Source organism: Pinus tabuliformis, chromosome 3_1 (genome assembly GCF_031772625.1).
Source record: "Pinus tabuliformis cultivar Carrire ecotype Pingquan chromosome 3_1, CPIR1, whole genome shotgun sequence".
Lineage (NCBI taxonomy): Eukaryota > Viridiplantae > Streptophyta > Pinopsida > Pinales > Pinaceae > Pinus > Pinus tabuliformis.
In genome coordinates, this window is record NC_142301.1 from 18,676,551 (window position 1) to 18,748,639 (window position 72,089).

Below are 72,089 nucleotides of genomic sequence, written 5' to 3' on the forward strand. Positions count from 1 at the left end.
GAGGCTGGAGTGCTCCTTTATCGTGCAACCTCGCTATTAGTGTGGGACAGTCCTCCGTCTCATGATCAAATTGCGTACAATATAAGCATGATGGTCACGTTGGATTCATACAATCGCGGGCATAATGTCCTGGCCCTCCACAATTGTAACATATCAACTATCCGCGACCTCTTCCTGGTCCCATTCCACCTCAGCCTCATTTGCGCCCCTGAAATCCAGTGCATGCCATTCCTGCATTTTGATCAAGGGGCCATGTTTCGGCCTGAACTCTGTAGGTAGGAGTTCGATCCATCATAAGCTCATGCCTTCTACAGGTGTGCTCATCATGGCCTGTTGATCTATAGACATTACACAACTACTGGGAATTCTACGTATACTTCTGTAATAGATGGCCGTTATCTGTAGCATGCTTTCCTCCTACCTGACAAATCGCGCACCATAACGCAGGCACCGCGCTTGGTCATACTTGTGCCTTCGGTCTCAATGGAATTGGTCCTCCTACTGTGAGGTAATTTGCGAACACTGGGAAGTGGTCCTTGTGGTGCCTCTGGCCCTTGTACTTTATGCACCATAACTCATTACACACTTTTGGAAGAGTTGTCCTGTCTTGTTTCAAACTTTGCATCTGAAGGTTTCAACTGCATGTGAGTCTACTGGACTCCTAGGTTAGGATCTTATATCAAAGTCTTGTGCAATTTCATCATGACCTCCAAAGCCTCAGCCTGAGTGGTTAGCCTTTGTTGCGACAGTGAATTCCGTAGATGCGGTGTTAACGAGGCTACAAACCATTCACGGTGTTTCCCATCTGTTAAGGTCATGTTCGCTTCGCAAATTGTGCACTTCAATCTTTGATCCAACTCCCACAGGGTTTCGCTTGGTAGCATTGTGATTTTCTTGAATCCAATGATCAACTGTGCCTTTGATTTTGGCTTGCTAAATTCCTTGTTTAGCGCAGCTTGGATATCTGTTATCCCCACATCCGGATTGTCATTGGAATTCTTAATGTACTAGGTCAGCGCGCGATCCTGTAGAGTGCTGACCAACTTTGCCTTCTTTATATCGTTGTCCATGACACCTTGTGCTTCCCATATAGCTTTTACCATGAACCAAAATTGGTTCGGATCTTCATTCCCTACTCCCTTGAACACTGGTAGCTTTATTGCACTGGCCATACTGCTTCACAGTGGTGGTAGAGGTGGGATGGGCAAAGTCGGGGGTGAAGAGAGTGAAACTGTTGGTGGTGTGGGCGGGGGTGGTAAGCACGGAATTCTCTTTCTTATCAAATTGATCACACTTCTTGGCTAGACCTTCACGAGCTCTTCTTCGCCTCCTCACGGAGGTGAAATCAAGGGGCTAGTATCTTGTTCTGTGCTACCTTTGTTTATGTAGATTCTCCCACTTTGCGTACCCCCAAACATCAATTTTTTCGCATAAACCGCTTTTCACACAGTAGCATTTTAATCCAAGTGTTTAAAGATTTAACGTACTTACCTCGCAGTCCCTTGAGGAAGTGTCATTCTGCCTCGCTATAGCTGACTGAAGTATCTAGCACAAATTCAGTGATGAATCTTCCTATGATTCGATTAAGCCAGTGATTGACAACGCGCGCGATTTTATCTTTCGATGCTTCTAGTCTGCGCACCAATTCAGGAGTCCACTGTTATAGATCTAACCCAAAAATATATGAAAATACAAATATACCCAATAAGTAACGATATCTGAATATAGAAATGCTTCTTTATTAATCAAACCCTTAAGGTAGGGAAACACCATATATTCACTCCTTAAGGAAGGAGAAAACTCCACAAGCCATATGCATGTTCATACAATATTCCTTAACATCCCTCAATGGGGAGTCTCTAGTCTCTATATAGGCCTCATACATACAATACCATGGGTCCTTACCATGGTTCTCTTAATACCATCTATCTAATACCATGGGCTTATTACATTATTGCTAACTACTTATGGTCCCTTACATGATACGGGTTAACCACCTTATTTATTACTATGGCCCATCCCATTATTACATTATTCCCTTGGGTACCTCCCTCTGTACCCCATATTATCCCCTAGAAATAAACCCAAGAATAACAAGATCTGAATATAGAAATCCTTCTTTATTGATCAAACCCTTAAGGTACGGCAACACCATACATTCACTCCTTAAGGAAGGAAAACACTCCACAAACCATATGCCTATTCATACAATAATCCTTGACATCTCTCAATGGAGAGTCTCTAGCCTCTATATAGGCCTCATACATACAATACCATGGGTCATTACCATGGTTCCCTCAATACCATATATCTAATACCATGGGCTTATTACATTATTGCTAACTACTTGTGGCCCCTTACATGATATGGGTTAACCACCTTATTTATTACTATGGCCCATCCCATTATTAACATAGAAAATTTTAGCGGCAAATGTTCGCCCTTTGGGGAAATTAAGGGGTTTTAAATTTTTAGTGGGCGAATATTTTGTATCATAGAACATTTTTACAAATCACCTCAAATAGCCCACCTTATTTTAAGAGAGAGGGTAGAAAAGGTAAATCTAGCCCTTGAAATTAGGAGTTACAACCTTCCATTCGCCCATTTTAAAGGGTTTTATTTAAGTGAATCCATTTGCCCATTTGCAAGAATAGGTTTTATTTAAGTGAATCCTATGGGTCAAAGGCCCAAATACCATATTTATAAAAGAGGTATGGTAAATTAATAAAAATATAAATAAATGAGAGGTATGGTAAATAAATAAAACATTTTTTATATTTACTCCATAAGTCACCTTCTATACATGCAAGGGTGTAAACAAATAAAAATATAAGTAAAGTGGAGGTATGGTAAATAAATAAAACGTCTTTTTATACTTACTCAAAAGGTATGGTAAATAAATAAAAATATAAATAAACTAGACGCATGGTAAATAAATAAAACCTCTTTTTATATTTAGTCCATAACCCTCGTTCTATTTATGAAGGCTCAAGAAAGAGGTTTTATTTAAGTGAATCCTATGGGCCAAATACCATATTTGTGAAAGAGGTATGGTAAATTAATAAAAACATAAATAAACGAGGTATGGTAAACAATTTTTTTTTTTTTTTTTTTTTTTTTTTTTTTATATATTTACTCCATAAGCCACCTTATATTTACGAACACTCAAAAAATGCTTTATATTTAGGTGAAACCTGTGGGCAAAATACTATGGGACAAATACCATGGACTAGATTGTTATTAATACCATGCAAAAAACATTATTAACCCTAATATTAGTATTAATAAAAATAAAAATGGCACATGGTATTGACCCATGGTATTCACCAAAATGGCACATGGTATTGACCCATGGTATTCACCAAAATGGCACATGGTATTGACCCATGGTATTCACCTCGAATGTAGCCTATTTAAATGGGGGAATTAAACCAGCATAGATCCATCTTTACTCTGGATCTACCCCCAAGAGGTATCAAATATCGTGATATGCAAACTAGCATAGAGTGAAAAAATATTTGATCCCATCAAGAGTAAAAATGGATGTTGTAATTTAATGTATGTTAAACATTTTAGCTTGGTTAAAATAAAAAATAAAATAAAAATCAACTATTAATTTTATTAATTTTTATAAATTACTAATAGTAATTTTTAAGCTCCAGGTTTATGATAACCCATGGTATTGACCCATGATAATACCATGGTATTCATGTGAGCATAGACTAATTAAAGGGGAAATTCTATCATTTTAGATCCATCTTAATTGTAGGTCTACCAAGTGCTCAAAGGGATAAATAGATTTCATCCCCCTAAGAGTGGTAGATGTGGAGCTAAGATGGATATAGGTTGTTTTTTATGATAATGAAGATATTAAATAGACTTAGGAAATTATATTGTAAAAACATCTTAAGGTGAATGGTTAAAGCATAGACATTGGACAAGTATATTTGTATACTTCTGTTTTAAACTGAAACAAATCCAGGGCTAAACGGAATGGATTGATTGCACTAGTCATCCTTCTATAACTTTCCAACATATGCTGGAGTAAACAAATTGTAATTTGGGTAATTTTTCTAATTGCAAACAGGAACATACTTGTGTATTGGCAGGGTGGTTACGAGGTCCCTAGAAGTGATGAATTTGAATTTTTCTTGCTTTTATATATAGTATTAGGTTTTTTCTCATGCTTTCTGTGAATGGCACTGGTGAATTTTATCCTACACCCACTAGGTTATCGATATGTAATTTCGGTAATTTTGATTTCAAAAGATATTTTAAAGAAATGCAATGATTTCATTTTTGTATTTAATAAACACAAGATTTTATAATTGAGTAAAATATTGGCCATGCCTGGTGAGAGATTCGCCAAAAAATTATATAATACATATCATATTATTGATAAAATCACCTTCCATTTTTCCTATATACCATGGAGATTCACCCATTTATTATACATGTAAATTTAGGGGGGGTTCTTAAAATTTTCCCCGATTATTACATTATTCCCTTGGGTACCTCCCTCTGTACCCCATATTATCCCCCCTAGGTATACTACATCCACATAATAGGTTTTTCGATTTTACATTTTCCTTGGCTATCTGCTAGATTCTTGATCCACTCGTACAACTCAGTAGGGAAGGATGCAAAGAAAATTTCATGGATCTTCGTATACAGTTAGTAATCTAACCATTCTCCCTTTGCTAGTTGCAAATTCCTGTTTTCCTGCGCCGCAAACTTGTGAATCCTTCTGTCCAAACAATCTTCAATTCCTTCCTTTGTCAGATTCCAGTGATACGACATCAGATATCTCTATGTAGATCCCAGTCCCAGCAACAGAACCATTTATTGGCTTGTTGGGGCCTGACCTAGGTTCGGAGTTAATTAGCCAAACAAATCCCTGTGCTACTGGCCATTTCAGCAACAGTCCACGGAACACAGACTGAAATCTCACCCGAAGTAGTATGGGAGGGTGCTAGAACCAAGTTTCTACACCCTTGAGATGTCTGAGAGGTTTGACTGGTCCACTGTTTATTCCTTCATGCAGGTGGCTTTGTGCACCTTCCGTTCCTCGCAGCCTGATACCTTGCCTTCGCACAGGGGTTGTGCTGCGCTCTGCTCTATTACCCGAGATCTTATTTATCTTCCAGTATTATTTAAGCACCTTCGCCTACTTAAATGTCTTAAGTTATACTTAACAATACAAAACATTCATACACGTCCGTGCAGTAAATAAACAATATATTCACAAATTGTATCTAACTATGCATTAAATTCGGAAAAGATACACAGAATTATAGCAAAACTTCTCTTTATTGATTCTCCAATGGTTACAGACTCGACTCACCCTGTGCACTCAGCTGTAGGGGCCTGCGCACTCAGTTGCAGACTACTAGGCCTATGTGCACTCAGCTACAGATCCCTCTCCTACTCTAGGACTGACCAACACACTTTACACTTCGACTCAATCACTTAGACTCCTCATTATTCTATTCTCTTCATTATTAGTTATCTTTCACATTTACAGCCTCACTCTATTTATACAATCCCATGGTCAGCGGACCATGGGTAGGTCTATCCAGTTGACATTACATTACAAAAATAGGGCGGACAACCATGTGACTCTATCATACTTTCGCGCCCCGCGCTCGTAACTCGCAGAGATTTTATAACAAGATTTGGTCAAAATTTGGGCTTTAAGTCCCAAAGCGTGCCATGGGGGGATTCCATGCCCAACGGGGATCCTTTACCTCTTCTTTTTGTGCTTCTTGATCCAGACTATCAAAATAATAATAGATATGTTGCTAAGTTTCATAGACCTTTGAACCTTTTCTTTCAGGATTTGTCGCTAATCTTTCTAATTCTTTTAGCTCTGCAACTTTCAAATTCTCAAATGAAACAACATTGTCTACTTTTTTCATGCTTCATGTGATGCTTCTACATTTGTTTTGTCTTCTGGTGTCTTCATTCCTTACAAAATCTTCCTTTTAATGCTCTTTTACTTCAGTTCAGATATCACAATGGTTTTTTTTGTAGTTTCCCGTGGATTCTTCGTAATTGCTTTTGTCACCTTTCTTTTTGGTCCTAGCATGATCCTTTTTATTCTTCTTCCTTTCATATCTTATTTTCAACAATTATCCTTTCTAAAGTAGCATTGATTTTATGGTATCTTCTATTTCAGTAGCATCTTCGTCTTCCAATATCATCATAGACTCTAGTCTTAAAATTTCTTTTGTCTCTATGATTTCAGTGTCCTCTCTCTACTAGAGTTTCTTTGACTTCTTTATTTTCTTCTTGAGGGTAAGGGTTTGAAAAAACCCTACCTCTTCTTCCTTTTCTCTTTGGACAAATATTTTTTTCTTCTAATGCCTCAATAAAATAATTTATTACTAAACAAGGTTCCCAATTGTCACTTCTTAATTTTTTTTCCTCAACAAGAATTTTGATTAACCCAAACTAATATAAGGCTTTGTCAAGATTCCTAGAATTCTTCTAGATATTAAATGCCATTATTCTAGGGCTACTGATCAACTAGTAGGCTAAAATTATCTCCTTCCCCTTTAGAAAATGCATCAAAATCCTAATATGGTAGAAAAAAATAGTTTCATACCTACCTTCATAACTAATAAATTTGTAGAGAATGAACAATCGCTCCTTTGACATTGTTACACTATATAGAAAGTATCCTCTAATTCTATCTCAGAATTTGTGAACACCATTAAATGAATTAGAGCTTACAAAGGAGAAAACTATGCAACACAAAATCAATGAACTTTTTTACATAATGTGATTCATTGGACGATATCAGTAGCCTTAAATCTCTCAGTATGGCTCCCATTGCTTACGAATTAATCCTCTAGCTAATCATAAATTGGAATAAGCCTATATGAACTATTTGGAATATTTGATTTATTTAATTCTCTATGTAAATGGATTTACTTCGAGTTTGTGCACATTAAATAGGACTTATATCCATTATCAATTTTACAGGCATATCAGGAAGCCCATTAGAGGAGTAATGTAGTCTACCTACTCCATTAACGATGATATATGCATCAATAAAACATTGAGCCATCATCCTTAATTCCATTGCATGAGAGATATAATATTGTGACCTTATTATCACTCTGAAATCATTTCCTGACGTAAATATGGCATTCATAGGTTTTAGTTGAGGTTCCAGTTTTAGTTGGGTGACCAATTTGGTGAAATTCACTTATTATGGCTTCAATGCTAGAAACGATTACTAAGACATTCAAGCACCATTTTTAATAGTTCTGATAGTGCTTTTGTTAATTCCCAAAGGCTTGAGGACAAGGCATAAGGCCTAAATCATGAACTCAATGTTAAGCACCTGTAATACTTTATTAGGCCCAAAGGCCCCAATACTGTTAACCTTAGAAGCCTTCACAAAACCAGGCCCTTGGTGCACTTGTTGTAAATTGACAAAAAGAGTTAATCTATAGGAATGTTTGTTTCGCATGGTCCATTTATTAGCCATACCTATCATAGAACATTGCATACTTATTTATAGTTTTACATTAGGCTCAACTCAAACAAACAACCTACTTTTACCATGGGCAATTCCTAATGTTATGGGTAAAAATCCCAAAAAAACTATCCTAAAGTATTTCATGTTTAGGGGTTGCTCTTTAGTTGACATTAATGTGCCCGATATCCATTTAAGCCTGGTCCTCAAGATAGAAATTGTGAAAATCGTGGGTTCATGTCATTTCTCCAACAAAGATTGTTGGAAATATTATTTTAATTAATGTGAAAGATATGGGAAGACTATAGATGTTGAAGATAAAGATTGTAAGATGAAGATTGTTGGAAATATTGTTGTTGGACTTTTGATGCCTAGATTGGATATCTTATCTTTGAATTCATTTTTACTCTAAATACCTAGTTTAAATGGGAGCATAGGATATATGGTTCAAATGATTATTCTTGGACATTTCCAATGGTATATGTTGATATATGTTGCTCGTGCTAACTCCAACACAATGAGGACATATGAAATAAGATTATGTCAAGTTGACTAAGCCATGTAGTATGAGTTAGCTCACCCAATTTTACAAGTAGGGGTGACTTGAGTATAATTGAAAAACATCTAAGCTCAAAGAGATTCAAAGTGTGCAAAAGAACCTAGGGAATACTATTGACATTTTAAAAGTGGAGCAAAAATTTGGTTTAGGAAGTGAATGAGTCATTTTTCCATTTTGTGATGTTTTAGACAGTGAAAATTTGAGGAGATAAAAGTAAGATATTCATGTTACATGAGGTAAAACTTTTATCCATTGATTTTCTATACTTTCCAAGATATGCCCTATGGAAGCTTTCCTAACTCATTGGTCCATTATACCTTTTGATATATGCCCTATTTATGCACATGACAAGCTTTATAATATTATTAGAAAAAATTGGTACATGGTGCGAGGTAAAAAAGGGACATTATGTATGGAAAAGTGAGTGTTTACTTTGAGAATGGTCAATCTCTCTTTTATCTCTCTCATCCCAAGCCCAAAATCAATAAGTAATATCTTGTATAACATACATCTTTGCATTTGCTAAGAGATAAAGTGAACAATCTATATTCTCAATTAGGGTAGCATACTTTGTGATCTTCATGAGTAATTTATTTTAACTTTGTGGTTTTATAGATCTTGGAAAGCTCTTAATCATTGTTAGAAAATTATATATTACGGAGCAATGGAACATATAAAATATTGCAGAAATATAAACACAGAAAACAAACAAAACAAGAGAGACACAGATATACGTGGTTCACCCAGTTTTGGCTACGTCCACCCCGAACAACCAGTCCTTCGTTTCTATTATCTAGCAAAATGAAGAGACACAATCTACAGCAAATCTGCTGTAATATCCTCTGTTTTCTCTCACAGTCTCACCTCTCTGTTTCTCGCTCACAGAATACACATCTATCACACAACCTCAAATACAATACCCTCATACAAAGAGAGGGGTTGCCTTCTAGGGCAAAAAACCCTAAACTAAACATAATTTCTACCGTCAGATCATCCGCCTAATGAACGGCCCAGATTGACTAGAAATTACTATACTTTTACAAGGAAATTTTACAGCTGTTTTTAGCTTCGGGGGCACTGCCCCGAAACCCCCCGCCGGGGAGGGGCTCCCAAAGGTCGTAGTCGCCCCCCCTTGACCCCCCTTGCAACGAATATTTTACGGGCGGCGTTGCCGCCCCCATTTCGAACTGGGGTCCTATGTGGCAATACCTTTGAATATAGAAGATAATCAGGCTCCACACCCACAATCTCCCACTTGGAGACTGATTGTAGCAACTCCACCGCTGCTCCATTTGCTGGACAATGACTCCTCTTTGGACCTGGCTGTTTCTCCTCTTCATCGTCATCCTTGAAGACCAACTGAAACTGAGCATATTCTCAGTTTCTCCCTGGTTACAACTTTTGTTAGCATATCTGTAGGATTCTGGCTAGTGTGTATCTTTTCCAGCTTCAACTCTCCATGTTCCAACACTGATCGTATGAAATGGTACTTGAGCTGTATGTGTTTAGACCTGGAATGAAATGCTGAGTTCTTTGCAAGATGAATGGCACTTTGGCTATCACTGTATAATGTGCCCATATCATGCTCCTTACCCAATTCACCCATAAACCTTTGTAACCAAATCATTTCTTTACTAGCCTCTGTAGCAGCAACATACTCTGCTTCTGTTGTTGAAAGTGCAACAACACTTTGGATTTTTGAAACCCAACCGACAGTTGTTCCTCCAACAGTAAATACATATCCTGCAGTGCTCCTCCTGTTATCTCTGTCACCTGCCATATCTGCATCAACATATCCTTGTAGGGAGATGTTTGAACCACCAAAGCATAATGCTTGATTTGTGGTACCTTTCAAATATCTAAGAATCCATTTCACTGCCATCCAATGTTCCTTTCCTGGATTGTTCATGTACCTGCTTACAACTCCCACTGCATGTGCAATATCAGGCCTTGTGCAGACCATTGCATACATTAAGCTTCCAATTGCTGATGCATATGGAACTTTAGACATATAATCCATGTCTTCTTGGGTCTTGGGGCACATTTCCTTGCTAAGTTTGAAATGGCTAGCAAAAGGTGTACTAATTGGTTTTGCATTGTGCATGTTAAATATTTTCAACACCTTTTGTATGTACTCATTTTGAGACAATGTTAATTTACGATTTTCCTATCTCTAGTTATTCTCATACCAAGGATTTGTTTTGCAGCTCCCAAATCCTTCATTGCAAATGAATTTGCCAATTTTCTTTTGAGTACATTTATTTCCTACATGTTAGATCCTGCAACAAGCATGTCATCCACATATAATAACAAGATAATATAGCTACCATCATTTTGTTTTTTCAGATAAACACAATGATCAGAGTGACATCTAGTATAACCTTGTTCAGACATAAACTTGTCAAATTTTAGATACCACTGCCTTGGAGCTTGTTTTAAGCCATACAAGCTCTTCTTCAACTTGCACACTAGTTTCTCCTTCCCTTTCACCTCATATCTTTGTGGCTGCTGCATATATATCTCTTCCTCCAAATCCCCATGGAGAAAGGCTATCTTTACATCTAACTGCTCAAGATGCAAATATTCAGCTGCTACAAGACTTAAAATAGTTCTGATTGAAGTCATTTTAACAACAGGAGAAAATATTTCATCCAAATCAATAACTTTCTTCTGTGCAAACCCCTTCACCACAAGTCTAGCTTTGTACCTCTGTTTTCCTCCATCTTTTTCCTTCAGCCCGTAAACCCATTTATTCTTCAATGTAGTTTTTCCTGCAGGCAACCTGACTAAATCCCAAGTCTGGTTATGCATTAAGGAGTCCATCTCTTCTTCCATGGCTACCTCCCACTTCTTCCTGCTTTCAACCTGCATTGCTTCTTCATAACATTCAGGTTCACCAGAATCTGTCAACAATAAATAATATAATGAAGGAGAGTATCGTTCAGGGGGTCTACTTATCCTGGTAGATCTTCTAACACCACTTTCAGGTGTTTGGGGTGCTTGTTGTTGTTGTGGTGGTTGTTGTTGTTGATTATTATTATTTTCAGGCACCTTTACCTTTTCAGTGGTTTCATCAAGAACTGCGTATTCCTTGTTTTCTTTTTCCTGTTTTTTTTCCTGCAACTGATTCTTATACAAGACCTTTTCATTGAATATTACATCTCTGCTCCTAATGATTTTGTGATTTTCGTAATCATATAAGCAATAACCAAAATCATTAACACCATATCCAATAAAGGTACATTTCTTTGACTTTGCCTCAAGCTTTGTTCTATTTTCTTTATCAATATGGACAAAGGCCTCACAACCAAAAGGCTTTAAAATAGAGTAGTTTACGTTTTTACCTGTCCATGCTTCCTCTGGAACACCACCATCCAAGGAACTTGAAGGCCCTCTGTTTATCAGATAAACAGCAGTATCTACAACATCTGCCCAAAACTGTAAAGGCAATCCTGCATGCAATCTCATGCACCTTGCACGCTCCATGATTGTTCTGTTCATCCTTTCTGACACACCATTTTCTTGTGGTGTTCTTGGAACTGTCTTGTCTCTGTGAATTCCATGCTTTGAACAGTACCTATCAAACTCTTTGCTGCAATATTCACCTCCATTGTCTGATCTAAGACACTTCAATTTCTTTCCTGTCTCAATCTCAACCAAAGCTTTCCATTTCTTGAAATTATCAAATACATCAGATTTATTCTCAATACAATAAATCCAAGTTTTTCTAGTTGCATCATCAATAAAAGTAACATAATAACGAGAGCCACCGAGAGATGATACCTGAGCAGGTCCCCATACATCTTTATGCACAAGCTCTAATTTTTTATTCTTCTTTTCTTTCCCAACTCTGAGAAATCTGACTCTCTTCTATTTTCCATAAATGCAATTCTCACAGAAGTCCAAATCAACATTCTTCAAACCCGGCAACAAATTCCTTGAGTGAAGAATCTTCATCCCCTTTTCACTCATGTGTCCGAGCCTATGATGCCATAATGCTGCATCTGTTCCTTTGGAAGTTAAAGCATTAACAAAGTTAGAAATACCATTGCATAAATACAATGTACCAACCTTTTCGCCTTTTGCTATTACTAGGGCTCCTTTGGTGACCTTCCAAGCTTTATCTGTGAAAGTTGTCACACAACCTTCACCGCCTAACTGCCCTGTTGAAATCAGATTTTTCTTTAGATCTGGAACATGCCTTACCTCCTTTAATAGCCATTGGTTTCCATTCTGCTGTTTTACAAGAACCTTACCCATTCCAACGATTTTACAGGGTTTATCATCACCCAGACGAACTTGTCCAAAATCTCCTTGAACATAGTCATGGAAGTATTTCTTATTAGGTGTGGCATGGAATGAAGCCCCTGAATCTACCACCCAGGAATCAGTAATATTTTCGAAAGAAAGAATCAAAGAATCTTGTAACACTTCACCTGTCACATTTGCTTCATGATTGTTTTCTTGCTGTGCATCTCCTTCTTTTCCCTTCTGAGATCTACAGTCTTTCTTTAGGTGTCCTTTCTTTCCACATTTTCAGCACACTATCCCCGATCTGGACTTGGATCTGCCTTTCCTTGATTTACTGCGATATCTTGAGCTCTTTTCTCTTTCCATTTTTCTTCCTCTAGACTCTGCACTCAAAGCATTTCCCGATGTCTCACCGGAGCTTTTCCGTCGCATTTCCTCGCTAAGGATAGCACCGACAACATCATAAAACTTTAAAGTACTAGATCCAGAAACGGAGTTACTAATGGCCATTACCAAACCTTTCCAACTTTTTGGTAATGAGCACAAGAATAACAGAGCTCTAACTTCATCATCAAAGTTTACCCCTACAGAACTTAACTGACTTGTAATTGTATTAAAATCATTTAAATGGTTTGCAACAGATCCACCTTCCGACATATTCATATTAAATAACCGTTTCATAAGAAATACCTTGTTTGAGGCCGAGGGTTTTTCATATAGTTTCGACAACGTCTGCATCAAACCCTCTGTCATGGTTTCCTTCGAAATGTTGAAGGCGACTGATGCAACAAGGCACAACCGTATTGTTTCGAGTGCCTTTCTATCGAGAAGGTTCCATTCTTCATCTTTCATACCCGTCGGCATCTTTGTTTTTCCGCCCAATGGTAGGTATAGATCTTTCTGATACAGATAATCTTCCATCTGCATCTTCCACAACGAGAAGTTTTGGCCGTTAAATTTCTCGACCCTAAACTTACCATCTTCCGCCATTGCTCCCACTCGAACCAGGAACCCTTCTTTCCTGCGAGTTTATTAGCCGAAAAAAGACCTTCGGCTCTGATACCAGTTGTTAGAAAATTATATATTACGGAGCAATGGAACATATAAAATATTGCAGAAATATAAACACAGAAAACGCACAAAACAAGAGAGACACAGATATACGTGGTTCACCCAGTTTGGGCTACGTCCCCCCGAACAGCCAGTCCTTCCTATCTATTATCTAGCAAAATGAAGAGACACAATCTACAGCAAATCCGCTGTAATATCCTCTGTTTTCTGTCACAGTCTCACCTCTCTGTTTCTCGCTCACAGAATACACATCTATCACACAGCCTCAAATACAATACCCTCATACAAAGAGAGGGGTTGCCTTCTAGGGCAAAAAACCATAAACTAAACATAAGTTCTACCGTCAGATCATCCGCCTAATGAACGGCCCAGATTGACTAGAAATTACTATACTTTTACAAGGAAATTTTATAGCTGTTTTTAGCTTCGGGGGCACTGCCCCCGAAACCCCCCGCTAGGGAGGGGCTCCCAACGGTCGCAGCCGCCCCCCCTTGGACCCCCCCTGCATCAAATATTTTATGGGCGGTGTTGCCACCCCCATTTCGAATTGGGGTCCTATGTGGCGATACCTTTGAATATAGAAGATAATCAGGCTCCACACCCAACAATCATAAACTTCTTAGACTAAATAGAAAGCAATGATCCAATCATAAAATATTTGCATGTTAGTAGAGCCCTATAAGCCAAGTAGGATTTCTTAAGATACTCTATAATGTTTTGATAGAATTATCACCATTAGTGTCCATTGCAATTTCATTTTTTAAGTAAAATATTCAAGAAACATTACTTCCACTATTAAGGATAATATGATATGCTCAAGATATAAATCCAAGAGGTAGTGTTTATGCACTATATTTATCTACTAAATAAATCCCTAACATGTATATAAGCATGGTATTTATGTTTCTCATAGTGTGTTTTTAATTGGGGAGTTAGCAAAAAATATTTTCCATCATTCCCAAGGTAGCTTCATCTACAATATCATCATCATCATATTCTAGTATGAGAGAAATCACCAAAATTGCTTCTCTAGAAGGATTTGGAAAGGAAAAAGCTTGGAAAGGAAAGATAATTTCAAGAAGAGGGACTCCTTTTCGGAGGCAATGAGGCAATAGGTGTTTTACTTGAATTTTTTTTATGGTTTTAAATATTGTGATGAAGGATTTTCATTGTCCAAGTGTGCAACATTCTTATATAGTATTGACATCTGATAAATAAATGTAGTAGTTATAGGAAAAGTAATTCAAGAATAATCAATGGACATCATGGCTTGCTGAGAAGGATTATCAATTTTGGCACATAGAGAGACACAATCCTAGGTGGGAATTCAATCACAAGCATCCTAGAATTTTCCAAACGTTACATTGAAAATCTTGTATGGTGTTTCCCTAGTAACGTAGGTTGTGAAAATATATAGTTCATGGTGAATTAGGCTCTCATCTTTAGGGTTGTGAGAAATGGTTTTTAGAAGGAACAACATATTTCTTTGGAAGCCATAGGGAATGTTATTAATCCTACAACTAATTCAAAATGTAAAATGAAAGTAGAAAAACAAGCATATGTGAATATTTTACAACTTTGGGGTAGTGGATAATGCTTGATATTTGAAATGGGGCTCCAAATTTTGGCAGGTTCTATGCTTGTAAATTTTAATGGAATTCCATGAATAATAACTTTCTAGATGATATTTTCAAACCATGAACTTGAACTTCCATTGGACATAATTAGTTGGGATTAATACTCCCTTGTCATTTAGATAAATTCCCCTTATTTATTTATTTTGGTTGAAAATCAAGTCATCACTAATTACTTTTCCAACCATTGTATAAGGATTGCAAGAAACCTCATTGGGATTTATGAGTGGTACATGGAGGCCTTTCCAATGGCTTTTAAAACTACCATTCTCCTTCAACATACCATGTGTGGTTCAACAAGTGCAAGGTTATCTTTTTTTTTTTTTTGACAAGATCGGTTGCTATATATTGATTGAAAAAAGTAATAAGGCATGAAGCCATACATAGGTTGCTTCGAGAGCACTACAAATCCAAGGAGAGAGCATGAGGTTCCTATCCTTGAATTGGTTTCTGTGACTTCTGGCTAAAAAACAACTATTGCTACTATAAATCCGGACATACTGATGGCACAAAAGCTTGCATTTACAGCACATAGTTAATCAATGGAAATATGACTGAAATTTCTCGCTGTGGAGTCCTCTGGATGCTGATCTGCTTCCATTGGCTTTGCGCTTGAAGATGTTGATTTTTCTTTCTGCTTTGCTTCCATGATTTCCCTTAGAATTGCCAGCGATTCCTCAGCATGAATGCATCTATTGTTGAGTCCGTTGAACTGCTCCTGAAGTGAATGAACCCTGTGGAGAAACAGATTCATTTCTGTGCGGTATTTGGTGTGAAGATTTCTGAACTGCTCATCGAATTTTGCTTCCAGACTTCGAACCTGCTCAGCGTGCCTGGCTTCCATATTTCGCACTTGATCTTCCAGTATTCTTTGTTGAGCTCTGACCTCATCAAATTCGGCCTGGAGGTCACGGCAATGGAAGCATTGCTCAGAACGAGCCATCACTGATTGAGTTTGGATTCTATGAGGGACGATTCCACTGTGATGGTCAGCTGGCTCCTCCTTGCTGCGGGAGAAGAAAAAGAGGGGCCGGATGATGATGCACTGGGTTTCAAGAGGGCTGGAGGTTATTGAAAAGAAACAGAAGGGCTTCGTGCTCACAGATCTCGCTTCCTGGGAAGGAGAGGGGAAATAAAGGGAAGTCTGATTGATAGCGCACAGGATTGAAGGGGAAAAACTTGAAGTTAGAGAGGATGAGCCGGAGAGAGGCGTACTGAGGGGGCAAGAGGGAAGGATGGGGGGCGGCCAGCAAAGGTGCAGAGAGTAGAGCAGAGACTGATGAGAGAAGGGCGCTATAGCTCTCAGCTTCCCACTGAAGCTAATCCTGTAAAAAACCACGATATGGATTAGGGGAATGATAAACAAAGCAAGAAGAGTCGATACCAGAGATGGAGATCGTCGTCGAGTCTGGACAAGGGCGCCTTCTTCGTTCCAGCAGGGCTGCTCTTGTTCATAGCAGTGAATGACAAATATATGCCTTCCTGAGCCCGTATTTATGGATCGGGACCAACAGTAGCCTGAATGCATATCAGAGATCGGATCCTCTGAATTATTGAGATATTTTCCTATATCTCTAGGACGATTCGCTGGAGCAGTGGAATCGTTCTTCCGTCCTTCGCTGAGATGGTGATTTTCCCTCGGGATGTCAACTGTTCTGTGGATCGATACCTGAGTGAGACTGTTTGTGCACTTCAAACTCTCAGTCAAATGCCCTGAGACTGTTATAACCATGCCCGTCACACGCTTGCTGGATTTGCGCGCCTGGGCAATGTCAGGATCGACCTGCTTCATGGCAGAGGCTGGAAAAATTCTCTTTGACTGTGCCTCAATGCACCTTCCGATTGTCCGACTGCATTATTTGCATGTTTATCCGCTTCCCCATTGTATGTGCGAAGGATGTGACAGAATCGGATTTTTTCAAAGTATTCGGTGAGGAGATTGATGCGTTGGATATGTTGCTGAAGATTACTGTTTGGGGATCTCCTGTAATGGTTCATGAAGCCAATGATTATTGAGGAGTCTCCTAGGACAAGAGCTTTTCTAATTCCCCTGCTTTTTAATTGCAGCAATCCTTGATACAGAGCAAGAGCCTCTGCGTTATTGTTTGTTTTTTCCCCTAAACTCCATTCGTAGTTGCAGATTTCTTCTCCTAATTCGTCAATGATAACACCTCCTGCGCCTGCTGGTCCTGGATTGGACTTGGAGGCGCCATCAAAGAATAGGGTTGGGCAGTTGTTGCTCAGGATCCACCTTTTGAATTCCTGGGTTGGTAGTCTAATTTCCCAATCTTTGGTCTTATGTTGATACTGCATAACATTTCTCTGAATACTCTGTTGTTGACCTGAGCGACCTAGAATGTGCTTGATCATGAGCCTCTCTTCAACTGAATAGTCTATTGCTTTAATTGTTCCTGAGCATTTGACTGCCATCGTCTCCTGCGCCAAGAGGTGAGCACTGCTACACGTCTTCCAGACATTGCCTTCTTTGTTTTGGAATATTTTCTTGTTTCTTGTGAGCCAGATTTTCCAAAGGAGGTTGTGGGGAATGATGTCCCAGGTTCTTTTGACTATCTTGCTCCGTTTATCTTTCCAAGGGCAATTCCTTCTCCAATCTTGGATTGTCTCTGCAATGCTTTGCTGAGGTTGCCATGTTATATTGCCCAAGTTGGCCATGATGGTCCAGCATTTCTTCGCGAAGATGCAATCAAGAAATAGATGGTGGATGGTTTCCTCCTCGGAGCAGCAATTAGGACAGATTGAAGGTCCATGTATCCCTCTCTTTCTAAGGTTTTCCGAGGTGAGGATTCTGCCCTTTAACAGCAGCCAGATGAAGAATTTGACCTTGGGAATGGCCTCAGACTTCCATATTATTCTCCATTGGTTCCAGACCGGAGTCTGATAAGTGTTGTTGCAAATGAATTGATAGCCAGATTTAATGGTGTAACATGAGCCCGTGGGGTCCCATCTAAACCCATCTGATGCTCCTTTTTTTATAGGGGCTCTGTTTTGAAGATTTTTATGGAGGGCTTGGTAGCTAGAATCCAAGTGTGGGGGAATAACTGGAAAATCCCAGCTAATCCAAGCACCGCTCTCAGCATCCCATTTTGAAATTTGGTCCATCCTCTGAATGCCTTTGCTGTGAAGATAGAGGATGAAGGGAATGGCTTCTTCAACAGTGTTTAAGGGTTGGAAACCCATGATTTTATCAGTGGCATAATTAATACTGCTCCCTTCCCCCGGAATCTTTGAGGTATTTTGAATGAGAGTGGGGATTGCTTTCTTACAAAGATGCCAGATTTTGGTGGAATCTCTGTTGGGAATATCAGATTCAAGAAGTCTTTGTCTATTGTCCGAAAGGTATTTGCATTCAATGACCTGTTTCCACCAGGCTTTTGGTTCACTAATTAGTCTCCAAGCCATTTTAATCCCAAAGGCGAGATTTAGGATTTTAGGGGCTCTGATTCCCAATCCACCTCTGTCTGGAGATTGTATTACACTTTTCCAATTGACCAAATTGTATCTATTTTTTTCTTTTTTCCCTCCTTGCCATAAAAAATTGCGGAGAGCGACTTCCAGCTTATAGTGGAAAGAAGCAGGAGCTTGGTAAAGAGTGAATCGGTATAAAGGTAAGGAGGAAATACCTGATTTGAGCAAGATTAATCTGCCAGCTGGGTTAAGCCATTGAGTCCCCCATTGCTGAACCTTCCTTTTGACTTTGTCGATTATTTCATTCCAAGTGGTGGCTTTGAGAGAGCCCAAGGTGACCGGCATCCCAAGATAGGTAAAGTGGTCCCAGGTTGCTTTGAAGGCTACTCCAAAGATGTTAGCAATACTGTGGGCTGTTTGGTTGGAGATGTTCCATCCATAGATGCAACTTTTTTGGAAGTTGACTTCTCCTCCTGAGCACACCATAAATTGATCGAGGAGACTTTTGAAGCGCCTTGCTATTGTAATGGATGCCCCACCAATAAGCAGGGTGTCATCAGCAAATTGTGAATGATTGATGTTTTTTACTCCGTTCCCAAACTTGATACCAGAGATGAGGCCAACTCTTCTGTTGTGATCGAGGTTGCTGCTGAAGGATTCAGCCATCAAGATGAAAAGATAGGGGGAAAGAGGACATCCTTGCCTTAGTCCTCTTGAGGATTGAAAAGCTTCACAAGGGCGGCCATTTATGAGAGGCGAGATCCAGGGGCCAGAGATGCAGGCAGCAATGGTGCTAATGAAGTCATAATTAAAGCCCATTTTTCTCAAGACAGCGAACAAGAAGGAGTGTCTTACTCGATCGAAGGCGTTGGCTAAGTCAAGCTTGAGGACGAAGCCTTTCTCTTGCCTAGAGGTGCTGGAATGGATAGCTTCTTGAACCAAGGTGATGGAATCATGAATTTGCCTGTTGGACATGAAGCCCCCCTGATTTTCAGATATAAGGGAAGGGAGCAAAGGCTGGAGCCTGGCTGCTATAATTTTTGCAAATATCTTATAAGAGGTGTTACACAAAGAGATAGGTCTAAATCTGGAGAAGGAAGTGGGCCGGGTTTCCTTAGGAATGAGGGCAAGAAAAGTTGAATTTGTGAAGCCCCCCATTTTCTTTTTCCTTTGGATTCCTTTCATCATTTTTACAAGATCTTTTTTTATCAAGTGCCAATGGTCCCTGTAAAAATTTATAGAGAAACCGTCTGGACCTGGGGACTTGTCTGGCTGTAAAGTCCAGATAGCTTTTCTTATTTCTTCCTCTGTTATTTCACTGTTTAACCTCTCATTCTCCTCAGCAGAGATTTTTTCCGGAAGGTACTTAAGGAAAGCCGAGTAGTCCGTGGCTCCTTGATTTTCGGTGAGGAGGCTATTGTAATGATGGAAGGCTGCTCTTTTAATAGATTCATGGTCATTATGCTGACTGCCTTGACTATCTGTAATAGTGGTAACAATGTTTCTCGTTTTTTTTGCTGTGGCCTGCTTATGGAAATATGCCGTATTTTTATCACCTTCCTTTAGCCATAATTCTCGTGACTTGAGCCTCCATTTGATCTCTTCCGCTCTCTTTATTTGAGTTAGCTGCCCCTGAACCTCCCATTCCTTACTTTTCAGCTGATTAGTGAATCCATGATCTTCTATTTGTTTGTGGATCTCTTCCAAGTTCTGCTGCATTTTTTCCTTTATTTTTTCTGGCTCTTGGTAGTTGGCTTTTGCCCAATCCTTGAGTGCTTTCCTTGTGTTTCGAAGTTTTGTTTCCCAAATATGATTTGGGGAGCCTTCAACGTGTTTCTTCCATGTTTCTTCTATGATAGCCTCAGCCTCAGCGCTGTCTCTCCACAAGGGATTGTACCTGAATGGAATTGGTCCCAAATGAGCATGGGAGTCCAACGTTAATAGGATGGGGAAGTGATCTGAGGCTGTGGCGCTGAGAATTTTGGTGTGGCCTGCAGCAAAGGAAGAAAGAAGGGAAACATTGATCAGAATTCTGTCCAACCTTTCCATAATGTTGCCTGGCCCCACTCTTCTATTGTTCCAAGTATATTTTCTATTTTTTGGTATGATATCCATCAGTTCATGCTCAGCCATTATCATTTCCAGCTGCCTTCTGAAGGGATCGGGGGTGAAGGTACCCCCCCTTTTCTCATTCGCATGAAGAATTAAATTGAGGTCTCCAGCAAGAATAACATTTGAATTCTGCTCATTGTCTATTTCTTCCTTCAATTCCTTCCAGCATTGTTCCTTTTCCCGGAAATGGTTGGGGATATAGACATTGTAAATGATTAAGTCACAGCTCTCTTCCTTGTTGACAAGGTTGGTCCTGATCCAGTTTTGATTGAGGACAGAGGATTTGCAATTCCAATGCTGCTTATTCCACATAGTTGTGATTCCTCCAGAGGCTCCTCTGGAATTGCTACTGGCCCCTGAGAAAGATTTTTGGGCTTCTATGATTAACTGCATTTCGCTCTGATTTTGCTTGGTTTCCTGAATCAGAACAATTTCGGGTCTTTCTGATTGAAGGAGATCTCGTAGGGCAGCTGATTTAGAGGGGTGCCCCATACCCCTGCTGTTCCAAGATAAAAGCTTCATCATGAGACATTCGAGCGAGGAGGTGCTCGCCTCTCAAGTTCTTTACCTGCTGTGTCTTTCTCTTGTGAACCTGTAATAAAGGAATCCATAGGAGTTTGGATCCCTAGAGCTATGTCCTTTTGCGTGCTTTCTTCCCGATGCTGCTTGGCTGATTTTCTGCCTGGTCCAGGTTTCTTGTGGATATCACCGGATGCACCAAGGTCCTTGGAGGAACTTCTGGTAGTTCTGATGGGGGGAGGACCAAAGACGGGCTGAGATGGGGTCGAAGAGATCAAGGGGGGCTCAATCCGAATCAATGATGGTTGATCAGGTTGAGGATCATCATAGGATACCTTCGATTTGTTTCTTGCTAAGGTCCTTTCCACTGAGTGAGGAGGGGAAGCTTGGAGGGGGGAAGAGGGGGAGATTCTGGGGCCTTTGGGGGAAGGAGGGGGAGATGGGAGATCCTCTGAAGCAAGGGATCCAAAGGGGTTGGTGGACGAGGGGATGACAGAGGGGAAGGGAGGAGTTCCGGAGTGAGGCACCTCAGGCTCAGGGGGTGGGTTTGATTTCTTCTTTTTCCTTACTATTTCCCATGCTTCCTCAGGGGTTTCAGAATTATTATTGACTTCTGATTTAGATTTAGAGCACCTATTGGCAAAATGACCATACTCATGACATACCTTACACTTGAAGGGAAGTTGCTCATAGTCCACCTGTTGAATATGCGTCCACTGATCCACTCTGAGTTTGACTGCCTCTGGAAGACCTTTGCCCAAGTCTACCTCCACACAGATCCTCGCACATGCATGCATATTTTCTTTTGGCTCTGATCTATCCACATATTTACCTATTGCATTTCCAATTGCTCGAACAGATTCATCGGCCCAACAGTGAAGCGGAAGATGCGGGAGGCGAACCCAAACAGGGACTGCGTTGGGTACATCCATTTCAGGATCGAAGTCCGGGGTCCAGCGGTTGAGATAAAGGCCTCTAGTGTCCATGAAGTATGGCCCATTCCTGAAAATTAGATTGCGATCCTCCACTGATTCGAAAAGGAAGGTAAAGAAGCCTCTTCCACAAAACCTAATCGCAATTTTCCCCTGGACCATGGCATTCCAGTTCCTTTCCACCCAACGTTGAACAGTTCGAGGGGAGGGCCATAGCCCCGTGAACTGTCCAACCAGGCCACGTTCAGCTAAGGCTACAGCAGATCTCCTTGGAAGAGATGGGGGAAGAGGGATTTCCGGAATTTCATCAAGCTTTTTGATAAATTTTGAGGCAGTAGGTCGGATCCTTTCAGAGATATTCTCAGGGATGAGAGAAGCAAAGGCCTTCTCGAGATCGGTCTGATCAGGAGCGGGAGGGTCCATCGAGCCTGGGGCGCTCAACGAAAGGCAAGGGAAGGGAGGGAGGGCAGGAGGCCCGGGAGAGCAAGAGATGCAGCAGAGGGCTGCCCTCAGAGGCAGCACGAACAGCCAGAGACGGGGCAGGAGGCCCAGAAGGGAAGCAGGAAAGGCACAGCGAGGGAAGCCCGCAGCGGGGGCTGCAAGCCCGGCAGCAGGGCTGCCAAGCTCGGACGATGACGATCAGGGCGTCCAGGGGCGGGAGAGCTCCATCTCCAGCGCGCGCGTCGAGTCCATCAAGTGCAAGGTTATCTTATGATTGTGACACCTTGTTAATCTTTGAAATATCTTGCAACCTTTTCTTTGCAAAGTATACATGAATTTGATCATCCCATCACATTTGTCTTTCTATAATCCTTGGATTTACTTCCAACATGTGAATAGATTTTATTGAGACTTGTATATTGAAGATGCCAACTATTGACATGATTTTAATGGTGTCTTGTGCTAATAATTACAAATCATGGATAAGCTTACATAACACAATGCCTTAATTTGTGGATGAGATCATCAAGGCTAGCTTTATTCATGAAATTTTAAAAATGACTACAACACTTACAATCTCAAACTCCTTCCTAAAAAACAAAATCGTAGGGGTCAAAGGAAGGGCTTTATGAAACCTCTTTTCAACTTGAAACAAAATATAAGGAGGCAGGCCATAGGTTCTCCACCACCCCAACTTAAGTTCAAATGAATGGTTTATAAAGTAGTATGAGAGATTCATCACAACTGATTTGAGGGGTAAATCCTCCAATTTTGAACTCAATTATTTTTCCTTAAAAATATCTTCAATAGCCACCAAATATCTATAATAGTAATCTTATTATGAATCGAACTAATATTATTACATGAAAGCACTTGATACTAGATAAAACTATATACATTTTTAATAATATTAACCACAAAAATACATTTCTAGGAAAATAATGAATCGAGTGATTCTATTGAAATAGATCCCTGAAAAGTTAAAAGAGAACATTATTCTCATAAAAAAAACCTTGATATTATCTTACATAAAAAAAACCAAAAACCAAAATATCTTACATAAACAAACTTATTATTATCTTACATTAAAAAAACCTCATTATTAATAATAATTAAAAAATATACCACACATATATTTCCTTCGGAAGTATAGAGCTACATGTGATACCTAAATTCAATGCAAGATTACCTTATTATTAATAATAATTAAAAAGTATACCACATACACTAGATTTTCATATAACCACACTAGATTTTCCTTCTGAAGTATAAAGCAACATGTGATACCTAAATTCACATGCAAGATTATGGTAAAAGTCCAAAAAAAAAAAAGTTGCATGCAAGATTATGCTAAAAGGTCAGTGGGTCCCATGATAAAAGTAAAAGTTTTTGAACAGTCACAAATACTAAAGAAATCACATTTATGATTAAACACTTCAATCCAAATTCCAAGAGCACCAATAATTCAGGTTTGTTTATTTTTCAACTAATTAAATCATATTGGCAATGTTCAAAAACAACACCTCGCCCACCTCTGTGAAAATAACACGGTGTTGGTGTACTATTTGTCACGACACAAATAGTACAGCGAATCAAATAGTACAGTGCTTCGTTGTAAAAAATATATGTACATTATTCTCATTGTCTCTCTTGGAAATGGATTTATTTTGGGATTTGAAATTTCGATAGGATGAATATAATATAATAATAATCATAATTTTCCAAAAAAAACCATAAAATAAAAATATATATTCTTATTAAAAACTAAAAATATTTGTATTTTTAACTTTAATAATAACATAGATTTATTTTTTTTCGCCGCCCAAGCAGAATAACTCTGCCCCTTTGCGCGTGAAGAAATCCAGGAAGAATAACTCCTCTGTCACATTGCGCGTGCAGAAATCCTGGCAGTTACACCTGTAAAGGGCAGAGTTTTTTTTCTTTTTACTTTCTCAGGATAAAAAAGAATAACTGGTCTGCCCACCTGTGCGAATAAATCCGAGTAGTCACATCAGTAAACAGGCCAAAGGAATTTTTTTTGGGCTAAGAAAGAATAACTCATCTGCCCAATTGCGGGAATAGACCTGAGTAGTCACATCAGTAAATAGTGCAAAGAAATTTATTTTTTTTTGATGAAAAAGAATAACTCGTCTGCCCAATTGCCCCAATAATTTCATACATTTGTTGAAGAGCCTTACACCAAACACGCCGGGTTTAGTAAATATTCCAGAAGAGTAACTAGGAATTTTAGGGTGGAAATTATAGATTTTATAAATGTGAAGTGATTTTCTAATATTCTTTAGGGTTAACTATTATTTGGGTGGAAATTATGGATTTTAAAGAATTGTAATTTTTTTTTATGTATATCAGAAATGAAATGGAACTTACTCTAATAATATGAAGAAATTTATAACTATTTTAAACCTTTTAAAAATGAAAAAATTTACAATTATATTAAAATTAATTAAACTTTACAAAGCAATAACTACATCTCACTATAAAAATTACAATTTTTTATAAAAATCATAGATTCCTAGAAATGCAGTGATTCCTGGTAAATAGAGCATCCACCATAGGGAAATGTCAAATGTCCTTGGATGGTTTTCCCTAGTTGGGATTGTAATGGTTTTCAAAACCGCTTTTGGAGTTCGCCTGCTTCTATAAACCGCGTTTGGAGTTCGCCTGCTTCTATATAAGGCAGCCTATGCCATTGTATTTCTCACCTCTTGCTTACCGACTTTGCCCTACTCCAGTTGTAGGTATGGTGGTTGTATATTTGGTGTAACCTAGGTATTGTTGTATATTTTTATTATGTCAGATGTCAATGATTTGGTCATATTATCAATGAATTGCTCATGTTATGTATTGATGCATAGTAACTTATCAATGTACACGTTAAGTATTGATGCACTTTAGCAGATTGAGTACAATAACTGAAGGCATTTTTCTTTTGCAGAAGTGTGGCATCCAGTTTCTGTAAGCCAAGAACATGAGCAATTTGCAACAAGCAGGGCGTAACGTCAGCGGTAACAACAACATGTTCGACCGAAAGTACAATAGCGGTGACAGGAACGTCATCGGCCCCAACACCCAGATCGACGGTAATCCAATCCTGGGCGACAACAGCGGCAACACCAACAACAGCGGCAACAAAATCAACAGCGGCAACAACAACACCGTGAACAGCAACAACAGCGGCAGAGCCGGCAGTAGCAACAAAGTCAGCATCGGCTAGTAGAGCACCTTACAGCACCAGGTAATGGAAACTTAAGTGACTTTTGTTTTCCTCTCTAGAATTTATGCTCTGCTCTTTCTTCAGTACTGAACTATATGCACAAATATGTGATGGTTTATGATTTCGTTTTCGTTTCATATGCACAAACACGTCATGAATTTCTTTTCTGGTGCTTAATTACATTTTTATTGCGTCGCAGGTATGGGGAAGAATAAATGTAGTCGAAGATTATCCGTTTATTACTATGTTAACTATTGATATATAGTTAGTTTAGAGCCAAATACTCTATTTACTTATAAATACCGAAGGTGTGTTGTAATTCTAATTTATGTATTAGCAAATTACCTGCCTGGTTACCCTGTTTTATGTATGAGCGAACTACCTGTCTGGTTACTCTGTTTCAATGTTTCTAATGGTTTGGTTTGGTTGTCCTATTTCCCAAAAAAAAAAGTTAATTGAATAATTAAATAAATAAACAGCCAATCAGAGATAAATTTAAAATACATATTCTTTTAAATAGGTCTAATCAATTTTAAAATACATATTCCTTTAAAGGTAATCATCGTTATATATTTATATACATGTAAATCAATGATGTATTTTACTAAACCATCGCTTTTTTATATTATCTAATATCAATATTTTTACATTAAAAGCCAAGTTCACTTTTGATAAAAAAAGTTTTATTTATAAAGTTAATTTAAAATATCAAAATTATTAAAAAAATATTTCATTAATTATTATAAAAGTTTTTGAATCTTATTTTTGTTGAAGCTAAATTTATTATATGTTGTCAAGTTTATGTAATATTTGTATCATATATAAAAAGTGAACATTTTTTATAGGTTCAAAAAATGAGCTTAATCTAGAATTGAACCAACCATTTCTTAATAGCAAAAATGTTTTAACATCAACTAATTAAATTAACTTTCTAGAATCGTATTTAATACTCAACCATGAAATTACTAATTGATATCTTAATAATTTTTAATGAAAAAATCTTGGACTCTTAAACTCAGTAACAAAGGTATTTTTACTTTCTCCCACCTTAATGCAGACCAATAAGGAGTCATCAATTAGTGAAGGAAATTTCAAATGTGTTCTCATTTTTTATGTTGAAGAAAATGTTAGATGTTTGGTTCTTAATGTTTTCATGGTCTTTAACTAATTCTCTAGTATCCTCAACTTTGTAATTTTATCATCTTTAAATTTTGTGCAATCATTGATCCAATTGAGAATAAGCTTTTGATATTCCAATTAGAATCACATTTTCACTTTCCTACAAACAATTTGACATATTTGTTGTTGTAATTCTGATTTATGTATGAGCAAATTACTTATCTAATTATTTTGTTTCAATAGTTTAGTTGTCATATCCATCACGATCCCAATACATAAACAAATTAATTAAAAACTTTTCAATAAAAAATAAATTTGAAATCCATATTCCTTTAAATGCACTTATTTAAATTTAAAAATGCACCTATTTAAATTTAAAATGCATATTCCTTTAAATGTAACCATTGTTATATATTTATATATATGTAATTCAATGAAATATTCCACTAAACCATGGTTTTGTTACATTCTCTATTATCATTATTCATATGTTAAAAGCCAAGTTCTAATCGGGAATGCTAGATTTTGATAAAACGTCTTTACTTATAAAGCTATTTAAAATACATATTTCTTTAAATGTGATCATAGTTATATATTTATATACATGTGATTTAATGATGTATTTTACTAAACCATAGTTTTTTTTTTAATACTATCCAATATCAAAATTTTTACATTCAAAGCCAAGTCTACTTTGCAAATGCAGATTTTGATAAAAAAAAGTTTTATTTATAAAGTTATTTTAAAATATATTGTATTCAAAATTATTAAAAAGAGTGTTTCTTTTTTTGCTTAAATAAGAGTCGAACCTTCTATTTAAATAGAAAAAACAAAACCATATTACAAAATGTACACATGAGAAGTGGGCCACCTAAAGCCAAAGAAACTGAGCCTAAGGCCCACTGTCCTATCTTCAGGCCCACCAAACCCAACGTCGGAACCACAAAGGAGAAATGAACACCCACAACCGTTCGATTTGTCATCGGATATTGACAGTCAAAAACAATATCGGAACGCTAACAAGCATACTTTTTAACTCTTGAATCAGACCCGATAAGCAATTAGAGATCGTTCTATAAAAATTTCGGGTTCGATTTGGCTAATAACCCTCGCGCATGTAGTCCACCCGATATCCACCAGATGCAAACGATTCGCGTCGGGCCTTGTAATTTGCTCGATGTTTAACTCTGCTTCCAGACCCAAAGTCTAATAAAGTTGCCATTAAAGTTGATTTCGGGTCCGTTTGGCTTGATGACCCTCTTGCAATTTGCCCCACGAAATTGCTAAGATTGCTTCTGTTTCTCCTATCTGCTCACACTTTAACCAAGCTCCCTTCAAAGCCAATAAAAGGCAATCTGTTGTATAATTCAACTCCATGTGCATACTTATGTTGTCATTCTAAACCCACCCGAGAACCTTGTGTTTGCAGAGTTCTAGGCTCCAATTCTGGCCCAAAGGACCGGACATTCTTTTCCTAATCTCCTCGATCTATTGCATCAAGTGAACTGAAATTCAACTGATTCCCGCTGTCTACAATATGTTAGCATCCCCTGTTCTGATAAAGCTCCCGGTCCGCATTCGCCTGTCTGAGACACTCTTCCCTCAATCTACCCTGGGGGGTCTCTGTCTATTTATATTTATTATTGCTTTTAGCATAGAGTACTCCTTCATTAGCTAAGATGTCCGCTAATTTGTTGGCTGTTCGACGCACATGAGTGAAACTCAGGGTTCTCATGTTCTACAGGTGGGAATGAATCCTTTGGTAGACTTGCAGAGGCCTCCAATGTCTCGAACTTTTTCCGGAGCTAAGCCATAGCTTCAATTATAATGTTATGAAGATTTGAGTCCCTCATGATTTCTAAGCATTGCTCAAGGGCCATGAGCTTTGCCATATTATTTGTGGCTCTCCCCAAATTACTATGAAATATGATATCTATGCACCCATTCTCATCCCTTATCACTCCTCTATAACCAGCCATGCCCGAGTTTCCTTTTGAGGCCCCATTTATATTGCATTTCAAAAAACATTGAGGGGGAGGTTGCCAAAAATCATTATTAGCAATTATATGATTTGAATTTTTGTTTTTGCCCTATGGGATAAGCCTCTACATACCCAACTGTAGTAGTATCTGCATATCAGTATCTGTAGGATTGTTCTCAGGGGGGTTTTTAATGAGGATTCCTACCATCTCATTGAGTTGTCTTAAGATCTGTGCCATGATGCTCTGGGAAGAACCTTTGTTGTTTTTGAATATTCTATTGTTGTGTTCTTTCCAAACATCCCAGATTAGAAAGCCTGGAGCTAAAGCCTAAGCTTTGTTGACTGTTTCATTGTCAGAGAATTTTTTCTTCCACTTATTTAAGGTGCTGGTAATGCTACCCTTGTCCCTATCTGTTTGTCTGAAAATTGAAGCAATCCAATTCCATAAAGTGGATGTGAATGGGCAGAGGTTGAGAAGGTGATCCATAGTTTCTTCTTGTAATTCACATAGCTGGCATTTAGATAGACCAGAAACCCCTCTTTTCTGAAGGTTTTCCGAGGTTAGAATTTTTCTATGCTACACTAACCACATAAACAGTTTGATTTTCACCTATTTTTGGTTCTTCCATAGGTCCTTCCAAACCCCATCAGGATTTGTAAAGTCAAGCCCAAGGGCTAGGCGCTTGGCCTCTTTGAGGTTAAAGGTGCCTTCATTGTTATTGCCCCATCTCAGCTAGTCTGAATCTTCTGATACCAGAATCTTCCTATGTTCCAGGATAGCTGTTAGTGCTTCTGCCTGTGCCTTCAAGAGGGACTTATCACTATAAACCTGGTTCTTCCATATCCTCCATTTTCCCTTGCTATTTTCATAATCCCAAAATTCATTTACTTTGAGTAACCCTTTGTTGTCAGTATCGTTCTTGATATTTGCAAATTCTTCTCTTGACAGTTTAGGTTCTTGTTGCCACATATCCTCCCAAAACCATGTAAGGTTTCCATCTCTAATTTCCCAGAAACTATGTTTTTGAACAATGTCTCTATTCTCCCAAGCTTTGTTCCAAATATGGGAGCCTTTGATGATCCCTGACATTCTGATGTGATCCCTATCTTGCCAATTGTTTGCATATTTCTGTTTCCAAATTTGAGCCCAAGGGGAAGCTGAATCTTTTAGCCATCTCCACCATAGTTTTTCCTCCAAAGCTTTGTTTAGCACCTGAGGATCATCCAGTCCCAAACCACGATGTGTCTTAGGTTTACAGAATTTTTCCGAGGCAACCAAGGCCCATTTTTTTTTATCCTCCCCTTTACCCGAAAGAAAATCTCTTTGGATATTTCTACAAAGTTGCATGACTTCTTTTGATCTGAAATTGATTGAAGACAAACAATAAGGTATTACATACTCATGTGCATGGATGTGCCTATGTTACTTTATGCAACGGATCGATAAGATTGCAAAATACACAGACATTGAAGCAGTTAGTGAAAACACAACAGGCAAAATAAACACAACAAGTTTAATAAGGAGTTCACCCAATGCTCTTGGACTACGTCTCCTGGTCTAGCCTTCAGTGGTGGCCTCTCTATTATGTTTTCAAAGAAGATTTTTTACAATAGTGAGCTCAATTTGAGTCTCACTCAATAGATAGAAATCAGCAAGACTATACTTGGATTCCCCAAGTCTCTGGAGTACACAAACTCTCTTTACTGATTTTCGACCCCCTATGGGTCCCAATGGTATGAGTCCAATCTGAGACTCAATACATGACAGGCATTTACAGAGGAGTTCGCTTGAACCTCTTAAGCCTTTTCTGGAGCAAACAGACTCTCTGACTCTCTCTGTCTCTTTCTCTGACTCGATGCTACATTTGATCCTACAGGTTAGCTTGGCTTTTTCTCTCTATTCTCTGCTCTCAGCTTTCTGCTTCTAACTTACTTGTCTCTCTCTCTGTTAGTTCATGGCTTTAAAGCCAATCTGCTTTCTGACTGTTCGTTTCCGCTTCCCGGCTTTTTGGTTCCCTTGCCTCTGTTCATTTGAATTCCTCTGTTCTGCGTCATCATCACTGTATAACACCTCACAGGGAGGTGGCCACTTGTTTCATAACGAACCGAGTGTCAGTTCTCTTGGACGTTTTCAAAACGACCGTTTATTCCGTTAACTCCAAGAATGCCCGTGAAACACGTCCTTCTACCAACGCATCGTCCACGTCAGACTTCAAATCCTATACAACTCTGTCTGTTTACCTCGTCAGGTTTGGTCATCCATCGAAACGCATTTCCGCCGTCGATCTGGAGCCCCCAGATCCTACAGTCTCTGTCCATATCGGGTGGGTAAGTAACATGATGTTTACTCGTCTGATGTGAGCGGTTTTCTCTCTCTTCCACAAGACGCGTGGCACCCATTGTTTGGAATTGGGCGGGACTTGGTTGAAACCGCTTACCGCTTGAAATCCTTCTAATATTCTGCTAGTTTTTGTGGGCCCCTCTTCTAACGGAATCGGTGTGATATCCGTTGCATTTCATGATTTTTCGGGTCCGAGCGCTCGGGGCTTTTACTTCTTTGAGGGGTTTGCCCTGCGATACTGCCTTCGTTTCTTGAAATTACCTCCCGTTCTGCTAATTCATGACAGCGCCCGTTACCATGGGTCGATGATCTATGCGCTTGACCGAGGGTCCTCATTGCTCCGTGCTGATCATAAATTGCAACTGTTATGAGGATATCTTTGATAAGCTTGATCTTTATAAGACTTTGAAACTTTGGCATGAATTTTACAGAGTTCATGAAAACTTAGAGAGTGTTCTAGGATCCAATTTGGATCACCTTTAGGAGCAGGTAGGGCTAAAAACATAAATATGGGGACAGTTTGTAGGATAGCCTTTGTGAGAACTAGTTGTACTGCTAAGGTTAAAGACCTACTTTTCCATTTTTGTACTTTGTCTTGTAGCTTATTAATCACAGGCTCCCAGACCATCTTGCTTAGGGGTTTTCCTGTTAGTGGTACGCCCAAGTATTTGGAAGGCAGCATATCTCTCTAAAAGTCTAGAATTCTGGATATATTTCTCTGAATAGAAATGTCAGTATTAAAAAAGAAAATATTTGATTTGGAGAGGCTAACCTCTGTGCCCGCAGCCATTGAAAATTCTTTCAGGATTTGTTTGTAGACTAGAGCTTCCCTCACCATAGGTGTACCCTGTAGCATAGTATCATCCACAAATTGTTGATGGGTCAAAGCATTTCCATTCATGGTGAGTTTGAGACCCTGGATTTTGCCTTCTGCTTTAGCAGATTTAATAGCTTGGCCAAGCCCTTCCATCATGAGAATAAAGAGGAAGGGAGATAGAGGATCTCCTTGTCTGAGACCTCTCGAAGGACTAAAGGGCTTGGATGGTGAACCATTTAACAGGATTGAGAAACTAGAGGAAGTTACTAGGGCCATAACCCATCTTACCCAGTTATGATCAAATCCATAAGCTATAAGAACTTTCCTTATGTAGGCCCAATTTAGTTTATCATAAGCCTTTTCTAGGTTAAGTTGCATAATAATACCTGCTTGCCTATTACTTGTAAGTGAGTGAACCACCTCATGTGCTTGAATGATGTTGTTGAGAATTTGTCCGCCTTCCACTTACCTAGTTTGCTCTTCTGATATGAGAGTTTGTAGAAGTGGTTTAAGCCTGTTGGCGATTATTTTGGAAATTATTTTGTACACCACATTGCATAATGTTATTGGTCTGAATATATTTGGTGTCATAGCATTAACCTATTTTGGAATCAAGGATATGAAAGAGGTATTGAGCGCCTTTAAAATAGTTCTATCTTTCCTAGAGTTCTCCACCACTTCAAGGATATCTTGCTTGACTATTCCCCAACATGCTTTGAAGAAGTCGACATTAAAACCATCCGGACCTTGTGCCTTCCCATTTTTCATTTCTTTTATGACTACGTTGACCTCGTCTTCATTCACAGGCTTGTTTAGATTTTGATTGTCTTCTCTTGTCACAAGCTTAGGAACATGCTTTGTGAATTCATTGATGTAGTGAGATCTGTCTAGGAGAGGCTCCTCTGCTATGCCTTGGAAATGTTGAACCAGCGCAGCTTCTATTTCTTTATGGGTGTTGAGTTGATTTCCTTGAAAATCCTTGATTTTGGAGATCCTGTTATGAGACCTGTGATCCATGGTGGATTTGTGAAAAAAACCTTGCGTTCCTTTCTCCTTCTTTTAACCATTGCACTCTTGATTTCTGTTTTGAGAATATCTCCTCTTGTTTGCATAATTCTTCCCATTCCTGTTGATGGTTATCAGCTTGTTCCTTTTTTCCCCCGCTGAAGCCGTCTATAATGAGGATCTGATTAATGTCTTGTAGCTTCCGTTCAACAACTTTTTTGGCTACAAAAATGTTGCCAAACTCATTCTTATTCCACTCTTTAAGCCTGATTTTGATATGTTTCAATATTTTATGCAGGAGGAACATTTTAGTGCCCTGAACCTGCATATCCTCTTTCCACCATTTTTCAATATTGCTGATAAAGTCTGGATGGGTGAGCCAAATGTTTTCAAACTTGAAAGGTTTGTTTCTTGGAGTTCCTATGAAGGATGCTTCCAGTTGAACTGGCCAATGATCTGACCCACCAAAGGGAAGTATCATGGTTTTAAAATTAGGGCCTGATAGGATAAGGTCCTCCGAGATAATAAATTTGTCTAGTTTTGAGGCCACCTAAGACTCTCCTCCCCTTTTGTTATTCCAGGTAAAGATGCCATTATTGGTCTCTGTGTCTACCAACCTCATATTGTTTATAAAAGTCTGAAATGCTATGGAGTCTCTGCCTAGTGATCTGGTTCCACCTTTTTTCTTCGACAGGGACTTGATCATGGTAAAGTCCCCTCCCAAAATCCAGGGAATATCTGAATGTCTATCTCTTAGATCCTCCAGTGAGGTAAGCAGTCTGAGTTTGTCTTCAGGCTTCTGTGGACCATAAACATTTATGATTAAACAAACTTCCTTGTCCCCCAGGGGTTGAATCACCATTTATAAATAGTTCCTAAATGCTTCTGCATCAAGGATTCCTAGTTTCTGAGGGTTCCAAAGTGTGAGAATTCCTCCTGCTGTTTTGTCTACTTTAACTTCTAGATATTCATATTTAGTTAGCCAATTGCTGTGTATTTTTCTTATTTTTTCTACTGAACATTTTGTTTCCTGGATGAAAATCATATTTGGTTTTTCTTCTTTCATTCTATTACTAAGATTCCTTTACTTCCTTTTACTCCCTAAACCCCTAATATTCCATGTTTTGAGCTTCATTAAGAAAGGTTTGTAAATGAGTAACTGGTTAGGTATTTCATCTTACTTGAATCAATCATGAGTTTTCTACACTCTATTAGCAGCTTGTTCTATTTTTTCCTACCTCTTTTCCTTCCGGGGTTCCTAGGATCTAGTCCCGTTGTTGCCTTCATGGTTTTCACCCCTTCGTTGTCCTGGCTATCATGGTTTGTTTTGCCTCCCGAACCTTTTGCCTACGTTCTCCATAGAAACAACTGCTGCACTCCGTTGAACTCCTCTTTTGGTAGCGAATGCATTCCTTTGGTGGTTCCTTGCTCCAGAAACCTTTCCAGATCTAGCTGCTCCCTATCAAGAATATCCTGTAGTTCATGATCCTCTATTCCCACCTCTCTTGGGGTCATCTTCTGGTCCCTATCAATTTCCGTAGTATTCAGCAGATCATCCTTTTGCTGGTCGTTGTCATGTGTGTCCTCTATACTCTTTTCCTTTTCTTTCTCCACAGGGCAATCCTCGAGAGTCTGATTAACTTTATTGTACTCTTCTTCTTCTTCTAGTACCTTGTACCTATTTTGATTTATCTGCTTTTCCTCGTTGATTTTCTTCTAGTACTTTCTCCCTCCTTTACCTCTATTTCCCACTTTGTTAAAGCTATCAGTTTATTTCCCTGAGGTAGCTTTGGTTCTACTTTCTATTTTGTTTAAGGGGCAATCCCTAGATAGATGCCCATGTTCATGGCATTTGTAGCATCTGAAATGAAAATGCTCATAGTCAACCAGTTGAACCCATTATTCATCAAAAACTTCCAGAATTACTTCATCGGAAGAGCTCCAGAGAGGTCCATCTCTACACATATACGTGCAAAGGAGGTATACTTTCCCTGCTTGGTGGTCTCCGATATTTTTACAAAATGCCCTAGTTTATTTCCTATTTCTTTTAATGATTTAGGCTGCCAATAATCCAGTGGTAAGGAGTAGAGCCTTACCCAAACCGGGACTGAAGTGAAAGTCTCACGCTCCGGGACAAAATTCATTACCCAAGGTCTCATATAGAGGACTGCAGCAACATAGAAGTAGGGCCCTCCTTCAAACACCCTGTCTTTGTCCTAAATGTTAGAGAAAACTACAGTGAAGAAACCCTTTGATCCAAGGTGTAGATCTATATCCCACTTAGGTTTCCAATGATTCTTTATCCATGCCTATAAAGCCTTCTTCGTTGGCCATAACCCCATGAATTTACAAATGACTGCGTAATTTGCCATGTGTTCCCTATGCACCTATAGCGTTGGATCACTTAACACCATTCTGGGTGTGATAGTAGCCCTAGGCTTACATGGTCCAGTTCGATTTTTGGTGTCTACATTCTGATTTTCTCCTTCTATTCGTTTTTCTCTTCTAGCTTCTTCCAGCCTATTTCCTTGCTCCGGTGTGCCTGTGTTGTCTTGTTTTCCTCCTCCTAAAATTCCAGTTTCAGCCTCCAGAGGTTTCTTGAATCGATTGGATACTGCCTGACTGTAGGAGGGAGTGGAACTCTCCCCCTCTTGCCTCTCCATGGTGTCCAATGCTTAACTTCTGCTGCAAACCCTAGCTCAATCCTCCAACTCCCCCTTCTTCTTTAGTAGCCTTCTTCCTCCAAGTGGTATTAATGCCACTCATTCAAAGGAGTGTTTCATTAAGTCTTTGAATCTTACTGTGTTGAAGCTAAATTTATTTATTGTTTTTAAGCCTATGCAATATTTGTATCACGCATAAAAAAATCACTTTTTATAGGCTCAAGAAATGAGCTTAATTTAGAATTGAACCAAACACCTCTCAATAACAAAGGTGCTTTAACATCAACTAATTAAATTAACCCTCTAGAATTGTATTTAACACTAAACCTGATGAAATTAGTAATTAATATCTTAATATTTTTTAATGAAAATTTTTTGGACTCTTAAACTTAGTAACAAAGGTATTTTTGAATTTAAGTATGGGGGATTTTCGCAGTGCATTATATTAGATATCATTTTTGGGATTCAACTGCGTTAAGAAAGTCATTCAAAGTATGACCATTCCATGAGAGGTAGTCGTAAAGTGACTAATTTCTCATGATTTTTGAATAGTTCACTTAGCACTCATTGCATCGGGTGATGCTCACAGGGGTGAAGAAGTGGGATTGAAACTAGTGAAATGTGGAGAACGAATCACATAGCATCAATCATCACTTCCGGGGCTTGCACCCGGTAACCAGGACTTCCCAGGAGGTCACCCATCCCAGAACTCCTCTAGCTCAAGCGCGTTTAACTGTGGAGTTTTTCCCCACAATCAAGCCCACTTAGCTTGCTACCCCATTTGCAAAACCTTAGCAAGTGTTGTGCCTCATGAACCATTCAGGTAGAGATCCCTTGACTCTTTTTTGAATTTAAGTATGGGGGATTTTCGCAGTGCATTATATTAGATATCATTAACGCAGTTGAATCCCAAAAATGATATCTAAAGGTATTTTTCCTTTCTACCACCTTTAATACATACCAATAAGGAGTCATCAATTAGTGTAACATACCCTCTGAGCCTAATTTGAGAATTTCTTACTAGGATCTCATCCTTTAAAATTTGCCTCGGATAAATATTTAATTGTTGTCACAAGTAATGTTATTCTATCATTACATGAACAAATATTATTCATGCAATCATACACATATTCTTAACAATTGAACAACATCAATGTAAGGAACCATAATACTGCATCCTCCTTCTATTCTTTACTGGATCCATGATGTGGACCTTTAGATTCATTTCTAAGACTTATATATATCAGATCAACCCTTAAGCATAATTTACAATTTGGAGAAAATAACTAATCATGGCATGCAACCCATAAAATTCTTTGATTATTCCACACAAGCATTAATGGAACATTATCTTAAGTCTACTGTAGCTAGCATGGTCATGCATCATGATCATAGTCCTACAATCATAGTCAAAAGTGTTTCTGACCTAAACTTTATTCAACATGCATAAATAGCTAAACTAGCCTCATTGGATGCAATTCCTATGATGCATAATGTTGGCACTATGATGTATATGTTTTACTTGATGGCAACCCACTTATAGCAGAACAACTCTCTTATGGAATGCATGACAGGAGTGTTTACAAATGTGATGAAATGTAGGGCAGGTTCAAGGAATCAGTTCAGAAAACAACTCACTCAGATGACAGATCACAGTACTATAGGTTAACAGCACAGAGTTACAGATTAGACTACACATAATGAAGAAAGAGAGGTATATGCAGGTTCACCATTGACCAAGCTGCGTATACACGCGGGTTCACTGTACACAAGTCGCATATACGTACACACGCACTTTCACAAAAAGAAAAGAACGTATACCTTAGAAATCTAAATGTTTGGTCCAAAGTATTTGGTCCATGGTATTTTGACCCATGGTATTGGTCCAAGGTATTAGGTCTGAGGTATTGACCCTAGGTATTTGGTGCAAGGTATTGGTCCTAAGTGGTTTTGGTCCATGGTATTGAGAAAGGCTTACAAACTATAAAAGGAGGAGAAGATCATTAGGCCAATGTGTTCAAGTATCAAATATCTGATGAAGTGTGAGATCTAGTTTGCAAGTGATTGGGTTATGGTGCACTGCTAGATCTGAACCAAGGAAGAACCTTAGCAGATGATGAGGAACTAGATCTAATGATGGATCAGGATCTAAAGGCGTAAAATGAACTATCATTATGCGTTTTTGGTCATGAATATTCTAGATCTGAATACTAACGCATATATTATTCTGTAAATGATATGATCTAGGTATGACTGAAGTCTGGAATAGTTGTAATGTTTAAATCATCATTTACAGATCTGTACGCAGGTCCACTTTAGAAAAGGGTCGTATACACGCTGGTTCTGCATTCCAAAGCAGCGTATATGCAGGTTCACTTTGAGGAAAGTGTGTATGCACGCTGGTTCGAAACATGGAAGTAGCGTATACCTTATAATATATGTTTTAGTTGCTTCTATTTGTTGTTGTAGTATTTTTGTATTTTGGCTTGGGTTCTGGTTACTGTATTTTGGTGTCAACATTATGAAAGATCAGATTGATGGGTTGTTAGAGTGATTGATTGATTCGGTTGTGATTGGTTCAAAAGGAGATTGGCTGATGTAGATATATTTGATGACTGAATGATGTTGTTGATGGATCCAGTCTGAAAATTTATGAAATGCAGTCCCTGGAAGAAAAGAGAAGGTTGTAGCCTTCTATAGGCCGACACCTACGTACTAGTAAACATATCAGCTAGTACAAGAGCTAGGGGGTTGTAGCTCCCTTCCAGAAGAAGCTAGAGAACAAGAGAAGGTTGTAGCCTTCTGCAGGTAGAAGCCTACGTACTGGTATAAGACTGCACCAGTACAAAATTGTAAACATAATATTCTTATTATTAAAAGAAGACAGAGACGATTGCAGCAGGTGGTTTTCACCCACATTGGGTTTCCACCTTATATCTTGGTGTTCATGTGTGTTTCTTATGTGTGATGATCTGTTCTGTTTTTACTGCACCTGGTTACTGTTTATATGGTTAATGAAGTTTTGATGCACTAATTAAAGATCCACATATGATGAATTAACTGAATCATAAGTTTGTTGGATATACGCTAGTTGCATTAAACACAGATGCGTGTACGCGTGAGTTCCCTTAATTGAATTAGTGTATATGAATTTGATTATGGAAATGAAAAAAATTATTGATTTGATAATACTGATTCACCCCCCCCCCCTCTCAGTATTATTTCCAACAATTGGTATCAGAGCTAGGTTCTTCAGAAGAAGCTTGATCACTTGAAGGAAGATCCATCATCATGAGTAATCAAGAAAGCGGGGGATCCATCAGACCGCCAATCTTTGATGGGAGCAACTTTGTTTATTGGAAGGTAAGAACCACAACCTATCTTCAATCTCTTGGAACAGATGTTTGGGAAATTGTGGAAGGAGGATATACATTTCCATCAGTAATTCCTACAGATACAGCAGGTAAAAAGCAATATGAAACCAATGCCAAGGCTGTCAATACATTATTGGGAAGTCTATCAAAATCAAAGTTTGTCAAAGTTATGCAGCTCAAATCAGCCAAAGTAATATGGGACAAAATCATTCCAAGCTAGGAAGGAGACTCTTAGGTAAAACGTGCTAAACTGCAAGCTCTTAGAATTCAATATGAAACTCTCAAGATGCACAATCATGAAAGTATATCTAGTTACTTCTTACGTATAGATGAGATTGTTAATTGCATGAAGAATTTGGGTGAAGAGATAAAGGAAGTTACCTTAGTTAAAAAAGTTTTAAGATCCTCATCTGCTAAATTTGAATCAAAAGTATCTGCCATAGAAGAAAAGCAGGATCTACAGACTATTACTATGAGACAGCTTCACAGAATCTTAACTGCCTTTGAGATGAGAAAAGGAGGTCCATCAGATATGAGAGAAGCTGCATTTAAAGCTTCAATGAAAGGAAAAGAAAGACTCAATGGATCAGAACATATTTCAGAAGAAGAAGAGGAAGAAAACTTTGTCAAGAAGCTTCAATGGGATTCTGGAAGATTCAGAGGTAAAATACCTTTCAAATGCTTTGCCTGTGGTATTATGCTACCAAATGTCCTCATAAAGATAAATATGATAAAGGGAAGGAATCTGCAAAATGGAATAGAAAACAAAGCGTAAGTAAAAATAGCTACTATACTCATGAAGATAGCGATGGTTTATCAAATAGTGATGAAGATGAAAATAGTAATGACTATAGACTTTTGATGGCTTATGAAGATGATGATTTTTTGGATGCTTTAGATGAAGATGACCTTTATGAAGAAATACCTAAACTCAAAATATGTTTAGAAGAAAAGAATATGATTATAGATACCTTGACATACCAACTTGCTAAAAGAGAAAAACACAATGAAAAGCTAGAATGTGAAATTGTGGGTCTAAGAAAGGATCTTGAGAAAACAAAAGCTCTCAATCTTAGATTTTCTAAAGGATCAGAAACCTTAATTGAAATTATCAAAGTGCAATTCTCTCCTCTGATAAAGAGAGGTCTTGGATATACTGAAGAAACATCTCAATCACAGAAGCCGTCAACCTCCACTAGAAGCTATCTTGATGCAACAAAGAGTAGTGAACAGTTTGAAAATTGTCAGCAAAGGCATAAAGAAGATCACCAGGTGAATCAGGCTCAATTTACTTCAAGGATGAACATAAGCCACAATCAACCTCAGGTAAATCGTACTCAACTTTCTTCAAAGAATATCAATAGAAGCTACAATCAACAGGTCAGTAGATTCGATAATAGTAGGAACTTCTTTAATGGTCAATATTTCTGATGTCATAATTTTGGACACAAAGTTGCTCAATGTGTTGCTTACAAAACTATCATGACTAGAGAAGCACAAAATCAAAGGAATGTGATAGGGATCAAGAAAAGTTCCTATAATAACTTTTCTCTTCTTGAAAATGAAATACAATTCTCAATCTATAACAACTTTGGCCATGAATAATCTGAATGTAGGAGTAAATTTCGACAAACAACTCAAAAGGAGAAAAATCCATTAAATCCAAAAATGTGGAGAAAGAAAGAACTTCAAATAGAAAGATGTGGTATATCCTTGTATGCAGAAGGATAAGAGAACCAGTGGTACATTGATAGTGGATGATCAAAACACATGATAGGTGATAGAGAAAAACTACACTCATATAATGCCTTAGAAAAGGAAAAGAGTGTCTCATTTGGAAATGACACTCCTGCTGTCATAAAAGGTAAAGGCTCTGTTTTCTTGAAAGAAAAAGTTAAAGCTAGGAATGTTATGTATGTTGATAGCTTAAAGCATAATCTGTTGAGTGTGAGTCAAATGTGTATTCAAGGAAATGAAGTATTGTTTTGATCAAATGGATGTGTTGGTCGTGAGCTTGATACAGGAGAAACCGTGATTAAAGGGACAAGAACTCCAAACAACCTATACATACTCAAGGGAGGACAACAACAATGCTATCTAAACAAAAATGATGAAAACTGGCTATGGCACAGAAGATTGGGACATCTAAGCGTTTCTCAAATAAGAAAAGCATGCAGATTCCAGGTTGTTCGTGATCTCCCAAATATTAACATTCCTGAAAATACTATATGAAAATCATGTCAATTTGGTAACCAAACCAGATCTCAATTCATAGAAAAGGAAGGGTTAGCTAGTAAGCCTCTAGAACTTGTTCACACTGATTTATGTGGTCCATCAAGGAAAAAGTCACCTCGTGGAGAAGAATACTTTATATTGTTCATTGATGATTTTTCCAGAATGTGTTGGATAGGTCTTCTAAAGCATAAAGATGAACCATTTGAAAAGTTCAAAGCCTTCAAAGCTTTGGTTGAAAATGAATCAGATCGCAAAATCAAATGCGTCAGATCTGATCGAGGAGGGGAATTTACCTCGGATGAATTCTTTGATTTTTGTGAACAACGTGGAATAAAAAGGCAGTTCTCCACCACAAGGACTTCTCAACAAAATGGAGTGGTAGAAAGTAGGAACATAACTATTCAACAAATGGCTCGTGCTATGCTAGATGAATCTGGAACTCCTGCAACCTTCTGGGGTGAAGCTGCATTCACCGCCGTCACTATTCTCAACCAAGAAAATGTTCGGGTAAACAACATTCAAACTCCACATGAACTTTGGTATGGTAAGACTCCTACTGTAAAATACTTCAAAGTTTTTGGAAGAAAATGCTACATCAAAAGGACTGATGAAAAAATTGGTAAGTTTGAACCCAGAGTAGATGAAGGTACTCTTCTTGGCTACTCCTCCCAAAGTAAAGGATACAAATGTTATAATAAAAGACTTGGGAAAATTATTGAAAGTATTGATGTTGTGGTTGATGAAGCATGCAAAAATCCAAAACAGATAAAAACCAAAGATTATGACAATGAAGAAGATGAGGATCATTCTCCCACATCAAATCACACTGATTTTGAAGAAGAAACCAATGAGGCATCAGAAGAAGAAATAACGATACAAGAAAAGACTCCGTTCAGGTATGTTCAGAAAAATCATCCAAAAGCTCAAATTTTAGGGGAAAAAGGAGTAGGTGTGCAGACTAGAAGAACCATTGCCAAAGCTTCAAGCTATCTAGCATTACTATCTTCCACTGAACCTCAAAATGTAAATGAAGCATGCAGAGATGAATGTTGGGTCAAGGCCATGAATGAAGAACTTGAGCAAATTGAAAAGAATAATACTTGGGAATTAGTTCCTATACCTCATGATAAGAATATCATAGGAACTAAATGGATATTCAAAAACAAGCTGAACGAAAATGGAGAAGTCATTAGAAACAAGGCCAGACTTGTTTGTAAAGGATATGCTTGACAAGAAGGTATAGATTTTGAAGAAACTTTTGCACCTGTTGCTAGACTTGAAGCCATCAGAATGTTTCTTACTCTTTCTAGTTTTTAGAAATTCAAAGTATACCAAATGGATGTAAAATCTTCCTTTCTTTATGGAGACTTAGAAGAAGAAGTCTATATTGAACAACCAGAAGGATTCATTCTTGGAAATGATGCAAAACTTGTATGCAAACTCAAGAAATCTCTCTATGGTATAAAACAAGCTCCAAGGGCATGGTATTACCGTCTTGACAAATATCTCCACCAACAGGGTTTTTCAAAGGGTCAGCAGATAGAAATCTATATACAAAGATGGACACTGATAAATTGCTAATAATTGTTGTATATGTTGATGAAATCATTTTTGGTAGCAATGAAGAATCCATGAGTCAGAATTTTTCTTTAGTAATGCAGCAATAATTTGAGATGTCCTTGCTTGGTGAGATTATCTACTTTCTTGGTCTATAAGTTTAGAGAAATAAAGATGGTATTTTTCTCTCGCAGACCAAATATCTCAAATAGATCCTGAAAAAGTATGGCATGGAAGATTATAAACCAGTATGTACTCCAATGGTAACAGGATGTAATCTCAACTCAAATGATGAATCAGTAGTGGTACATCAACCAACTTACAGATCCATGATTGGCAGTCTGCTTTATCTAACAGGTACCTGATCGGACATCACACATGTAGTGGGAATAGTTGGAAGATTCCAAGCAAATCCAAAGGAATCTCACCTTCAGGCAGTCAAAAGGATCTTCAAATATCTTCAAGGAACACAGAACTTTGGTTTATGGTATCCTAGAGATACTGATCTTACACTTCATGCATATACAGATGCAGATTGGGCAGGAAGTGTTGATGACAGAAAAAGCACTAGTGGTGGTGCATTCTATATGGGTTCCAGGTTGGTGTCTTGGTTCAACAAGAAACAAAGTTCAATTGCATTATCTACAGCTGAAGCAGAATACGTGGTTGCTGCATCTTGTTGCACACAATTACTTTGGATGATGCAAACCTTGCAAGATATTCAGATCACATGTACTCCACCCATCTCCATTCTATGTGATAATACAAGTGCCATCAGTATTTCAAAGAATCTAGTCATGCACTCCAAGACCAAGCACATACCCATAAAATATCAATTCCTACGTGAACAAGTGCTTGAACAAAAAGTCAAATTGGAGTATGTTCCCTCCAAGGAACAGGTTGCTAATATATTCACTAAACCACTGTCGAGAGAGACATTTGAATATCTCATACAAAAATTGGGAGTAGTTTCTGCATCATCCTGCTGTTAAATCCTATCCTTCAGAGAAAGGTGGTTATACGTGAGTTTCTATGGACACAGGCGTGTATATGTTGGTTTGAAGAAAAACAGTGGGCCAGACTCAGAAAAAAAGGGGTCTTCTATGGTTCTGTCAATTATCTGCTCTGTTTGATAATGATTTCAATTTGCTGATATATTGATCACTTGATGTATATCTGATTGATGATGATGTTTTGATATCTCTTATTGACATATGCAATGATTAGATATGACAGTAAACAGATGGAATAGGTTCAAGGGGAGAACATGATTGATGATATGATGGACATATACAGGTTGTTGGTCTGGATGCTATTGATAGATGCTGCTGATGATAGTTGTTGTTTTGTTTAAGACATTTGGTCTCTGTTATATATGTCATGTATATCTTTTAATGTAACAGTCATGAAAAGACATAATTTGTAACCCTACTATGCATGGGATGGATGATGTAATGTTTCTTGTTTTTGACATGCATAAACAATTGATATATCCCCACTTGGTTGGGTGGATGAGTCAAATTTGGTATATCCCCACTTGGTTGGGAGATGGATGCATGTATGAGCCCTTGGTGATAGGAAGTTCATATGTGATGTATGTATAGAGTCATGTTCTTCTTTTAGAACATATTTTTACAGACTTTGCTTATGCTCAGGGGGAGCATGGACTCGATCATAGGAGCTCAATCAACACTTCAACATGTTAGAGAATTAAGCATGCACTTAGGGGGAGCATGACCCTTTGCCCTTGATGTCAAAGGGGGAGAGTCACCTGGTGTGGTTTTTGCCATCAAGTCCAAAGGGGGAGATTGTTGGCACTATGATGTATATGTTGTACTTGATGGCAACCCACTTATAGCAGAACAACTCTCTTATGGAATGCATGACAGGAGTGTTTACAAATGTGATGAAATGCAAGGCAGATTTAAGGAATCAGTTGAGAAAGCAACTCACTCAGATGACAGATCATAGTACTACAAGTCAACAACACAGAGTTACAGATGAGACTACAGAGAATGAAGAAAGAAAGGTATACGCAGGTTCACCATTGACCAAGCTGCGTATACACTCGGGTTCACTGTATATAAGTCATGTATACGTACACACACACTTTCACAAAAGGAAAAGCGCGTATACCTTGGAAATCTAAATGTTTGGTTGAAAGTATTTGGTCCATGGTATTTTGATCCATGGTATTGGTCCAATGTATCGGGTCTGAGGTATTGACCCTAGGTATTTGGTCCAAGGTATTGGTCCTAAGTGGTTTTTGTCCATGGTATTGATAAAGGCCAACAAACTATAAAAGGAGGAGAAGATCATTAGGCCAATGTGTGAAAGTATCAAATATTTGATGAAGTGTGAGATCTAGTTTGCAGGTTATTGGGTTATGTTGCATTGTTGGATCTGAACCAAGGAAGAACCTTAGCAGATGATGAGGAACTAGATCTAATGATAGATCGGGATCTAAAGGCATAAAATGAACTATCATTATGTGTTTTTTCTCATGAATATTCTAGATCTGAATACTGACACATATATAATTTTGTAAATGATATGATCTAGGTATGACTGAAGTCTAGAATAGTTGTAATGTTTAAATCATCATTTACAGATCTGTACGCATGTCCACTTTAGAAAAGGGGCATATACACGCTAGTTCTGCATTCCAAAGCAGCGTATACACAGGTTCGCTTTGATGAAAGTGCGTATGCACACATGTTCAACACATGGAAGTAGCGTATACCTTATAATATATGTTTTAGTTACTTCTATTTGCTATTGCAGTATTTTTGGGTTCTGGCTTGGGTTCTAGTTACTGTATTATGGTGTCAGCATTCTGAAAGACCAGATTGATGGGTTGTCAGAGTGATTGATTGATTTGGTTGTGATTGGTTCAAAATGATATTTGTTGATGCAGATATATTTGATGATTGAATGATGTTATGCAGATATAATTGATGATTGAATGATGTTGTTGATGGATCCAATCTAGAAATTTATGAAACACGGTCCATGGAAGAAAAGAGAAGCATGTAGCCTTCGGTAGGCCGACACCTACGTACTAGTAAACATATCAACTAGTACAAGAGCTAGGGGTTGTAGCTCCCTTCCAGAAGAAGCTGGAGAATGAGAGAAGGTTGTAGCCTTCTACAGGTAGAAGCCCTCATATTGGTATAAGACTGCACCAGTACAAAATTGTAAACAACATATTCTTATTATTAAAAGAAGACATAGATGATTGCAACAGGTGGTTTTCACCCACATTGGGTTTCCACCTTATATCTTGGTGTTCATGTGTGTTTCTTATGTGTGATGATATGTTTTGTTTTTACTGCACCTGGTTACTGTTTATATGGTTAATGAAGTTTTGATGCACTGATTATAGATCCGCATATGATGAATTAACTGAATCATAAGTTTGCTGGATATATGCTAGTTGCATTAAACACAGATGCGTGTACACGTGAGTTCCCTTAACTGAAGTAGTGCATATAAATCTGATTATGGAAATGAATAAAATTATTGATTTGATAATACTGATTCACCCCCCCCCCCTCTCATTATTATTTCCAACACATAATGCATGTCACAGATAACCTGAACCATAAACTATACCATTTGAATCATTATGCCATAACTATTTCACATGCATCATAGTCTCATGCATAAATATTTTCCGACTTAAAACAAAGATATCACATAAAGTTAGAGGTGTACTTTGTTCCTTCACTAAATTTAATGGTGATCAAATTTAGTTTCAATAGATATCTCACACATCCATTCATAAACAAAGTTAGTACAAACAAATCCATTTATGCATGCAAGTTCTACCACGAGCAACATGTGTCCAATATCTCCTTGACCCAAGTATTACCAACTACTTACTATACTTCCATTACTAGCTCTTCACTTGGAGGTAATAAGAGTCACATGCATAAGAATTCAATCATTCTCATAATAAAGATAACAAAAACTTCTATACCTCTGAGATGAACAATTTCACAACATAAAAAGTAAGGAGTACACATACAGTATATCCCATGCAAGTGAATCCAACTAGATTAGAAGAGAGAACACCACTTGGAAAACTGAGCACCACTACCCAACCTAGAACCGACTCTTCCAGTTCACCCATGAACTAAGGTTCTTTCCATGGATCAACTTCCTCCAGTTGATCTCTCCAATGGGTATGTAATACCATATTTCATGATATGGATTCCATTAGCGACATCCCGCTTTAATGGATCTTTTTTTTTTCCATTTGCCTAGGCTCTTCTCAGAAAAGCTTGCCTTTCTCTCCTGCAAGGCTTTTCCTCATAAAAGCTTGCCTTTCTCTCCCGCAAAGATTTTATGTTTTTCTTAATGGATATTTATTTCCAATCCATCCAGCTTATCTAGAATTGAATCTAGAATCTTTATCATGAAATAATTATCCCTTCCCATTCACCAACGGGATTTGGCAAGAATCTCATCTCTTGTTGTCTCGCTTTTCCAAGAGATTAACTATTTTATTTATTTCATATATTGTTTACTTTTCTTGTTACACATCAGACCTAGATTTTCTTAGCTTAGGTTAGCAAAGTTTTACTTACAAGGGAGGGGTGTTACATATTCCCCCCTTTAAATTTACACTGTCCTCGGTGTATTACTGCATCTTACAATATTATCTCCTCGTTCTCAACTAGCTATCTCAGAATTCATAGGATCCCATGACCTTACCATCTGTTGCAAATCTTTCGATATATATCGGTTACAAGGAGCACATTTCCTTCCATCGCTACCTGTAACATTTGTTTCAATCAATTTTGTGAGAGATTTTATATGTAGAAACTCATATATGTTTACCACAGTTTAATCATAATTTGATATGCAGTACTACTATTTAAGTAGCTATGGCTTATGTTGCCCGCCATTTATTTTATTTGAAGAAATTCATGTTCTTCTCTTGCATTCTTCCAAGCCTTTGTGTTCTTGCTGAACACTTACTTCCTACAGTCTCCCTACATACAACAAGTCAACTAGCATATTTGCCAAATCAATATGTACAAAATATCATATCAGGTTAGCTCACACATAACCATCATAATATATGTACCCCTCAATTATAGATCCTTGTAATCCACATAGATCAGACTCGTAATCACATGCATACAAAGCTGAAATAAAACATTGATACTTTTCCTTGAATCCGTTCTTAGCTTCCTTCTTCTGTACCCACTCTAGGTTGGTTGCCATACCAGAAAATCACCCAATGTCTTCATGCGTACTTGCACATAGTGTGTATTACACACACAGTTAAACATGTCATATATTATTATGCAATACATGTATTCATACTGGTACCATATGCACTGCTTGTGCATAGTACCATCTGTACCACTGGTACACCATACCAATGTCCATAGCATCACCTGCATGACATATACTTCATCCATATGTTTCTAACCATGATAGTATTATGCCAAAAATTCATTCATTTATTTATATTACCTTTAGGTAAGTGGAACAAGGTGTGTTGAGTTTATTGATAGGAGAATAACGAATTTCCTGGACCTGTTCATCTTCTGCAACCAGTGAAAATATTTATGTCAAATTATTAGAGTGCTTTTGTTTAGAAATTCATTTTTCTTGTGTCTGTGGTTGCAATACAATGTCATAGAAGAAATCATGCATATTACAACTTTATCATACCTGTAAGTTTGAGTTTTGGGATTAAATCTGTCATTTGGACAAGGTTTTAACAATAATAGAATATGACCCACTTAATCATACTATGATTTTCTTAACTAATCATGTCATATGCTCTTTTTTTTACACCTCAACCTCTTGTTGGCCATGAATAATTCAATGTATGTATAACCTCATTTCCCCTTCCTGAGTTATAAATAAAAGTTTTAATGTTTTCAATTCCACACCCTTTAATTTTTTATGCACTATGTGTACGAGGGTGTGTTCCTAGGGTATTTACATGTTAACACCTCCTTTTAACATTAAATCACCCTTAAAACAAAGAGATCAGTTATCAATTTTATTAACATGAATTACCGTGTGGTTTATGCAACAATTCTTATGTTGTCCTATTCAACCCAGACAACATTATCAATGCCATCTATCAGGAAAACTTCCCAATATTGCTTGATAGGAATTAGTGATACAAAATATGTACTTCAATTTGTATGATTGTCAAATCTATTTGAATAGATTGTTGGATAGCATTTTATCGAACCAATTGTATACACAATCTCGATTACCAGTATCATTTAGTCATCAATATAGTGAAGTCATCATATTAATTTAACAATGATCTATTGCATAGCTTGTTATCATTTCTCTTATATTACTTGATGCATGTGTTATTTTACTACTAACATAAGATCCTTAGATCATCATAAGTCATAATTATGTGAAACCTTTTTGGTTTACCAAGCATTCACTTATGACCATTCTTATTATTCCTTAGGCTGCTATGAATTTCTCTAATGCATCAAGCACCATCATATCTAATCTGTAAGTATATTTTACTCAGCTAAGTAGAAACCCACTCATCATTATTCCCTCATCACTTTCCTCAAAAAGTATACTTGCACGATCTTCTATCCTTCTATTCAGAGAATATTTCTTAATGTTTCTTCTTGGTGAGATATTCATCGAACCCCATCTGTATCTAGATGGATATGTTCATTGAGGTTGTGGAGTTTGAGGTTTCCGATTCCAAGTCATATTATAAATTTGAGTGATCTTTTAAGAATGTGCTCATAAAATTAATATTGTCTTTCTACTATCAACCAAGAAGCACCAGGAGTTGTTTTTACCTCATTATTTATTTACGCTAGAGGATCTTTTGGTGTCAGTCCCATTGACCTTCTTATCCTACCATTATTAATGCATGATGTCTTCTTTAATCTGTATACAATATGTTGTATTACATTTATGGACACACTTCACAATCTTGTCCCTAGTTTAGGTAATATTGGAATGTACTTCATGCCTCTTGCATATCTCAGTTACGATATTTCTTTACTTAACACGCAACCGTAGGTTCCAAAATATGCATGTTTAATTAACTATGCATAATAACCTCGTAAGGTTTTGTTCCCTCAATTAATGTGTATTTGGAGCATTTTCTTATTAAAATGTTTCATCCAAGGACATACCTATCCAAAGTGAATTACATCATTATCTACATGTGCACTAATCAACACCGCAATATTAATTGAAAGACAAGTTTTAAGATACCTAGTATCATACTATATACAGAGACATGTCTTTCATATCTCATCCTTTTTAGGATATTTTAAGAATAGATTTATTTCATTAATCATAACCCATATAAAACATAATTTGATTTTGATATGGTTAGAATAATGTAATATTCCTAACCCAGAATATTCCTCAAACCCCAGCAAAAACTCTAACCAAATATGTGCAAATGATATAATAACCCAGAAGTGATAAAATAACAGTGGAACATCATATAATAATGTAAACCGGAAATATAAGCAGATACACAAGAAATGCAGCGAGGAATGCTAAGCCATTTTATTATACTGAGCAATAAATGAGTACAAGAGGTGATTAGACAGTTGGCACCTCGACTTGCACAAGGCAAGTGAAGAAATACTCTTAGAATGACAAGAATGGCCTCTCTACGTGGATGCTGCTACTGTGCTATTGCTACTGCTAGAAAACAAATGATGATTTGGGGCTTCTCCCCTCCTCGGAAAAGGCTGAAACTTTGGATTCGGGCTCTACTCAAGAAACCCAAAAAAACCCAGAAGGCTTTCCTGGAATGGCCTCACACTGATCTATGTCCCAGCTGCTGGGAAACTGTCGTGATGCTGCTGCTGCTGGAAATCGAATGAGGATTTGGGGCTGCTCCCCTCCTCAGAAAAGGATAAAACTCTGGAATCAGACTCTACTAAAAAAATCCTAGAAAAACCCAGAAAGCTTTTCTGAGATGGCCGACCCCCGAAAATCACCCCCTTGGGGTTCTGCGCAGTTCCTCAAAGGCACTGATGAAACTACTGCTGAAATGCTGATGAAACTGCTGGTGAAATGCTGATGAATCTATTGCTGGAATGCCAATAGAAACACCTTGCCCGAGCAGGCACTCGAAGTCCCCCGGGGCTAAGGTTGAGATCTCTGAACAGAGACACTCAATGCACTAAACAATGCTGCAGACTAGCTAAACAACCAGCGTGCTTTAAGTCGAAATGACTATCACAAATGCTTATAACTAGAATGATCCCAAATGAGGGGGTTCCTCTCTATTTTATAGCCTTTGCCTCTCACAATCCCTAGGCTCACTTTCTCCTGCGTGATCCCCTTCTTGCCATGTGTTCCTTCCCTCCTGCGCAGTCCCTCCATGTGTCTGCGTGGGCCCCATTTCTGCGTCCCCCTTTGGCCCCCTTGGTTCCCCCTTAAGTCATAATGTTGTGCTACCTAAGAAGCGACTTTTTATTCTAAAGTGAGTTATGTTCCCCCTTCCTCACTTTTTATTTACAAATAACTATAGAAGGCAAAAATCGAACAAAATCGAATATTCGAATTAGCCATAGCTAATTAGGAATATTACAGTCTCCCCCGGCAAAATGTTGCTTGTCCTCAAGCAACTAAACTGATGGATGTTGTAAGATCTCCTCACTCTCCCAAGTGGCATCCTCATCCGGCAAATTCTTCCACCTCACCAAGAATTACCGGATCGTCCTGCTCCGCAACTGTCTCTCCCTAGAGTCAATGATAGCCTCCGGCTGTAATACCAAATGCCCCTCATCATCCATGGGTGGTAGCTCATCCGTCACAGTCACCTGCTGCCCCGATGCCTTCTTCAGGCATGATACATGAAAAAGTTATGAATCTTGCTGCATTGGGGCAGCTCCAACTCATATGCAACCTGTCCAATCCTGCTTATCACCCTGTATGGCCCATAAAAGCGGGGCTTGAGCTTCTCATCCCTCTTTTGCTTTAGCGATGACTGTCGGTATGGCTATAATCGTAGGTAGACCATGTTCGCTACCTCAAACTGCCTCTCCACCCGATCCCTGTTGGCATACAGCTTCTGCTAGTTCTGCGCTGTAGGCATGTTATCCTGACTCTCTTGGATCCAAATCTTAGCTCTAGTAGCCCTGCTATCACCAAACATCACATCAACAAAAGATAAAGGATGATACCCATATAAGGCATAGAATGGTGACATACCAATGGACATGTGATGCAAAGTATTGTAGCAGTACTCCCCCAGATGCAGTCACTTCGGCCATGCTCACTGCTTCCCACTAATGTAGTTACGCAAGTAGCCCTCCAACCACTTGTTAACTATCTCCGTATGTCTGTCCTTCTATGGGTGATAGATGGTACTCGGTGTCAACTCCATCCCCACCAATCGGAAAAGCTCCTGCCAAAACCCACCCATGAAACGGCTCTCCCTGTTACTGATGATGGTCTTAGGAAGACCATGTAGCCTGAAGATCTCCCTGAAGAACAGCTCGGCCACCTGTGCTGCTGTATAGTGTGCAGATATGGCAAAGAAATGTGTGTACTTCATCAGTCGATCAACAACGACAAAGATACAATCCTTGCCCTGTACCATGGGAAACCTTGTGATGAAATCCATTGAAATACTCTCCCATTTCCCCTCCGGAATGGGAAGAGGCTGCAATAATCCTGCGGGATGGCTCATCTCTCCCTTGTTCCTCTGGCAAACATCGCACTCCCGGATGTGTTGGAGCATGTCCTCCTTGAGGCCCTTCCATGAGAACCTCTCCCTAATGGCCCTGTAGGTTTTGGTAAAACCCTGATGTCCTGCCAATGGGGAATCATGTGATGCCTGGAGTATCTTCTTCTTGAGCTGAGACCCCTCAATCAAGAAGAGCCGGTCCCTGTAGTAGATGATCTCGTTGACCACCCTATACCTGTCATCTGCCACCTGCCCATCCAAAACCTCACATGCAAATTTGTCCTTGGAGTACTCTACTAAGAGTCGAGCCCACCAATCTGTATCCAAGCTCATAAGAGACGACATGGCTGGTCTACGTGAAAGGGCATCTGCTACCACGTTTTTCTTACCTTTGACATACTCAATGTTAAAGTCATATGCTTGGATCTTATTGATCCACTTCTGTTGCCTCTCCTGTAGCTGCTTCTGCTCCAAAAAGAACTTGAGGCTGTTGTGATCAGTCCTCACCCTGAACCTGTTGCCTACCAAATACTACCGGTACTTAGCCAATGCATGCATGATGGCCAGCATCTACTTATCATATATGGAATACAACCTCTCGTGCGAAAGGAGCTTCCGGCTCTCAAATGCTATAGGGTGACCTCCTTGCATCAATACTACGTCGATTCCCTCTCCCGACGCATCACACTCCAAAACAAATGGTTGCGTGAAATCTAGCAATGCAAGCAACTCCTGGATAGCTCGCTCAATCTCATCCCGATAGGCCTAGGGGTGCCTATAAGGGGTGGTAATCACGGCCTGTATGCCCTGCTCAAGCTCGATGGTGTGCTCAAACCCCCGATCTAGTGGCTGTCCTGGTGGAATCTCTACAAACATTATGGCATACCGATCAAGGATAGACTGTATCTTTGGGTGTACCGTCTGCCCTGTAGTTCCTGCCTCTGAAGCACGCAGCTCCACTGCCCACTCTATGTCTCCCTTTCGGAAGACTGCCTCCATCTGATGAGCCAAGACAGTCTGAGGCAGATATGTGTGTTGTCCCCGTATCTTCTCATCATCCCACTCCATCTCCAGGGTCTTCCAATCTGTCGTGGCCTTCCCTAGAGTGATAAGCCACTGAACACCTAGTATCATGTTGGTGTTCGGAATATCGACCACGAAAAAGTGGTCAGTCAATGTGTAGGTTCCCATCGTCACTGAAAGCTCTGGCACATAATGAGCACATGTCATGGTCTGATCTCTTGGGACCAAGACTGAAAACCCATGGAAGCTCTCTGTCTATATACCCCTCTACTCAACCATCTGGGCATCGATGAAGTTGTGGGTTGCCCCACTGTCAACCAAAACTGATACGCATTGGCCACGTACTGTCCCTCATACGCGTAGCATCAGATACTTGGGAACTCCCCGCAACACTGCAAGGGCCCCTCTAGTGGGTGCAAAATATGCACCACCTGCTGGTGGTGGTGGAGGTGGCAAAGGTCCCTCTATGGCATGGCTATCTCCTGCCTCCACATCCTCCTCATCATCCTCTTCTCCACTGCTCTTGGAGAAGACCTCAATAAAATGTGCTTTACCAGTAGCACATCTATGTCCTGGTGCCCATGGCTCCTGACAAGTGAAGCACAACCGCTTCTTCTTCAGCTCCCTCCTAGCATCATCGTCAAGCTGTACTCATCCTGGATTCCCCTTTGGAGGTGGAATCCTCACATCCTTCCCCTTTGACTGGAAAGTCTGTCTCTGGGGGTAAGGTGTGCGGGTCCTGGGTAAGACATCCTGTAAGTCCCAGGTCCTGCTGATAGTGTCCTGGAGTGTAGTTGGTCTAGTGGATCGAACTAGACCCCGAAGTGGCTCTACTAACCCATCAACATACATATAGACCCTCCGTGCTGTGGAGAGGTCTGGAACCATCATGGAGACCCTCAAGAAATCTGCAATGTAGGTCTCTGGGCTCCGTGTCCGTTTGAGCCTCATCAGCTCAATGAAAAGTTGCTCTAGATCCCTCCGATCAAATCACTCCATCAGTCTCCTTGTCAAATCAGCATATGACGTCACTTGGAGTGCCCCAATGTAACCATCCCATGAAACCACCAATCCTGGGCCTCACCATCCAAATGCAACGTTGCCACCTTGATGGCCTCTGCCTCCGACATCTGGTTAAGCTGGAATTAAGTGTCCAGCTTCTCCACCCAAGACTTTTCTGAACTATTTGATGAGCCATCAAACGTAGGCAAGTAGAATCTTCTTGCTACACGGCGGGTGTCGCCATCATGGTAATTCCGGTACCCTCTGTGATGATCACGGGGTCTGCTATCCCGCTAGAGCTGAACAAAATCTCTGAATGAGAGGGCTTCCTTGAACTCCTACCCATAGGCCTGGGCTCTGCCTCCTGCTGGGCTACGGCCCCCGTGTCTACTCCTAAGAAGGTGGACATGGTAGAGCGTGTAGGGGCATGTGAGGCCCCTTGCTGCGTAGTATCACACTGCTTTGGCAAGTGATGGGATGCACCTGATCCCTCACCGATCTGAAAAACTCGTGGGCTCTCCCGCTGTCTGGCCTCTACTGTTGTGAATCTCTGCCCCATGACCTCAATCTGCCTCGACAGATCCTGTAATGATTTGAGGAGCATATCTACAAATCTCTTCCCATCCTCGTTTTCCATCTGCTCTGCGTCCACTATTGGCTCTCTCTGTTCTGTGTCTACCACAGGAACAAAATCTCCCTCTCCGTAGGTATTCTCCAACCTACACCCAGTGTCTCTGTATCTATGACCTCTATAACAGATATAGGGTTTTTCCCTCAGTGTCATAGATTGCTAGCTCCACAGGCTGAGCCAGATCTATGCTCTGATACCACTGTAATATTCCTAACCTAGAATATTCCTCAAACCCCAACAAAAACTCCAACCAAATATGTGCAAATGATATAATAACCTTGAAGTGATAAAATAATAGTGGAAAAACATATAATAATGTAAACCAGAAATATAAGTAGATACATAAGAAATGCAGCGAGGAATGCTAAGCCATTTTATTATACTGAGCAATAAATGAGTAAAAGAGGTGATTAGATAGATGGCACCTCGATTTGCACAAGGCAAGTGAAGAAATACTTTTAGAATGACAAGAATGACCTCTGTACGTGGATGTTGCTGCTGTTACTGCTGCTAGAAAAAAAATGATTATTTGGGGCTGTTCCCCTCCTCGGAAAAGGCTGAAACTCTGGATTCAGGCTTTACTCAACAAACCCATAAAAATCCATAAGGCTTTCCTGGAATGGCCTCACACTGATCTACATCCCAGCTGCTGGGAAACTGTCGTGCTACTGTTGCTGCTGGAAATCGAATGAGGATTTGGGGCTACTCCCCTCCTCAGAAAATACTGAAACTCTAGAATTGGACTCTACTAAAAAAAACCCAGAAAAACCTAGAAAGCTTTTCTTAAATGGCCGACCCCCAAAAATCACCCCCTTGGGGTTCTACGTAGTTCCTCAAAGACGCTAATGAAACTGCTGCTGAAATGCTGATGAAATTACTGCTGAAATTCTGATGAATCTACTGCTGGAATGCCAATGGAAACACCTTGCTTGAAGTCCTCTGGGGCTAAGGGTGAGATCTCCAAATAGAGACACTCAATGCACTAAACAGCACTGCAGACTAGCTAAATAGTCAGCGTGCTCTAAATTGAAATGACTATCACAAATGCTCATAACTGGAATGATCCCAAATGAGGGGGTTCCTCTCTATTTTATAGCCTCTACCTCTCACAATCCCTAGGCTCACTTTCTCCTGTATGATCCCCTTCTTTCCATGTGTTCCTTCCCTCCTACGCAGTCCCTCCATGTGTCTGCATGGGCCCCATTTTTGCGTCCCGCTTTGGCCCCCTTAAGTCACAACATTGTGCTACCTAGTAAGTGCCATTTTATTCTAAAGTGAGTTATGTTCCCCCTTCCTCACTTTTTATTTACAGATAACTATAGAAGGCAAAATCGAACAAAATCAAATATTCCAATTAGCCATAGCTAATTAGGAATATTACAAATAATGTGATGACTATACTAAATTTCACCAAAATTTTAATCCAATACACATACTTTTACTTAGTTATCTACAAACCATGTATTCATTTTAGTAATTGCGATAAGAATGGAATTTTTAGGTTTCTACACAAGACTGGGCACAATAGGCTATAGCTACCAGTAGATTAGAACCCCATTTTGTAGTCCCTATATTTTCAAACTTGAAACTAAAAATTCATAAACACATGCATATGACAACAATTAACTTTTACACATTCAAGAGAATATTTGTTGCAACACATAACTTGTTATTTTCAAGCCCAATGGGGCATCAAGAGAGATACTTTAATCTTGTGACCTTGAATCTGCAAAACATTAATCAACAATGGAAGCATACATACATATTTGACTCTTGTCATGTTGAATATGAATCAACATGAGTCAACCATTGATATAGACTTGTTTCCATTAACAAACGAGGTGCATGACTCAAAAGCATAGTTCAATAAAAAAAAACCACTAATACATTGGGTTTTGTAAAGGCAGTGTTGCACAATCGTAGTCTTTGTGCCCTGCCCTCCTTCTAACAGAATCTGGTGCTTTCTATACATACATACATACATACACACACACAAACACACACACACACACACACACACACGCACACACACACACACATATATATATCTATGGAATCAATGCATCTTATGATCACGACATAACCTTTTATAATGTGTAGATAAAGAAGAAACATGTAAGTTTCCCCTGCCAACATACCTAAGGCCCATGAGGAGACAACAAGTTCGCTTTCAATTTTTACTGCACCTATTTTCTATGAGTCAACAATTTCCACTTTAAAGCTGTTGAATGAAGAATCAATGTTCTGCTAGAATAGGATTCTGAATTTTCTTTCAATACTATACTTCTTTGGATAAACAAAATATACAATATTTATTAATCACCGTGAAAGAAAGATTTGTTCATTCCATATCCCTTTCTAATATGTAGGACATATTAACTATCTGCTCGGAAAAAAGGTTGGAGAAGGCACCCACTCATTCTTACTACCTGGACGTATTGTAGTTAAAGGAATGTTGCTGTAGTAGAAAAATTTAAAAGTTACGCAAGAGCACAATGAAAAATAATGAATGTTACCTGTTTCCACCAGCCAATACTATTTAAAATATTTTGATAATTTTATTGATTCTATGCCATTGATTTGCGTAGAAGAAAGGTGCTTTACAACAATGTTGGGAGGGTGCCTACTTTACTTCACTTGAGAAACAACGAGTTCATTCAATCGGTGGTGAATATCCCAAGAAGCCTCATTCAAACACCTTTACCAGAATTTGTCAATTATCAAATCAAATGATAGACACCACACTTTAGTCATTATCGAATAATGAATCTATTAACCTTTTGACTACCCGAAACCATTCATGTTTTATGAAGACGCAATGGTGTTGAAGACCCTAAAAAAAATCATAAGCGACCACCACAGTTAGGGCTACCCAAGTTGCCGATGGATTGCTTGTTCAATGCACCATTAAGAAATGTCTCTCTTCATTTGAGAATGTCTGTCTGCAAATCAGAAGTTATGAGAACCACATGTTCTGCGGCATAATTATCACAAATTGTAATCCAATCTCATCATGGTAACCTATTGTGATATCATACACTTTAGTACAACCTCAACCAGATGATGCAAAGCTACATCTATTAAGATTTGTCTTCCTTCCAATGACATCACACAATTTAGCGCTTTATTCACCCTCAGGATCACTACTGTAATTCACATGTGAGGTGGGCATCAATGCTACACAGTTATTTTTCACCTTTAAGAAAAAAAACATGCATGCAACATCCAATCATTGCATAATAATAAAAAATGAAACCCTACTTTGAGAAGTAGCCATTCTAAGCATCGCCTTATTTTCTCGATACCCGAGCTAGCATGTGTCTACCAAATGAAAAAAATCTAGGGTTTGAGATTTGAACAGTAGTTAAACCACCAAAATCGGCTGCATAAATCTGTCAGATCCACCCATTCAATGCTCCATTGACTTCGTATCACAAATCGCAATCGGCCCTTTCAAATGATATATTAATACAAAACTTAACAATATGTGATATAACGGACGCGCCAAGAGTTTAAAACATAATGCATATATTTTCGGGTCCAGCTAGGGGTGATTTCATATAAGTGTCATTGCATTTTGTGATTGCGATTTAATCGCATCGCTAACACACACACACACACACACACAGATATATATCTATCTATATATATATATATATATATATATATATATATATCGGGTCCATTCTCCACCGTAGATTTCAACCCTAGGATCTGACGAATGATATCAATTTCGGGTGGACTACTTGCATGAGAGTTACCTGCCCGAAATGAGTAGTTTTTCTCTCTCCTCTAGTTGCTACATGTCAACCATTGAATTGAATCGGAGGCTTTCCTATAAATACCATTTACCATTTTGCATCTGCCCAAAATCCTGCTTATAGCTTTAAATATGCCCTTTGTCTTGGTTAACGCCCAGACTTGTTCGCACCCAATGACGATAGATCTTCGACCATCGACGACGACAATGCTCCTTCAGATTTCTCTTCCACCAGCACTTCTGGTTAATCTCCACCATTCATTCCTTGATTCCAATTTACATGATTTAGTCTAGATCGTTCATTTCCTTTGACCTCATCCGTTGATCTCCAAGATACAATGGTTCCTATGCATTCATTCTTCATCTGTCCCCTCACTTTGACTTTGCACCATTTCTTCAGTATTTTGTGGTTCCGAGATTTTCTTCAGGGTTTTGGCCTTTCATTTTCCAGCTGCTCAACTCTCTCTGAGCTTGACTTCTCCGAATTCTCACTTTGTTGTTATTCTTGGGCTTTACAACATAGTATATATATATATTTCAGTTATGGCTCCATATAACCATTTATATTATGATTTAACTTGATTGCATGGGTATACTGGGATTGATTCTTTTATACTTGTTCCTTTAGCGATTTCGCTATGTCATTATCACTTCTTCCTCTTTCTTTTATCTTTTTTGAAATATTTTCAAGTTCTTGAATGAAAAATGAATACTACAAGCAACAAAAATGCATGTTACAACATGCTGATTGATCAACTTAGTGTATTTTTTATATTTTTTAGGCACTTGAGTGTTATCATTTGAGACTTTAACAAATATCAAGATAAAATTTAATGATAAAAATTGACGGTCACTATGGCTACATCTGGCCCTCGTCGTCAATCTAGATGATTATTAGGACTTCCTCCACTCATTGTGGAAGATCCGCTGAGCTCCAGTGAACCGGATTCCCCATCTTCGAGGAATTAGTCTCCTAGATCTCACATGGAATCTATTTGGACAATCGACGATTCAAGTTTGCTGGAGGATTTCTTTACCGAAGGATTTCTTCCTCCCTTTAACCCTCCACTCACGAATCCATTGGACCCACTCTTGGTTCCCATGGCACCTGTACTCCCTATTTCTTTCGGTGGAACATTTCCATCCATCCCGTCGATGACTAACGGGTTGTGGAACTTTAGGGACACTTTTGGTCCTCCACCACTTCCCCAGTCGACAGTCACCACCACACCATTGATGGCAAACCCCGCTATCCCATTTGTCCCAGGTACAAACACTCACATGACACCCTCCACGAGTGGAATCTAGTTGATGTCAGGTTCCACCCCTTTAGTGTCAAATTGTATACCTTCGAAAAGTGCTACATACATCGCTCCTTATAATGCTCAATATAGCACTATTAGCGTGGTTCTCGTCCACCAACAATATGGTTGGCAGCCATTGTATAGTTCAAACCCATAGATTCAAGTATCTGGGGGCATTCCCAATATGCACATACCGGTCAGGAATGTAACAGTTCCCCCTCCATTCTCAGGTATGCATGGTCAGTCACTGATTGACATGAGTGTTCCTTATGTCAATCAAGGACATATGGTTAGTTTTTTGGTGGGCGGGAATCCTTAAGGAGGTCCCAACCAATCCATGGGGGCACCCTACTCAAAAATTCAAATGATTCAAGGGGGCATTGCTTATCCTAGGGGCAATTCAATACCCTAGCATCACAATCCCCATGGAAATCCACATTATAATGCCATACCCCAAGGAAAATACTATACCACAAAACCTATGTATAATATTGGGGCTTAAATGATAGGAGGACCGCAATGATCCTCAAGTCATGTGTCATCGCCTTGGTCCAAGTCGGGGGCACCACACAATCTTCCTTTCTTGGAAATGTTGGATATCCCTGACATGTACAAACTTGCAAATGACCCCATCTATCATAACTTACATTGGTCGTCGATCCCGCATAAAATACCAATAGACATCCCCAAGTTCGATGGAAAACAAGGGGAGGATCCACGCACCCATATCAGCACCTATCATCTTTGGTGTGTTTCTAACTCCATGGTGGATGATAGTGTCTGGTTACGTCTTTTTCCCTGCACTCTCACTGGCAACGCAGCTAAGTTGTACATTGAGTTACCATGCATGCCAGTAAATACCTTTGACGCTCTAGTGATGGAATTCCTAAAGCACTTCTAGTTACCCTTCCGCTATGAGACTGGGACAGAGCTCCTCACTTTACTACGTCAAGATACCGCCACCCACATCTCTCATCATATACATGAATGGAGATGTAGGCGGAGGTTATTCAAAGATACCCACCCAGACTATCTCTTAGCGGACTGGTTCTGCAAGTCCCTACTCCCCCAAATCGCTAAGGATGTCGCCTTAGGTGGTGCGGTCTTAGAAGACCAATCCATACATTGTGCCCAACACTCAGATCTAATATATTCACATCCTGGCACTCTTTACAACATAATCCCCAATGCCCCTTGCAACTCCAATGCTTTTGCTACACAGCATCTCGGAGCACACACCAATGGGATTGTCGGCGCAACCTCTAGGGCTGCTATAAAACAACTAAGCAGTCACATTGCCCAGATGTCAGTGGACCCCTCTACCAAATCAACTGCTCTTCCTACCACCACAATAAACTTTGTGTAGTCTATGCGAAACCCTGGTGGTAAGAACAATAAGAATAAGAAAAATACTACTCCTTCTGAGGAAAAGTCAACAAAGCAGCAAAACCCAAAGCAGAAGGCTGTTGTGCCTCCTGATGATGGAAAGGATAAACCCGCTGTTAGAGTCAGTCTTTAGATCCCTTCGTCAGAGATCAGTTCTCTTATTGCATTTCATTTTTAGGTGTCTCATTCAGTTCTTTTATTTGCATTCCGCTAGGGGCATGCCATAATCTGACGGGAGGGTCTTGTTATTCATTACCCCTCATGCCTTATACCTGCTGGCTCAGGTCTTTTAATCAAGCTTTTAAAGTCACTTACAGTTTTGTTTTAGTTTTTTGATCAGCAAAGTCATTTCAGTCACTAGGTCTAGGGTTAGTTAATTTTGTCTTCAACAATGTCCAATAATGCCAGCAGACTCATGAGGGAGGTCCTTAATAAGTTTTCATTTTCAATATTTTCATCATCATATGCTCGATTATGACTTTTCTTCAAAACTCTGTTTTGAAGAAAATTTGTCATTTCGTTTTGTAATAATTTACCATGTAATTTTCAAAAAAAATTCAGTTATTGAAATCTCCAGGCGTAGCCCTCGTCTTCCTTTGTCAAGACATGCCACTATCCCTGCAAAAATAGCCAAAAGATTAATTATTCAAGTTAGAAGAACAGGGCTTGTATTAAAGTGAAAAAGTGCTAAAAGATAAAACATTACAAAGATGGGTTTTGAGAACCAAAAATCAAAGCCATGTATTTATAAATATTTTTCTGTGTGTATAATCTCATTTTCATCCAAGGAGATCAAGGAAAGTCGAAGTTAGTGGTGAGAAGGAAATTTTCAAAGCCAATACTGTGTTTATTGGCCGCGCGGTGCATTGGGTTAGAGCGCGGTGCACATAGGCTGCGCGACGCATTGGGCCTCCCGCCACAGTGCTTTTCTCCACTGGCACGGCACATCGACGAGGCGCGGCGCACTGGGCTTGCGCGCGGTGCGTAGAACCTCCAAGACAAAAAATCATTCTGGCTTCAATAAAAATCAAACCCATCATTCCATTAGACATGTCCATTGCTTGAAACATCCATTTCTATGCCAAGAGGTCAAAGGATATCGACTTGAGGGTTAGAGGAGCGAATTTTGTGTTTGAAGAGCTGAGACTGTGCATTGAAGGGTCGCATAGCGCATTGGAGGAGGTCGCGGTGCACATAGGCTGCGCGGCGCATTGGGAAAAATTCCGCAGTGTTAAATTACATTGTCGCGTCACATCCAGGAGGTGTGGCGCACTGGGTTTGTGCATGGCGCACAGAGCCGACAGGCTAGTTTTTTATCCCGACAGTCATCAAAACTCAAATAGCGCCATGTCTTTTGCTCCAAGTAAGTTTGAGCATTCTTGCTATTGAATTTAGTTTGGTTGGGTATTGTTTGGAGGGAAGCTTTAAAGGTTTGAAGTGTGAAAATATAAACCCTACATTTATATCAAAATCGGCTCCATTGGGTTTTGCGATTGCTGTTTTCAAATGATGATTTTGGTGCCAAGTCTCCTCTCCCACTTTTGATCCCTTCCCTTTCATAATCCTATCATTATTAAACTCCCAAATCACTCATATCCCTACTTCCCATTTTCCCTGTACTAAACTCCTATCATTACCTATCATTCTCCCTTTTTCATATCATTCACAAAATCCCTAAATCCCCACTCCCTAAGAACAGTCAAGTGACTATTTGCACATTTCTTCACTTGACAAACTCCATCATCCGCTTTTCTCGCTGTCCCATATTCTTCACAGTCCCATTTCCCTTTGGCACATTCGACATTGAAAACACATCACCTATTTCTCTTTGTCAAACCAATCAAACATACACATTGCAGCACTATGACAGAGACAGATTCATCATATGAGCAATAATATGAGCAAGATAGTGACTCAACCACTGAGCTTAATGTGCCGAGAAGGCCTCGAAAAGGTGGCAGACATGTCAGAGAAGAGCCTACTTCCTTAACTCAATTGCAGGCCTGCCCACTTGCAATGACATGCTTTCAACAAATGTCATGCTTTCAGTATTGTGAGATGATTGCTCAGATCCAGCATCATCAGGAGTTGGTTCGGTTGTTTGTTTTACATTTGCATGATAGTCATGTTACTCTTGCTGGAGTAAACTTCACCTTGACACCAGAAACCATCTCAAGCCACCGGGATACCGAATATAGGGGAAGAGTGGAACAAGAGGCAGTAGCTGGATAGATCATATTATGAACCTTACATCAGGCCTAGCTATTTGAAGCAGCTCAGGAGAGTATTCCCATTTCAGTTTCTGAAGGAATCTTATGCGCTGTTGATGAGACTCATTATCAGATACTTCAGTTGTGAAGGTCGCTTCTCACGCCTCTATGCATACCATATCAGGTTACTGATGCATTTCACGAGAGTGAGGTTCATGAACATTCCATATTTCATGTGCCAAAACATTAAGAAGATGAACAATCTTGTGCAGAAGAAGACTCCGGAACAACAATACAACAACATTTACCACTATGCGCTCATCAAGATCATTGTTGTGCATCAGCTTGGTTTGTAGGGTATCACATGGGAAGATTTCATTTCCTGTGAGTTTTCCACATCTTCAGTAGTTCATCAGGAGGTTGTCCATCATACCGGTGAACCTTCATATCAGCATGGAGGTCAGGAGGCAGACACTACTAGTGCCAGCATACATCACCTATCAAAGAAGCACGAGAGGATTATTTGCAGCAACAAAGTGAGTGTTATCTCCACTCGGTGTGGAAGGGGCCTCGCTTTCGACATCAGCATCACAGGTACAAGATAGAGGCAAGAGGCCAATGTAGGACAAGGGGCCTTCAGGTGAGGGGGACTTTATTCTTATTCAGGATGACGATACAGACATGGGCCCACAAAGTGCACATCTTAGAGAGATCATCCAGGAGCAGCAAACAAAGATCAAAGCCTTATCCCTTAACTTGGAGAGGGCTAAGTGGAGTATGAAATACTTAGAGCACAGGAACAAATAGCTTGAATATCAGCAAGAAATCATGGAGTTACAAAACATCCGCGAGAACCGTCAAGCTGCCTGAAGGAGGAGGATAGAGTTCACTTCATTGGAGCAGGAGATAGAGGCTGATCGAGAGTCTTGTCTTGAGAGGGCCAATACTCATCTTGAGAAGCTATTGGTGAAGGAAAATAAGGACAAGGACATGCTTAGGCACATGAAAAACCATTATTGGGCATGAAATCACATTTGCAACGCAAAGATCAAAATCCCGAAGGCAAGACTAAGGAAGGCAATAAAACGCCGCAAAAGGAATTATAGGCTCCAAATCTTGGCCGAGGCTTCCTTGGCTAAACATGATACTCAATGATAGACCTCCAGCCCAAATTTCAATGAATTTGGAGAACATTTTGTCAATTTTGAATTTCTTTGGCTTTAAAACAGGTTTTTCTGCCCAACGCGTAGCGCCACTTGGTGCGCGCTTATAATTGGGAGATCCTCTGGAGGAAAACTTTTCATTTCTAGATTTTTTATCAAAATTTATGCATGATCATAGATTACCTAAGGATTTAATCAAGTTTTGGGTTGCCTAAAAGTCAAAAACACCCTAAAAATGACCTCTCTGCCACCTTTTACACACACAGGAAGCAGTCTTGGGAGATTGAAATTTTGGAGGGGAAAATGACATCCAAATTCAGAAATGGCACCTGGGTTGGAACTTAGAAATGTAAGGCTTTCCAACAAGCACACTTGGGTTCAATTTGGACTTCAGGAAGTGCCTCAAAACCAGCTTGAAAGTGGCGCGAGGCATACAGATTTTGGCGCAGTGCATAGAGAATTTTGGCCTGTTTTTTTCTCAGCAGCTCAGAATTTCACCCAGTTTTGACCAGTTTTGCTTTTTGATGTTACTATTGATCTATATTGATGTAGCTTGATGACTATGATGTAATTTTGGCACATATTTACTTGTTATAGAGGATTCATTCACTAAAAGGTGAAAACTAAATGAACGAATCAATTTCCTAGCATATAGGGGTAAGTTGTTTGACTACCTAGATTTCAGTTCCTTGTTTAGAATTATTTCAAACAACTCCTAGAATGATGGGCTTGACCCCTAGAGGTATGGGAAGGAGTTAGGCTTGTCTATATCATGTAATGTCTCAGTCATTTTCAGGGTTGGACACTTGGGATTGCTTGGCACATCATTGTACATTCTATCTCTGCATTTTTGGCTAAGGAAAGACCAGGGTTTTGCAGCACTTGTTGGGATCCATGTGGCTCTATGTTTTGATGGTGTTTTTCTCTATGTATTTGTAAGTTCACTGATGTTTATGTGTATCATTTTCCCTTTTATTTTCTTCTGCAATTAATAAAATGAGTGATTAAGGTAGAATTCATTGGATTGTTGTGATCTGCCTTGAAATTTTGTTTAATTCTACATGTTTTCATCTATTTGAGGAGGACTCTTGAGACCCTCTTTCCCTCCTTCGCTCCTCAACGGTCTGATCCATCTATTCATTCAATCTAAAGCATCAAAACTACTGCCTACCTTGCCGCAACCGGAAGTCTGCGAAAATTTGGCCTCATCCCCGGACCCAAAATTTGCTTGTCCCTTTTTTCCAACAAAACCCCCAAAAATCAAATTAAAACCTTGCACTTCATACCTAGCCTAAAATCAGTTTCTAAATCAGTCATCTCAAGCCCCATCCGACCATCTTTTGCTGAGATTGACCCGGAGAGAGCCCTCTCCTGTCCTCATAGGGCTAGCTACATGGCTGAGCGTGGTTTGATGTGGACCTAGAACCTTGTCTTTTCAACCTGAGGCAAATCTAGGCTCTAACATAGTGGCGATTGTATTGGGGAAGAAAATGGTTTGCTTTTTGATGTCATTTGTTTTATAAGCTACAGACAGAGCCTAAAGTTATGCCAGGTAGCCTTCGAAACACTTTTTCTTTGCATTAAAGCAAGTAGATAAACACTGCTTTAGTCAATCTCCGATCTAGCTTGTAATCGTGACACTTGAATAGCATATTACCCCCAGTACATCTGAGAATTCTAAGCTTTTGGGATGATAAGTTTAGAATTTGAAAGGCTGAATAAGTTGTTTATGTCCCCTTGATTTCTTGAAATAATATCAGACTGGCTTCCAGGAGATATACCAGAGCTAATCTGGATCCAAATCCTCCCCCTGTATATCAAAATCCCAATTTGATTCCAAGACTCCTTCGTCAAGAGAGCTCTACGACTCCCGTGTTTAAATCTCGTTCATGTCCTGCAATTTTTAAGTATCTTGAAGAGCTTGATTTTGATGAAAAGTTTGAATTGTCATTGTTTGAAACCAAATCCGAAAGTGCTCTTGGTTCTATAGTCCCATATCTTGACTTCTCTGTAGCTCTTGAAGTTGAAAGAAACAATAAATCAATTGAGCATTTTATCTTGAAGCACCTTTAGAGTGAAATTCACGCTTCAAATATCGCTGATTTACTAGAAGCTACTTCTGCATCCCTCGGATCTTCCGTAATGGTATCCACCTCAAAAATTCCTACAGAAACACCCTTCATTCCCACCCTTCCCCCGCAACCTACTATCTCTGATCAAAAGTATGCTGTAAATTCACCTCCATCTACTCCTTCTACATCCAAAATTGCTTCACCTCCGCATACACCTCCTCACACACCTCACACATCAGCTGCACCCACTCCTCCAACTTCACCAAGACCGATTGCAAATCCACCAAGAGCAATGGCTACTCGATTCACACCTCTCAAGCTGCCTGAAGTTTTGGGTGACATGCCCACAGACTATCAGAGTAAAATTCCTTTGTTTGATGGCACTCCTCAAGGTACCACGGCTCAGGAACATGTGGAAAAAATGACGGATTTCTTCGAGCTTCATGAGATTGATGCAGAAAACATGACTATGAGATTGTTTGTGTAGACTTTCACAGGAGAGGTAAGAAAATGGTTCAGAGCTTTGACATCTAGAAGTATTCCCACATTAGAAGAGATTTAAAGGGAGTTCTTGGATCGCTGGGAAGTTAAGAAAGATCCTCTTCAAATCACTTCTGAATATACCAAGACCAAGCGGAATGCTGGTGAGTCCATGGAAGACTATTTTATTAGATTCAATGCGGTTTATAATGTAATTCCTAATGATTTAAGGCCATCTAGAAAGTCAGCTTTGCTTAAGTTTCCGAATGGTTTTGATCCAGACATGGCTTATCAATTAAGAGAGAGAGATCCAGCTACCTTAGAAGAAATGCAGAAAATTGCTGTTAGTATTGGGGCAAATTTGAATGACAAGAGAGCTAGATTGAAAGCTGAGAAGAGAGTCTCAATAAAGGAAGAAGCTTCTACCTCAGATCAGGTGCTCTGTAAGGTAGAAAATATGACTGAAAGGTTAACACTTGATAAGCCTGAACCACAGATCTAGAATCCTAATTTCCGTGGATAGCAGCAACCTCAACTCAAGATCAAACAGCGTGAGCAGCGAGCACAAGAACCGACATCACAACAGTAGCAAGTAAAGACACCTCTTCAGCAGAATTTTGTTGGTCCCGAATCTAATGATGAAGACAATGTAATAGGAGAAGAAAATCATTTCTTTACTCCTGATGATATGCCCACCTTTATCACCGAAGATGATAAGTATGGAGAAAGTTCAGCTGTATAGCAGGATGTAGATTTTATCTTGGCGAATGACACAGCTCTTGAAGAGGAGTCAGATGAGTATCAGAGAGGTTATATGCATGCCTTGTCCGCCCAACAGCGTCAGTATTCACTAAGAAACAGAAATTTCCCCATCAATCCAATCCAGAAGAGAAACGAAGTTCCAGCATCTAAGAATGAGCCACCTGTTGTACCAAATAAAGGAAAAGAAGTTGTTGATCCTACTCCTAGCAAATCTCCACTAGCAAATGAAAGAGTCAATCAGCCAATTGTGTCAAAGGGTAAAGCCGAAAAGAAAGTTGTTCCAGCCAAAGAGGTAGAAAAGGCTTCTGCTTTTAGTTTAGAAAATGAAATTTCTAAATTAAAGGTATCCATTCCCTTGACTGAACTAATGAGGAACAATAGTTATAGAGGTCAGGTCTCCAAAATCTTGAATTTTGATCCAATGTCTGATATGGTGAGTGTGGAAGATGATCAACCTGAACTAATTTTTGGACCAGCATTAAATGGTGAGTCTCCAGACAGTGGTATGCCTCCTTTTTATATCAGTTTGAGAGTGCATGATTTTGTGTTGCATAATGCTATGTTTGATTCCGGCGCCTCCCACAATCTTATGCCGAAAGCTATCATGGAAAAATTGGGTTTGGACATCACTAGGAAATACCATGATCTTTATTCAGTTGATTCTAGCAGGGTGAGGTGTATTGGGCTCATTAAAGACTTGGTCGTCAGTTTGGATCAGATTCTGACTAAAAACGTTTTGATGGATGTGGTGGTGGCGGATATACCTCCTAGATTTGGAATGCTTATTTCCAGATCCTCAGGAGCAAAGATTAAAGGAACTATGCAACTTGATTTCTCCTATGCAACGATTCCTGTGTTTGGCCAAATGAGAAAACTTTATTGGGAGCAAAAAATGAAATACATGATTAAAAGCAAGGAGAGACCCATTAATCATTCGATTAATTATGTACATATAGATTTAGAGTCTTTTGTTTTGTATTCAGATAGTTTCAATGAGATTGATAGTCAGTTAGTTGTAGCAGATGATATTCTAGAAATAGTAGAGAATTTCAGAGAAGTTTTGAAGAAAGAAAGTCAAGAACAGGACAATACAATTCAATGATCAGGGAAAGATAAGGGACAACAAGCAGAAAAAATACAGCAAACAGAGTTTCAACACTCAGAAGAAGAGGAATATGGTCTGTGGACCATGGATTTTGATGGAGCAGTAGGAAATGATGGTGCTAGAATTGGTATTTGGGTACGCAGTCCTTTTTCTTCTCCGAACAAAGTGCCTAGTAATGTGTGGGTATGTTCTTACAAGCTTGCTTTTGATTGATCAAACAATGAGGCTGAGTAAGAAGCTTTGATTGCTGGCCTAAAAATTCTAAGAAAGCTTAATGCTAAGAGGATTTTTGTATATGGTGACTCCGAATTGGTGATTAAGCAAGTTAAAGGCGAATATCAAGCAAAGCATCCTCAGATGCGGGCATGCCGGAATGTTGTTCTAGACATTTTGAAGTTGTTTTCATATTATACCTTGATGTGTGTGCTTCGTATTCAAAATAGTATTGCAGATGCACTTGCTAAGGCAATGAGTAATTTGAAGATTCCTATGAACTCAAGTAATAAATTTGAAATCCATGTGAAACATCGTCTGACTGTCCCAGACAATCAGAGATATTGGCAAGGTTTCCAAGATGATGAGAAGATTGATGATTTTCTGCAAAAAAAGGTAAGTTCAAAGATACCTCAATTGATGTAGAATATGATGATGGAAAAGATGATGTGCAGATAAATCAAATGGAAGTGTTGCAGCTCAAGGATAATGTGATTCCTAAAGGCTTGATACCTTTAGAAGAACTCTTTGATCATGATGACATAGCTCACAAACCACCATTGCAGCCAACAGAAAAGGGAGTCGAAGAGGTGAATATTGGAACAGTTGAACATCCGAAGATGGTAAAGCTGTCCAAAGCATTGCCACAAAAGGTAAAGGACAAATATATCAGTTTGTTGTCATCCTTCGCTGATGTGTTTGCTTGGGACTATTCCGATTTGAAGACATATGATACCAATATAATTCAACACACAATTCCTATTAAGCCTAATCAAAAACCTTTCAGACATAAGTTAAGAAGGCTTAATGCAAAATTGCTTCCATCAATTGAGAAGGAGGTAAACAGTTTGTACAAATTAGGAATCATCGTTCCCATCAGATTTTCCGATTGGATATCTAATTTGGTGGCCGTACAAAAGAAGACAGGTGAGATTCATTTGTGCATTGATTTTAGGAATCTCAACAAAGATTCATTGAAGGATAATTATCCACTGCCAAAAATGGATCACATACTTCAACGAGTAGTCAGAACATCTCGTATCTCACTACTCGATGGTTATTCTAGATATAACCAAATTTTGGTCCATGAAGATGACCGAGACAAAACAGCATTCACCACTCTGTAGGGAACTTTTCATTACGCTAAAATGCATTTCGGTTTGAAGAATGCAGGTGCCACATTTCAGCGGGCAATGGATACGGCTTTCGCAAATGAGAAGGATGTCTTCTTGGTTGTGTACCTTGATGATTTGACGGTGTTTTCTAATTCAGATGAAGAACACATGTATCATCTGAAAACTGTCTTTCAAAAGTGCAGAAAATATGGTGTGTCACTGAATCCGAAGAAGAGATTGTTCGCCATGGATGAAGGAAAACTACTTGGACACATCATATCAAAAGATGGCATTCGTATTGATCCAGCACATGTAGAAGCAATTCAGCAAATTGATCTTCCCTGGAAGAAGGAGGAGATTCAGTCTTTTAATGGTAAGATGAATTTTTTACGCTGCTTTGTACCTAATCTTGCTGAACACCTAAGAGAGATTAAAAACATGCTTAAGAAGGACAACCAAGTGAAATGGACCGCAGAGGCTATAAAATCTTTAAATCTAGTAAAATTGGCTCTTTCTTCAGCTCTGGTTCTAATCAACCTGGATTACACTCAGGATTTTACATTTGCTTCGGAGCATACTATGGCAGCTGTATTAATGTAGAAAAAAGATGAGCATGAAAGACCAATTGATTTCTTCAGCCAAACTATAAGAGATGCAGCCTTGAAGTACAACATTATTGAGAAGCAAGCCCTTGCACTTGTTAAAGAACTGAAAGATTTTCGGGTATATATTCCATATTCCCATATTTTGGCGTATGTTTCTAACGCTGTTGTCAAAGATATTTTGGTCCAAACAGATCCAGAAGGAAGACGTGGCAAGTGGATTGCAGCTTTGCTAGAGTATGATGTGGAGATAAGGCCTACAAAGCTTGTTAAAGGACATGGATTGGAAAAGTTAATGGCTGAATCAAATCTGCACGTCTTAGACATAAATATGATTGCTGCTATGTTCGATGAAAATGAGCAAGGTCCGTCAATTCAGGTAGCTGAAATCTTTGTTCTTTCTCCATGGTATTCAGATAACATATATGTGCTTGAGAATTTGTCCTCACCACCCGGTATGGCTAGAAACAAAGCTAGAACTCTTAAGTTAAAGGCTGCTAAGTTTTGTATTTTGAATTTTGCACTTTATTGGAAAGATCCCAGTGGTGTTTTGTTGAATTTTTTGGTGGAAGAAGAAGCGAAGCAGGTCATGGAAGATTTCCATAAAGGAGATTGTCGCAGTCACCTTTTTTGGAAAACAACGGCTAATAAAATTCTGAGGGCTGGATACTATTGGCCGACATTGTTTGCTGATGTGTTCAAGACTGTCAAGAGCTGTCATAACTATCAGATTTTTGAAGGAAGGTAGAAATTACAGCATTTGCCGCTTAAGCCCATTGAGGTGAGTGCTCCTTTTCAGTAGTGGGGGTTGGATTTCATAAGTGAAA

General features: G+C 39.1%; 1 long non-coding RNA gene across 1 annotated transcript; it reads left to right on the plus strand.

Annotated features, from left to right (window-relative positions):
* Positions 1-25,038: 25,038 nt before the first annotated feature.
* On the plus strand, positions 25,039-26,036 carry LOC149185556 (uncharacterized). The gene is made up of 3 exons (XR_016256042.1): positions 25,039-25,190; positions 25,388-25,687; positions 25,866-26,036. It is a non-coding gene; the product is annotated as an uncharacterized LOC149185556 (long non-coding RNA).
* The last annotated feature ends 46,053 nt before the right edge of the window (positions 26,037-72,089 follow it).